General features: G+C 38.2%; 3 protein-coding genes and 1 long non-coding RNA gene across 8 annotated transcripts; 2 read left to right on the forward strand and 2 right to left on the reverse strand.

Annotated features, from left to right (window-relative positions):
* Window positions 1-11,814: 11,814 nt before the first annotated feature.
* LOC146141385 (sodium/potassium-transporting ATPase subunit beta-2-like) lies at window positions 11,815-23,884 on the reverse strand. Of its 2 annotated transcripts, none has more exons than XM_083389398.1 (7): window positions 23,161-23,884; window positions 15,172-15,300; window positions 14,739-14,858; window positions 13,932-14,128; window positions 13,384-13,530; window positions 12,455-12,625; window positions 11,815-12,124 (listed from the first exon to the last, which is right to left on the reverse strand). In XM_083389398.1, the coding sequence occupies exons 1-7, from the start codon at window positions 23,309-23,311 to the stop codon at window positions 12,017-12,019; spliced, it is 1,023 nt and encodes a 340-aa protein (XP_083245524.1). In that variant the 5' UTR covers window positions 23,312-23,884; the 3' UTR covers window positions 11,815-12,016. The 2 variants fall into 2 exon arrangements, with proteins under 2 accessions (XP_083245524.1, XP_083245525.1); XM_083389399.1 differs by lacking the exon at window positions 23,161-23,884 and adding an exon at window positions 15,878-16,064.
* LOC146141386 (uncharacterized) lies at window positions 18,354-24,605 on the forward strand. 4 transcript variants are annotated; one of them, XR_014498671.1, is made up of 7 exons: window positions 18,354-19,352; window positions 19,653-19,835; window positions 20,149-20,215; window positions 20,584-20,755; window positions 21,439-21,508; window positions 23,166-23,355; window positions 23,833-24,605. It is a non-coding gene; the product is annotated as an uncharacterized LOC146141386 (long non-coding RNA). The 4 variants fall into 4 exon arrangements; XR_014498672.1 differs by having other exon boundaries at window positions 20,149-20,211; XR_014498669.1 differs by having other exon boundaries at window positions 19,653-20,215.
* Window positions 24,606-26,056: 1,451 nt separating this feature from the next.
* LOC146141387 (dual oxidase maturation factor 1-like) lies at window positions 26,057-35,293 on the reverse strand. Its single transcript, XM_083389511.1, has 10 exons — window positions 34,755-35,293; window positions 32,026-32,083; window positions 31,385-31,519; window positions 30,804-30,923; window positions 30,153-30,306; window positions 29,336-29,550; window positions 28,197-28,340; window positions 27,839-27,888; window positions 26,747-27,622; window positions 26,057-26,192 (listed from the first exon to the last, which is right to left on the reverse strand). The coding sequence occupies exons 1-9, from the start codon at window positions 34,911-34,913 to the stop codon at window positions 27,434-27,436; spliced, it is 1,224 nt and encodes a 407-aa protein (XP_083245637.1). The 5' UTR covers window positions 34,914-35,293; the 3' UTR covers window positions 26,057-26,192; window positions 26,747-27,433.
* Window positions 35,294-45,064: 9,771 nt separating this feature from the next.
* Window positions 45,065-47,500, forward strand: LOC146141388 (peptidyl-prolyl cis-trans isomerase B-like). Its single transcript, XM_083390093.1, has 4 exons — window positions 45,065-45,517; window positions 45,827-46,000; window positions 46,604-46,826; window positions 47,400-47,500. Exons 1-4 carry the CDS (start codon window positions 45,065-45,067, stop codon window positions 47,498-47,500), a joined length of 951 nt encoding a protein of 316 aa, XP_083246219.1.
* Window positions 47,501-72,089: the final 24,589 nt, after the last annotated feature.

The raw sequence follows: 72,089 nt of genomic DNA on the forward strand, positions 1-72,089 counted from the left end.
CACATTGTAATGAACTTTTATTATGTATAGGCCTAACCACGCAAAATTACATTTCGAAAACTATTTAGATTATTGCAGTTGTAAATAGATTACATCGAGAGGAGAAAGCCAATGGTCCTTTACCAGGTAGAATTAAACTGGTAAATACTGTGTTCATTGCGGCACTTTTAACAGGAACCAATTTTCATTTTGAAACGAGATTATTTTTACGTTGGACGCAGTTTGGTAGCACACAACATTGTTTTTGGATTACATATTTTGTTGTATTGTATAAATCATTTTGTAAAAATAGTAAATGAATCTCACAAGTCGGCGAACTAAATTAAAGACTTCAGTTTAAAGCTTTTTGCAGTGTGTTTAACCAAGCAAAATTTAGGCAGAGTTCGCAAAATATCGCTTGTTTTGTTGCAGCAATTTACATTTCAAACGTGGTACGGGTTTTTCTGACGTTGGACGCAGCTTGATTTGTCGTTTAGTGCAGAGGTTCAGCAATCTTACCTCTTAAACACGATGCGAATTTTTCTTACGTTGTTTGCCATTTGGTCCCGGGATTATGTGTTTGCTTGAATATCACACAAGTTGAACAAATACTTCTACCACACGGGCCGCATACTAAACATACTTTTGCAATATGAACAATTTGGTTTTCGTTACGTAAAAAATGCGCCACGTATTTAGCCAAGGTTGTCTGTTTAGCAGCTCCATTAAAAAAACACAAACATTGCAATTTAGTTTAATGGTAAATACCACAATACCGGTATCTTAATTTTCATTGTCTATAACATACGGTTTCAGCAAGCTTACACAAGGCTGGTAACACGCCAATTTGTGATTAAATGGTCACAGCGCGTTCGCGACTTTCCTTTAGTGACCTATTTCCGACACAAAACCCAAAACTGCTTTTTAGTTTGTAGGTTAGGTTTTATTTTACTTTGTTTTAACCAAATGCAAAAATTAATGGGATTCCACGGAGACCACGAATTAGATCTTTGGAGTCACGCATATAAGTCACTTAATTAAACACGACATTACGTTAATGCCGCTTTCACACAAGCTGTAAGGTGTTACTCTGATTGTGGAGAAGCATTAGGTTAACCGATTTCAGACACACTTAACGTCAAACAGAATAGGGACGACCAGCGCCTTTGCTTTTTGCAGTTTACCCCTAACGCCTTTTGATTTACGCGTAGAACATAAAAACACGTCTCATGATTTGAAAGTTATATTTAGTGACATGTAGGCATAAGTAAAATGTTTTGCAATTCAAAAAAAACGCTTACGAAGATCTTACGCTATCCGTAACATTACTTTCGGGTTATATGCTTATTTACCTAACTTATCCATAATTATGGGATATAACATGAGGCTAGCAGTTTAACATGTTACAACGTAACTTGGAATAGTGATAAAGAGCCCACAGCTTGATGGATTGTTTTAGACTTCGTACATTATCGCGGTTATTGTAGATATAATTATTTGTTTACCATTTAGAATTAAACTGTTAAATTCTATAATTAACTTGGACACCAACGGGTATTTCATCTAGTTTGAAATAAATCTGTTTGCGCAAAAATACACTATATGTGTATGTGAGTAAGAAACGGGGTTTTTTATAGTCACTTCTGCCCATGTGTAAATGTGGATCTTTGCGGTTAACGCAGCACAAATGTGGCGGTTAAGTCAGCATAAATGTGGATCTATGTGGTTAAGAAAGCGGAAATGTGTCCCTTGCTGACCGGTTGGCCACCCCTGGTAGAGGTGAACGATTGTACGTACGTGTCCTGTGACTGACTCCTAATTTCATTATCCATAAAGTACGGTTTGCTCAATGAGATAAACCTAAAGAAAAAAGATTGAAATATGCCTTTTATGTTGTAGATTATGAAAACACACTTTCTGTTAGTTCGAGCTGACACGCAATAAGAGCCACAAAGCAAGAACATCTAAATCAGAATAATCTTTATTACCACCGCATTAATACCAACGACATAATAAAGCCAACCCCGTAATACAAACCACGACAGAATGAGATCGAATAAGCCTCAAATCTGTCGGTTCAAGTCCAAAATTGAATTGTATCTAAATGGACAAAAACGCCCAAAACTGTAGGGGCAGGGTATGGGACGGTTGGGGGACACCTTTTACGCGTCAATCGTTTTGGCGTCGTCGTTTTGGCGGCAGGCTTGAAATTATTAGGGGAGTTATTGATGACGTTAGGGGGGGATGATGTTTGGGATTAGGTAAAGTGTCGTTGGCCTGATCCGGACCATTTAGGTCGCATTTCGACGGATTTTTTATTTATTTCGATTTAAATGTTTTTACGATTATTAGGTGTCAGTATTATTTTTGTGTTTTATGCCGAATGTTTAATCCTATCTTGGTGTTATTCTCAACTGTGTTTTATGCCCAAGTTGGTTTCTTTTAACCCTGGTCTTATGGCTGGAGTCCCGCTAGATATGTTGGCTATTCCTCTTGCTCCGTTAACCAAGAGCCAATATAAGCCACTAGGATTTTAATAAAAGGATTACGAATCCAGTCATATTCTTCATTGTTCATTCATAACAAAATAACGACTCAAGTTTATTTCCAGTCGTGATCCTTTATTAAAAAATATAATCTGAATGGTTATTTTTATTAAAAAATATAAATCTGAATGATTATTTTTATTAAAAAATATAAATCTGAATGATTATTTTTATTAAAAAATATAAATCTGAATGGTTATTTTTATTAAAAAATATAAATCTGAATGGTTATTTTTATTAAAAAATATAAATCTGAATGGTTATTTTTATTAAAAAATATAAATCTGAATGGTTATTTTTATTAAAAAATATAAATCTGAATGGTTATTTTTATTGAAAAAATATAAATCTGAATGGTTATTTTTATTAAAAAATATAATCTGAATGGTTATTTTTATTAAAAAATATAAATCTGAATGGTTATTTTTATTAAAAAATATAAATCTGAATGGTTATTTTTATTAAAAAATATAAATCTGAATGGTTATTTTTATTAAAACATATAATCTGAATGGTTATTTTTATTAAAAAATATAAATCTGAATGGTTATTTTTATTAAAAGATATAAATCTGAATGGTTATTTTTATTAAAAAATATAAATCTGAATGGTTATTTTTATTAAAAAATATAAATCTGAATGGTTATTTTTATTAAAAAATGATCTTTAAACAGCCTAATTCAACTTTCTTTCCTTCTCCAAAATTTTTATTTTTTTTTCAGAAAAATTTAAATTTTAGATGTGGATAAAAGAATGTTATTATTTTTATTCTGCATTGACAACTTTTTAAACTATTCAAGTGCTGGAATATGTCATTTAAATATTTCAGATTTAAATTCCAGAATTCAGATTAAAAATGTTGCTTAGGCTAAATCATACCCTATTAATAAAAAAAAACAACGCCATAATAAAACACATTACGTTTTCGGTATAAGACCTAAGTGGCCTAAATAAAATGCGAATCCGCATGGAAGGGTAGTGGACGATTAAGTGGTTCGCCGTGGCATCGGCCGTTCCAATGTCGACGTATATGCTCCATGTTTTAAACGGCGGCGTTTGGAAGCTGATTGGCAGCGGACTATTAGACGATGATAGAGGGTTGTGGTGGGAATTGAGTTCAGGGTGCGTTTTATGGGGAAGTTAGTTGTGAAATAAGGTGGGCATTTGGGATTATGTAAAATGTTGTTCCCGACGTTTTTTTTGACATTTTTAGCTTTCCTCTTCCGAACTGCGTTTTATTCCGACGCTGATGTTATTTCTATGTTGGTCGTATTGCTGGACATTGACAGTGGCTAAATCTAAACATACTACAGAACGCAACATTTTTTTCATTTCCTCGCGCCGCACATGGCAACCTTACACGGCGCACCAGTTAAGAAACGCTTCTTGTTAAGTTTTGAGAAGAAATTTCTTGTAACTTTTAATTTACGCACTGCAATATTTTAGTTTTGCCAAAAATAATGATTTTATTTTTTTTAACAATACGCAAAAATAAATAAAAAAACGGGTTCGGTAATTCACAGGTCATTTAATTTATCAACTTGTTTAGTATTTAAATAAGAGGAGAGATGTCTAGCTACTTTTACTTTGGATAGTGCAAACTTTCGACTTTAAAGGAAACATATTAACGGTTTTATTGTTTTTCATAATTTTAATTGGTTTTGCAAATTGCGCGGCACAAAATACAGTGATGTTCTTGCCATTTAGATGTAACCATGTTGTTGGTCTTATCCATTCCTTAATGCATATTAAAGGTCCTTCCTTACCGTCTGTAAAAACGACTATAGTTGCACCACAGAAAAAACGCGGCCTTACGCAGAACTAGATTAACCACTAAGCAACATAAGCACGTGCAAAATATTAACCTTTGCAATAAGGAAAAGGGCGACACAGAATATTTTATAGACGAATTTGTGTCTCAGTGTTTAATGATATAATTCGAATTGGTTAAACTGGTTGGTTTTAAAACCTGTACACAAAAAGCTACTTGCGTTTGTATGGGCTAAAATAGTTTGTATGGGCTAAAATAGTATTTATCTCATTTTCCAACATTCTTCCATAATTTTACCTAGGTGTTTGTTGTTGACATCTTACAAACCTAGCAAGACATAAGACATTTGCTTTCGAATTTACAATTTGAATTTTTTAGAGTGATATTTGCAGAGTCTGGTGAATTTGGAGATCATTGATAACGGTACCAAAGTTTTAAATAAATATAAGAGGTTTATTTATATTTTTTAAACAAACTTGGTATAGTAGTCGGTGTGTACTAAAATTTGATGTTTTTATTTTAATTATTTTAGACTCCGTTTTCACATTGCGGGGATTTTGTTTTGTAAAATATTTAAAGTTGCAGTCAGCGGTGAAAATTCACAAAACGAGATAAAATTTAAAAATATATACATATATATGCAGAGTTATATTTTTGTAGCGATGGTTTGGTGTTGGAAGGATATTTTACCTTTATCACATTAGTGCAGATATTTCAGTGAAGATATGATTATTTAAAGTGGCGGTTGCCCGCTTTTAATTTGCGTAGTGCAAGTTTAGACTAATTACTTTTTAAATACTTTACTTTTTAAATCATTTTTACTATTAATATTTAGTTTGTTTGTTACGAAGAGCTACGCGAAACAAAATTCAGAGATATTTTCACCAAATTGATTTTGTACACGTTAGCAGTGCATTGGATGAAGTGTGAAAAAGGGTGAAATTGTGTGAAAAAGTGTGGGAAAGTGAAATAGAAATCTGTAGGAAAGTGTGGAAATATGTTGCAAAGTTTCTCTTAGGCCCAAATCACTTTTGTGAATTTAACAAAAAGCATCGTTTTGCGCGTAGTTTGTCAAAAAAACGCCGACTATTAAAGTTAGCCACTCTATAAATTGGTTGGTATTTGACATTTATCGTGTGCTCGACGTTCACAGAGAAACGAGCAGAGAGAATGCGTTTGCCCATTATAGCTTATAGTGGGTTATAATTGACGTATATAGCGTTGAGTATAAAGCCCTCTACTTTTTTCACAATATTCCACACTTTTCTACACTTTTTCACATAATTTTCATTGGAATTCCGAAACACTTGGCGCAACTGATATAACACTCACTTGTTGACTTTTAGTTATGGAACATTCCTTAATATTATACGCCGATTAAACCTCTATATTTGCACATGCGTAGTTTAACAAGACATTGCACACTATAAGTTGGTAAAATGCAGTTGGTAATGTTTACTTTTGTTTGTGCGTTGCTCGCCTTGTGCGTTGGAGCTAAAGCAAGATGCGACCAAGATCAGTTGGAATGCAGCAGGCCAGTTGGGAAGTGCATCAACCAAACTGAAGTTTGCGACGGGCGGGTGGATTGTTGGTCTGGTGATGATGAAATGAACTGCACAACTTGTAAACCAGGAGCGAAGATGTGCGATGATGGGAAGCAGTGTGTTCGCGCAAGTGACTGGTGCGATGGGTATAGGAGTTGTTACGATTGGAGCGATGAGACGAACTGCAGCAGTTGTGGAAGTGGCGCAGTGCATTGCAACGATGGGCTTCAGTGTGTTAGAGAGTGGTCCATATGTGAGGGTGATCCCCAGTGCTTTGACGATAGCGAAGAGTGGTTTTGCAGAGCTTGCCGGCGACAAGTGGCTGACGGTAGGATCCAGTGCGTCGGACGAAAGGAGCCTTGCGATGATCGGCTTGTGCGGGATGGCTATTATAGTCACAGTATCATAGTATATAACCAGGAAAAGGTAACTCTTTGCTCTAAAGAGGCAAGCAAAAGCAAATTTCAAGCGATCCACAACAAGACGACTTGCCGCCAACTTATGGGGCCGTGTGAAGGGCGGATAGACAAGGTTTGTGGAAATGGACAGTGGGTTTGTGAGGAGGGAACGCACACAAGTTTGTCACGATGCAGTAACGGTAATCTCATTGGCATCAGTCAATATTGCGACAACTTCATTAGTTGCAATGATGATGAAATCAAAACCGGACTGGGATTTAAATGCTCGGGAAAAAGCAGAAGAGGAATTTGTGTTTTACCGCAGATAAACATCTACGACGATGAACCGCAATGCGCTGATAAGTCAGATATTTGTTTCGTTGATGGACAATTTGTTTGCTTCTTGTGTTTGGACAAACGACTGGTTGTTTCTCAACAACAAGTTTGTGACGGGGTGGCTGACTGCTATGATCTTTCCGATGAATGTTTGTGCGACAACCAAACGGTTTGTCATGATATCTTGGGCGACGCTAGACACACTTGCCCTCCCAACCAAATGCATTGCCGCAATGAAACGGACTGCGTGGATATGGACAAAGTGCTTTGTAACCCAAAAGTCAGTTGTGTGGGAGAATCCAACACGAAATATTGCGGACTAGCACAGGATGACGGTAAAGTAGATCACATGTATTGCCAAACAGACGGCGCACTCTCACGCGCCACTAAATGCGATGGCAGACCTGAATGCCGGGACATGGAAGATGAATGCGATGGTTGCGAGCCCCGACCCAAGTTCTGCGATGATAAAAGCATGCATTGGAATGGAGTAGTATGTAAGGGGGTGTCAGGGTACGACGAACGTGAATTGTGCCCCAAGCGTTACGATTGCGTCAGTGGACCGCTCACTAGCATCGATGTCAACAACCTTTGTGACGGAACAATAGACTGCGACGACGGATCCGACGAGGATACGAAGCAATGCAGCGAAACGAGGTTTTACTGTCGCAATAGAAAGCCCCTGTCAGTCGACATCAACTTGGTTGAAGATGGAATTCCTCAATGTTCGGACGGAAGTGACGAATGCCCGCCCATAAGTAAGCGAAGTTCCACTTTCTCAAATCAAAAGGAAATGATCGCCAATCCTGTTTACAAGGGTTTCTTCTGGTTAATGGGGTTGGCAGCTGGCATCGGGAATTTAGCGGTTGTCGTTATTACTATAAGGGACATTGTAAATAACAAGAACGCAGATAACTTCACAAAAAGCACCTACATATTTTTGCTTAGTTTGGCACCTGCTGATTTTCTCATGGGCATTTATCTTATTACAATAAGCATAAAGGGTTTGCAGTTTTCAGGGGATTATTGCTCGTTTGACGCTCTTTGGCGTACTAGTTATTCTTGTTCCATTCTTGGGGTGTTGTGTGTTCTAGCTACCATGGCCTCTTCGGGTACTATGGCTGTCATGACAGCGTTTAGACTTGCAACAGTTTACAAACCGTTTATCACAAGAACAATGGAGTTAAAGGGGATTTACATTTCATGTGCATGTGTTTGGCTGTTTGCAATTTTATTTGCACTTCTGCCTTTGTTTGATTACAGTTCAGGATATTTTGTTTCTCATGTTTGGTTTTCAAGTAGATTTTTCAAAACTAATCAAGTCCTTAAACAAAAAATGCTGCAGTTAGCCAATAAAATAAAACCACTTAACATGACGTCACTTCATTGGCATGACGTCACTCAGCTAATAAGCAAAACCTTCCCCAATCAACCGATAAAAGGAGTATTTGGTTATTATGGTGAAACTAGTGTTTGCATGCCCAGACTGTTTGCTTCTGCAAATGACGCTTCTTGGCAATATTCTGTGTTTCTTATCACACTCAACTTTCTGCTGTTTATTTTCATGCTTGTGGCTTACATACTTATTTACATACGAAGTAACAAAATGGCTAAATCTAGAAACAAGCAACCCAACAGCAAAATGCAAAAACGTATTTCTCGCTTGCTTATTACTGACTTCTGTTGCTGGATCCCAATGTGTGTGCTTGCTTACTTGGCTGTTTCTGGTGTTCCACTCCCCAATGATGTTTATCTTATTAGTGCTGGTATTTTGCTTCCCATTAACAGTGCATTGAACCCCTTGCTTTACTCCACATTGATAGACCGATGCACTGTTCGATTGAAGAAATTGAAAAAACGTACGATTCCTGCCTTAAGCAGAAATAAAGAAGGGAATGTCATAGCAGAAAGTCAACTTTAAGTCCAGAAATACAAAATATATAATAATTATGGGTCATCGATATACCATTTGAATTAAGGAAACCATATTAGCACACAAAAGCTGACTGAATTACCACTCATACAGATTTAAATACTGGAAAATCTTCAATGCTAATTGATGGCATATATAATCACCATCGCTTTATGGTTTGGTTATTAGTGAGCTTGTTGTAAAATTGTATCAAGTTGTAGCCGTTATATTCAATGTGTGTGATGTGTACATTTTAACAATATAACCATATAACATTTTAAAATCTTGTGCTTCTTTTCACACAAGCCAATAGAACAATATAAGGTGAAAGCTTTAGGATTCACAAAATAAAACCGTTTTAACTCAATGGCTAGCATGCCTTGTATTAGGAATAGGGAAAATCTACCTTAGTGTAAGCCATTGTTTACAACGCGAGCCTATAGAGACTGCTGGTTACGTTTTCCATCAAAGCTTCCTGTCTTTAAACGTATAGAAATGCTCCTTATATACCGGGAAGTGCTTTGTGCAGTCTTTGTGCTTTAAAAATAAGACCTTTACTGATGCGATTATAACAACACCTTGATCAAAAATGAAAACATTTTTAAACTAGTTAAAAAATTAGAACTATTAGTGCTGGAACATTATGGTGAAAAAGAATGGGGAAATGTAATGAGGGAAATTAATGGACAAAGCACTGTGAAAAAACGCCAAAATTTGATGGAAACAAAACAAATTGAGCTAATTAGCTCCCGAATCATACTTACCTGTGTTTGTATGTAAATGTGTGCAAGGCGCGCAAAGACTTAACGCGAGCCTAATAGTGACTCATGATCACGTTTTCATCAAAGCTTCCTGTCTTTATAGAAATGCTCCTTATATACCGGGAAGTGTTTAGCTCAATTATATTGGCGCTGTACTTCTATTAATTCACTTTACAAAAAAATTCTTTTTATTGATTGATGGAAAAAACATGTATTTACATTTAGATACTAGCTTGTCAAGTGTTTAAAAAAAATTAAACAAAATTATTTTAAATTGGAAAAAAAAATTCACTCTACTTTACTCGAAAGTTTTATTTAAACGTGATATTTCTATGAAAATTAGGTTTTATGTAAACCTCATGTTTTTACTTAAAATGAAGTTTTATGTAAACCTCATGTTTTTACTTAAAATGAAGTTTTATTTAAACGTGATATTTCTAAATAAAAAAATTGTCGAGTAGCACAACGTTGCACAAAAATTCTGTTGCCCTATAAATAAAGGTTTAGAACAAAAAAGAATAGCGTTGCATATATCAAAACAGACTTTATCTAATCATGCATTAGTGAGCTACTTGCTTCTGAACAATAAATTTACGTTCATTATTCCTGTAAAATTAGGTATAGTTACACATATTAAACTAAACTCTTCAATAAATCTAGCTTTTTTAAATTGGTCTGTGGCCCAACTAAAAAGTTTCCATGGTCCACTGGTTGAGAACCGCCGGCCTAAATATTAATGGTCGCACTACATATAACATAAACCTATTGTTGGTTTATCGCACAATTTAAATTGTTAAACAAAAACTAAAATCATAACAACATCACGCCCATGGCTAGGTCAGGCCCAGGGTTGCCAGATGGACTAAAATTCGTACAAAAAACGATAAATTGTCCTAATTTTAACTGCGGTCCGACGGTTTGCAAATAATTAGGACAGTAGGTTTTCTGTCCCAATTTAGCCGAAATAATTTTGAGCATTGAAGTAAAACCACGTGCTCACGAGGCCTACAAACTTGGTTCATACCAACTTTAACAAGGTAAATCCAAGAATTGTTCGCGCTTCGCACGATTTTAATCCATAATTTTACAATAATTCTGAGCAGCAAAAAAGCGTCAAGGGAATTATTGGGTGCTCAAGCTCCAAATTAAAACTTACATAAAATTTGTGCTAGGCTTACAATAGGTTACATAGGCAAAGTATATCTACTTTTTACGGTATCATAACTTTTTACAGAACCTTTTTCAAAACATTTACGGAATTCCGGTGATAAAATTTTAGTGTTGCAGTTTTGGCCAAAGGAAATCGAATTTACAGAAAGCTTTACTAGTGCACTGCTCTCAACGACATTACCTCCATTGATTTCCATTAGTCTCGCACTATTGGGACATACTCAATCATTATTGGACCTAAACTGCCCGAATTTCATACCGGCAACAGTCGTACAAAACCAGACCTGCGCAAGATACGGCCCGTAAGACGATTCGATTCGGCCAGCGGTTTAGTTTTCCTTAGAATACTTCGGTTAAGCGAAAACAAGTGCGAGTTTCTACATGCTTAGTTGCATCTTAAACACTATTTCCAGGGACGGATCCAAACTTTATTTTAAGCTTTAAAGACGAAAAAACTCTCTTTTATCTAAATATTACTACCGCAATTGTAAGAAAGTTGTGCGGCAAAAAACGCAAGCAACCACTGACAAGCCGTTTCGGGTAAATTCGTATTTAAAGTTCCAAATGATTTTTCCATCTTTAGCGGCGGATTCTGTCACGTGATCGCATTTTTAGTCTACTTATTTCCAGGACATTTCTAACGACCCGGACGTGATCGAAAATCTCGCGTCTCTCTTTCCGATAAATCCCGGCATCGCTGTGCCGCTGGGTGGCGACAAAGCGCGGAACGAGTTGTGGCCGATGCTGGCAAAGCAAGCAACAACCGATTAGCGCGAGTTTCACGTTCGCTACTTTCCAAAATAGAAGTTGCTATTGAAAGTTTTTGGAAACCTGATCATTGTCCCTTGAACACTTTTGTGACGTCCCAAGTTTTTTGACAGGCAATTCTATTTGAGTTGTTCAGCTATTTGACGTATCTCTCTTCAGATAAGTGGTTCTGAACCTTTAAATTTGCTGCGCCCTTTTCAAAGCGCCAAACAATTTACGCTTTTAAAATCAGAAGATATTGGAACTGTTTACTTAAACAGCGTAAAAGCAGTGGATCTCAATCGGGGTGCCGCGGCGCACTGGTGTGCCATTTCGAATCCCCAATGGTGCCGATAGGTATGTGAGAATTTGTTGTTTGCTCAATTGGTGATCTTCTTGATACAACTATTTGTGTACGATTTATGAACATTATATCAAATGACATTTTCCTGCATGTTTTAAGTTGATTGTGTTGTTCCAGTTCCATTTATATTGACATTTCAGTTAAATACTGAACGACAATTCTAGTTGGGTGCGTGAGCCACACAAGGTTGAAAATTACTGGCGTAAAAAAATAAAACCATGTCTTTAACTAATAATGCATTTGTAAATTATTTTACCTCGCCAAAAAACAAAAACACTAATTTAGTGCCAAAATCCAATTTATTTTTCAAAAAAGTTGAAATTAACGAATTACAAATGCGCAAAGTGTTGCGGCATTGTGGGTAACAGCGCGCATCGTGCGTAACAATCGAACACGACGTCACAAAGCACTAATGAGCGCGGCTGGGCTTGGTCGAATGAGGCCGATCGGTCGGAAATGAGCGGGAAACTGTTGCAGCAGCTCGGAGGTTACTTGTCGACCTTCATCTGGAAGCTGAAGTAGCCAACCTGCATCCTCATGTCGTCCTCGATGTTCTTCGCGTAGGCCTTGCAGCCGACGTTGATGTCCTCGCCCATCTGCGTCATAATACAGGTGTTACGTCACAATACAGTCGGTGTTACGTCGCAATGCAGTAACCGGTGCAACGTCACAATACAGTAACCGGTGCAACGTCACAACACAGCCGGTGTAACGCCACAATACAGTAACCGGTGCAAAGTCACAACACAGCAGGTGTAACGTCACAATACAGTAGCTGGTGCAACGTCACAATACAGTAGCCGGTGTTACGTCACAATACAGTAGTCGGTGCAACGTCACAATACAGCAGCTGGTGTAACGTCACAGTATTAACTGTTTATGCTTGTTCAATGCGGCGATATATGACAGCAACGCAATCGACTCACGGTGACGTTGGTGAACTGGACGCCGACGTAAGGCTGCCTGTAGTTGGAGTCCCTCAAGTTGCCGTAGTAGGGGTAGTACTTGAAGGGGATTCCCCCCGACGCCGGGTAGTACTTGGTGGCCCCGCTCGCCTGCTCCGCGACCCCGTTCAGGTTTAACATGTCCGGCTCTTTCTGCGACCGAAAAAAGGCGGGATTAAACAAAAATCAAACGTATGAGAGCTTTGGTGTAAAACAGCGATTCTTAAAGTCCTGGAACTTTCTGTGCATTAAAAAAATGTAATTTAACAACAGAATAACTGCAAAAACTGTATTTCATTAGAAACTGTATTAAACATGCTTATTTGGCAAAATAGATCAGCGATTGTTAAAGTCCCGGCTCAAACAAAACTAACACATATGCGTGATATAGAACCGCGCCTAGTGGAACACGAACCTATACTATTACAAGGGAAATTCCGGGAAAGCACTGTTTAGGAGATTTTGCTTCAGTTAGAAAGATGTCTAGAACCAAAAAGCGCATGTACATGACGTCACACTTGTTTACTGAGTTTCACCCCTAGTTAACCCCCCCTAACTGGGCAGACCCCTCAAATACACCTAGACACAAACCTATGGCATATGCGAAAATTTAATGTTTCTACCATTTATAACTTTCTATAAAGCTTTAGACAAAAATCGATGCGAAACAAACCAAACCAATTTGAGAAACAAGGAATTGATATTTTGATTTTTGAATTGTAAAATTGTTCTTCAATTTGCACTTAATGCAACGTCTGGCAGCAACAATACATTCATTTAACTTTATAATTATTATTTCTCGTTTCAAATTAATAGCATTGCCAGTTGGGACTACTGTTTACTGACCTAATAGTAGACTTTTCACTTGAAAACAAATTTAAAGCACAGTTCACAGGGAAAGGTACGCTTACCCTTCCGTAACAAGCGACGTATATGAGGTAGGGCTGGAACTGTTGGCCGCGAGCGTTCAGCACATCCGCCAGAGGGGGCGCCTTCGAGTCGCTCATGCCGACAGCTTTCGAGATGTCGTTGAAGCCGACCGGGAACCAGTTGATGATCTGCGGTCGAAGAAACACTCTAACATCCAGTACATTTACCAATCGTTTTATAATATTGAAAACACACAAGAGGACTTAAAAAGCAATATATAGTAGAATAGCGTTTAGAGCAGCAATAACCACAGCAAAACTCTTCTAAATCGTCTAGATAAGACATAAACCTGTTGGAATAACTAAATTCATCTGAATGAGGCCCAAATATCTCTTAAAACTATAGGGAGAGGGTATAGGTCAACCAGGGGGCCTGGCTCTGGGGTTTGGGTGCCTTAGTGTGAACTCCGCCGGTCGTTAAGGGTTCGCTGTTTTGGCACAAGATTATTTGCCTCCGTTTAGGTTTGGAACTTTGCAATAACCTTGATGGTAGAGAAGTAAAGTTAAACAATTTTCTGTCAGCAGCGTACCTTGTTGACTTTGACGAGGAGGCAGGGTTTGCCGATGTCGTACCCGTACTTGCCGGTTCCGCACGGCCCCAGGACGTCCTTGTTGAAGACACACGCCTTGTTGATCTCATCTTTGGTGAAGCCCTGCGATTTGAGAACTTTCAGATTGGTGCAGTTTCGCCACTTCATCGGGTCACTCTGGTTGAATCCGCTGTAATCTGAAAAATTAAACAAATGGGATGACACAAAAAGTCGATTTTACAAACCTGTTTTAAAGGAAAAACAAAACTTAACTCATTTAAATTTAATTTAAAAAAATTTAAAACAAGGAAAAACAAAAAAAAATTAAATTTAAAATTTGCCAAAAATAGTTTTAATTATGGATGCAAATACCTGGCATAATCTAGAAATATTTGACTTAGAAAGCAATAGGTTTCACTGATGTCCAATCGGAGCCGATACCCGATGCTAAGTGGTAGTATCGGTACTCGTCCGATATTAGGACGGTATCGGTGCCAAACAGATTCAAAATTAGCTATGCATTTCAGCCATAAATTGAAAAAAAAAATATTTTGTCAATATTTATTATTTGATCCCTCAGATTTTCCAAATCAAAATTAAATGTTTTTCTTTCTATGTTTTCCGGCATATTGTTAAATGTGTTGGTTGTAACATTTTCCAACAAGCGTCAAAATAATACTGCTTAAGTTGTACATAAAAAAGTAAGTTTGAACCTGGAGCACCAGTGGTTTACAGGTTTGTCAAACTGGTTCATAGTAATAAAGGCGCGACACCGTATCGCACAGCCCTACTTGGTACACCACCCACCGTATAGCAGCTCGTCCATCTGGTCGGTGAACTTTTTGTAGGACTTGGGGTCGCTGACTGAGAACTTTATGTCCGAGGTGAGTCCCTGGTACGAGCTTTGACGCGGCTGAATGCTCACACCTACAACAGGTAATTTTGTAGACAAAGTTTTACAAAATTATAAAGTAGTTAATCAATCAACCTTGAAACTCTTTTATCTTCAAGTTAATTTTGTTCCAAAAAAAATACCAAAAAAACGTCTTCCGTCTCTTTAATAACAAAAGACTTTTTAAAATTAAAAGCTTAAAAAAATTAACCTTAAGCCTTTTTTCATTGAATTAATTTAATTACAATTAACAAAAAAATTACATAGAAATTTAATTTTGCAGGCTTTAAATTGCTTCGCCTCCTCCCGATTTACCCTTTCAAACCACAATTTACCCCATTTACCGACCTGGGGTCTGCAGTCTGGTCTGGAACCTGGGTACGTATGGGTCGAGGCAGCTCAACACGATGCTCAAGGAGGCAGCAAAGAGCGCGGCCAGGAACGAGTAGTAGAAAGCGTAGAAGATCAAAATACGACCTGCCAAAAAAATAAGTTGAAAATATAAACAAATGAGACCTGAATATAAAAAAAGTAGGCGCATCGCACAATTCTGAGGTGAGGTTTTTGGTATAAATTGTATTGTTGTTATAAAACATTGTAGTTTCTAGTAGACATAGGAAAAATAATATAAATCAAAAACAGCTCCTCTGGTAATTGTAATTGTTAACCAACGTTTCGGCAACCTATACAAGCCGCCTTCGTGAGGGTGATTGACACTGAACGCTCGTACAATAAATGGAAAGGAAAAAAAGAGGAAGGCGGCTTGTATAGGTTGCCGAAACGTTGGTTAACAATTACAATTACCAGAGGAGCTGTTTTTGACCATGCCTGGTAGCAACAGTTTATATAGGAAAAATAACTTGTTTTTCACCATTTGCTTTAAATTGTAAAGCTTTTAGCCATTAAATATGTGATATTTGTCAGAAAGAAAGTGTTTTTATGTCATTCAAAATGAATCGTTAAGTGCTTTTGTTATTCAATATGCAAATTATTATTTTTTAAATGTTTATAATTATAAAAAAGTATATTTTATTGATTTTTTTCTTGTTTTTACCCCAGCTGTTTGCATCTCGTCCAAGCACAGTTTTTTCCTCGGTGTTCAAAACAAAATAACGAAAGTCAATCGCATTTTTGCGAGCAGACTCAAGCCAAGATTCCTTTTTCTTTTCACCCATTCTTAAAAACTTTTGCTTTCACCAATAAACCTTAAATTTATACTTCATATGAAAAAAAAGTTGACATTTTTTACATCAAATCTCTATTTTTCAAGTCGTTTAGATTTAAACAAAGATAGAAACCTCAATGTAAAACAAAATCATATCCTACAGTTGCAATTGAACGGCTATATTTACCATAAACAACAATTCTTGTTTATAAATATAAATAATTTTGTCAGATTACAACTGTTCATAACACTGAAGCTTGATACTCTGCTAAACTACTCTAATTCTAACCCGTTTACCATTTTCATTATTCTAAAAGCCCATTTTAACTTTTTAAATTCAAATTCAACTTGAACATTAGACGATAGTCTTAAAACTAACCATAATTTTTACCAAATAACTTTTGTTAAAGACCACCATTAAACCTTTTAGCTTTACACTTCCAAGCCAACAGCCGTATATTGTAACGCTAAGTGCCAAGCCATTAGTGGACCAAGCTCTGAAGGTAAGCTCACAAAAGCATGGGATGAAGTTACAACAAAATGCTGACTTGCAAAAAGCTTTTATAAGGAAACATGACACCCTATGGTTGTACCTTGCTTACAAAATCCTGCGCTGGTCTGGAACTCCACCACACTGCACATTATTTGGGTTGCAATATTGATTTTATTAATATAATAATACTTGACCCAAACACACCGAAACATTAACCGACAACCCAAACCAAGTATTGTGCGTTGATTTAATAATGTGGTAGGATTCTAGACCAGCGCCCAAAAACCTATGCTGCCTACATTACAAGAGCTCCATTATAAGCTAGGTCAGTACGGTGTGCTATAATGCATATAATGTATTATGCTAGTTGCAAGTAGCGCATCCGACGAAAGACGTTTTAAAAAAGCTAAATTTGCGGCAACTAGTCAACACGAAGCTTTAACGTTTCAAACTCCATAGAAAGCTATTGCTCCAAATAGAGTCCACCCAACTTAAAGCAAGGAACAGCGGACAAACAAGCCTTTTACGCCAATGCAAGGTTGAAAGGATTGAGGATACGTATAAAAAGTGCGCAATGACTAATAACGCGGCGCACAGAAAAAGGCTGATTTGACGAAAAGCAGTGATGCGAAGGCTGGACGCTAAAAAAATCAAGAATAAAATCCCGGTTTTTAACATTGCAATGTACACATAAACCCCAGTTAGCCACAACCCCAGTATAACGCGAGTTTATCAAATATTCGTTATACACCAACGAATCAAGCTTACGGATTCAGAATTAGCCACAAATGGCCAAACACTGAACAACCTTTATAAACGCAAAACGCTGCCATTCTTAGAAGAAACAAAACGTAAAAGGTTGCAAGGAAATAGCTGACTTGGCAGAAATCAATGATGCAATGCAATTCGGCGCTAGAACCTTCCTAATGCTAAAGACTCAACAAATCTTTTAACATCTCAATACAAAGCTAGCAACAAATGTGGCTGCCATCGCAAAACACTTGCCTTTATAGAGCGACATTGAGGTTAATAAGGATTGGAAATTAATCTACTAATGGGTCGCATTTATTATTTAATCGCTTTTCTAATCTAGATTCATCCACAATCGAGATTAAAAACGCGCGATTGCATCTGTGACGTCACAAAAGCATCGGTCTCGAAATTCAGTTAATGCCACGTTTGGCGGTATTTGAAGGTCAGTTGAAGGTTGTTCGTTGCTCGGGCGGGTTTGGGGCATTGTTACGCAATAATGGATGAACGCTTGGCTTGTAGAGCGACCAGGAATAAGGGGATTCCCCGATTTCACAGAAGCAAAATTTAGTTGGAATTTAAAAGTAAAGTTAGTGGAAAAAGTGTGGCCTTAGTTGGGACGGTTCAGTTCGAATCAAAAGGCTATTTTACCACGTGTTTTATTGCGTCTGTCGGATTTTTAACTTATAACGCGCAGGCGATATTAAAGAAGAAAACGATTTTTTTAAAGTTCAAGTGTTACTTGGAAACAAATTAAAAGCAGAAGAGCTGGAGTTGAAAGGTTTATGAAGGTGTGGAACGTTCTGTTTAAACAAGATTATTCTAAAAACGTTTTTAACGTGTGGGTTATAAAGGGGCGTTAACATAAAAACTATCGCAGTATTTTTAGCGCAAGCGTTTGTCGAACAACGCGTCGGCAACAACCAACGTAGAAATAGGTTTTAGTTTGAGCTCTTTTTGCAAAAAAAATGTTGTTTACTTTCAACTAAAATTAGCGAGATTTTTTAGAAACTTCAGTCATACTTAGTTTACACCAGAAGAGCGATTTCTATCAATTAATAAAACTCTCAGATTTAAAAACCAGAGTAAAACCAGGAAAACCGAAAAGATGGATTTGGGCCCAAACTAACAGAACCAGCATTGAAAGATTCTAGCAAGGGTGTACGTGACTTGTTAAAACTCCCTAGTCATGATTACAACATTAAACAACTGCTAGGAGGTAAAAGTTACTTGTCAGCAAATAGCTGGCCAGCGCATTTGTAAGATAAACCGAAAACCCTTACGAGAATAAAATAAGAAGGTGTGCGGTCAGAAAGTACAGCGGAATATATATTTCTTTTAAACAAATGTCTGATCCTGGTTTTTAAATCTGAGAGTTTTATTAATTGATAGAAGTCGCTCTTCTGGTGTAAACCAAGTATGAAGCGAAGATTTTAGAGTTTTATTGTTTATAAACGCCAGCCGAGCAGTGTGTTACAAGCAGAAACCTTCCAATAGTTTCGAAATAGAAATATACCCCGTAAATATATCGTAAAAATATTTTCCTGCAATCCGCTCGCTTAAAATTCGCAATTTCGCAACTTCAACTTAAATAATCTCCTTCTAGCTGACACTAAGAACGCATAATGACTCTTGCGCACAAATCAGGCAGGAGTAAGCTGGTGTTACGTCACCATACTACGTCACAATAGCTTCGGGGCTTTGTGCATTGTGTCCGAGATCAGGTCGTTCCAATGTTAGTCGTAACTTTCACTGCTTTTCACCGATTTTACGGCAGAATTAAACAAATATGATCTCAACTTGGAAAAATACAGGCGGCGTGTTTATTCAACCGTGACATTGGCAAGCGCGCAAGTTTTACGTTTTCTAAGTTTTGTGAAAATATAAACCAGCTAGTGAACAGTAATTCGATCGTTTAATTTTTTTTTTAAGTCGTCTTTTAAAGTAACATAATTTTGTACTTTTGCAGTTTGTTTTTCAAAAGCAGAAAAGTCTATGCTAAAACACTTCTGTTACTTTCTGTCACAGAAGAGTAATAAAGATGTGGGAAACGTAATAACATCTAAGAAGAATGTCGCGTCGACCAAATTCTGTAGCAGCAAAGTTTTGATTATTACTCAGGTAAGTGAACTCTAGTAAAATTGCAATATTCAAAAAGAATTAAAACATTCAAAACGCTCTTTCCAATTTTTGAAAAGCCAGTAATTTACTAGATTCCTCAGAAACGCAAGACTTTATAGCGATCTTATCCGATCTAAGTCGGCACTCGCTACAAAACGCCCGAAGCTAACTTCGAAAGCTTAATAATAAGCGGTTGTTCTCTAACAATAGAGCTGGCTATTTCTCCAATAACCGTACAAAATTGACTTAAATCCGAATCTAAGGCGAATTCTACATTTGCAGTAACTTTGCTTCACACAGACAGACTCGTCGAAGTCAACTTTGTAACTCAACAGTGGCGTGTATGACGTCACGACCGGTCACGTGGGGCGACGAAGCGCTGTGATTGGTGGAAAGTTACGGCGGAAGCGACGAAGATTAATAAGAGTTGCTTCTTCAGTGAAATGCGAGCTTCGACAAATGCAAGGATGCAACGCAATTTGGGTAAGTTAATGTACTTTGTATAAAAACAAGCTGCAGTCGTAATGCGGGTGTTTAAATACGAATTTTATTAGAAATAGGATGTTTGGTGTTATTAATATTCGGTAAAATACAAATGAAAATCGCAAAAGTTAGCAAATCTTCTAAATATTGCTGCATTCGAGGTTTATTACATTTGTGTATAGAATATACATTTTATTGGTGTGAGGAAAATCTTTTTTTAAATTTGGAGGATGTAAAATTGTATATGAAGTTTTTTGGTCCTAAGTTCGGTGTTTAAGTTAGTTTAGCGCCGCATCAATCACTTTATTCGCAGGTGGATGAATAACACTGAATGGGCGAGCAAATACAAGAAAGCACGGATGCTGAGCGATTAAGGGTAAGTTTACTTTTCTGTTGGTTCAGCCTATTGTAGTAGTAATACGATTGTTATAATCCCAACAATTTTTTTATTGAACAATTATTTCAACTGAATGAAGTAAGTTTGCTTTAAAATTTTAAAGATAATTGTTTGCTTAAAGAAAATGCCAAAAAATTAAAATTCGGAAAAAACGGCTGAAAAAGCTGAGTTTATTATAGAAAGAATTAATAAAAAAAACGTAATTTGCAAACCGGCAGCATTTGAATTGTGTATCATGTTTTACTTTTGAATAAATGTTTTTTTTATATAAATATCGCCAAACGATTTAATTTTTTAAAATCCAGCTTTGAGGTTGGAATATCCAACTTAGTAATCATTTCCTACTTTTAGGTTACAGTTAATAAGTCTCCAGTTTCTTGCCGCAAATTTCCTGGAAACGCGTTCGCGCCGGTGCGGCTGCTACGAGACTAGCGGCGGTGGTAACGCCCAAATCAGTGGAGCGTGCGATCACGTGACTACCGCGTGGTGGAAAGTTACCGGAGATTTCTTGCGAAAAAATGAGGTGAAGATATTTCCCAAGTGAATTTTAGGAGTTACAACAAAAGTACACTTGCGTTTTTTCCCCATTACATTAACTTCATGTTTAAAAAAATATTTTTTTTAAAAAGTAATTATTTTTTTAAGGCTGAACGTTGCGCAAAAAGTTGTTTTAGCAAATAATTCCAAAAAACGAAAGGCAACTAAACGCTACTATTGTGTAACAAACACCACACAATTGTGTTTATGACGTCACACAATACCAGACACATACAAATAATTTATGACTAAATTGAGCAACAACATAACATAACAATTGTGTGTTTACAATATTGCCATTTGGTGCTGCTATATGCGCCATGCTATTGATTTCTACCCAATTAAGGTGCTTCAAGTGTAGACTGGGTTTCACACATTTGTCAAACATAGAATAAATGCTTTGAACAGTCAAAACGTGTCACATTTCTCTTTTTTATTATGAATGGACTTTTTGACGCCTGACTTTATGTTGCACAGGGATTTCTGGCAGCTAAATCATTGTATAGACACTATTTAAAAAAATCATTTTTTATTGCATTTATATGTCTCTAGTAGGACATTACAGCAACCTAAATATAACATCAAGTTTTCCATATACTATTTATTATTGCTTTATTTTATGTTTCAATAACAAGTAGCATCAAAAGCATCATATTTTTTTTGTTGCAGTTGACGAAAAGTTAAGCAACCAAAAGATGGAGAAACGATGAGACCCTGATGTCCAGAGCATAATCATTTGGTAAGTCGTATATATTCATGCGACTTTTGTCAGGGAAACACGAGCAACAAACCAGTGATTTTACAACCACTATATCCAAACCTGTGGTACGCATATCACTAGTGGTACAGAAGGTTTTTTAGGTGGTACGCGAGTAGCCTCAGTTTTTTTTACAAAAACCTGGATACACAAAAATTTATATTTTGTTTCTTTTTTTTTTACAAAAAAAAATTCCCCCGAAGCCTATTTATTGTTAAATGGTTGCTTTTAAAAGCTATTATCTACGTTTTATAGCCTAATCTACAACTAGCATTGAATAATATTGAATAATGCTAGTTGTAAGCTAAAAATAAATAAAATATGATTCAATCAAATTAATTGTTCTGCAACGCGTGGCAGTACAGATCGTCCAATGGCTTTAGAAATTATACTCAATTTTCAACCGTTTTTAAATAGCAAAAATAAAATGTAAAACTTAAGACCAAATATTTAAAATCTCCTAATTGCTCAGCCATGTGCAAGCCAAGTGTGATTTTCTACATGACTGGCTGCTTTGGGACTTACAGTGTGTGATTAGTGTAAAGTGGGACACAGCAGATTGTAGGTCACTGCTGGCAGCTGGCACAACATATGTGACCTACTTTAAACAATGTGATGAAATATTAAAAAAAGAGTTAATCTCCTTTGTCCTTTTACTGCAGTTTAATAAAACATTAAGACAATTGTTTTATATTTGTGTTTTCCCAAGTATATTAAATTATTTAATATAATATTGGTAATTTTAATTGTACTTTGCGTTTTTGTTTTCCAATATTTTTAACAGTAAATTGAAAACCTAACAGCTCGTAAAATGAAACCTACATTATAGATGTCAAAAAAGCAACTTTGTACATAAGTGACATAACTCATACATGAAACACTAAATGTTTGTTTATTGATTTAGCAGTATAAAGTGTGGAAGATCTCTCTTGTGGGTACAAAAATTTGGGTAACTGGCATTTAAGTTTAAAAAGCATACAAACTTTATAACATATGAAAACCCTAGGTGCACACTCGATTAATTTCATTTTAAAATCTTGCGGATGTAATGGCGGTACTTTCCGCAGTGAACAGAGAATAACAATTTATTTTTGAACACTGGTCTAGAATCCTACCTGGGTTGTTTACAGGGGTTTATATTGCTTACATTATTTGGGTTTGGGTAGGGTAAGTATTATTATTATATTTATTTCTTGCAATTTGAATTTTGAAAACACATTTCGTTACTGTAAAAAGTGGTAGGTACCAGCGCCAGAAGGACACATATCTACTAAATCTTATGGTTACATGCCAAAAATTGGGGTTAACAGGTATATATATATATATATGGCAAAATCGGGTGCCGGCGTTGGTCTAGAATCCTACCACAATTATTAAATCAACGCAAAATGTTTTTGGGTAGGGTGCGAGTATGGGTGTGGGTGGGTTTAGTGATACTAATTCATTATTTAAAATTAATACTTTTTCCACCCTAACCCAAATAATGTGCACTGTGGTAGGATTCTAGATCAGCGCCCAGGGTCCCAATAAAATTTACTCTTTAAAAACTTTGCAATTGGCCAATTTTTAAAGTGATACAACTTATACATCTAACACAATTTAAATTAACACAAAAATAATGTGAATGTTCTTACCCCAGCTTTTTCCGCCTCGTCCGAGAACCGTCTTTTCCTGTGGGTCCCACAAAAACTTGCGGAAGGCGGCCCATTTTTCGCCGAGATCGGTGCAAAATGCGGCCACGCGGCCCTGGTCCTCACCGGAATCGCTGTTTTTGCTTCCTGGCATCGTTGATTTCAATTCAATCAACAATTAAACAATCAACTGAGGAGGTAAAGTTTGCATTTGTAAATAAAAAAATTACAATAAGAATTGGGTTGGTAGCAATTTAAAAAATACAGATTAATCCCCAAAACGATATATTTTTTAAACATTTTTAAACCGTACTTTATTAGTAATAATCTGGCTTTTTTTCAACAAAATAAATTTACAAATTGCTCAGGATTTACAAAATCTTACTGCTACTTAATACACTTTATATAAATAATAACTTCATGAAAGATTTAAAGTATAATTGAGCAGTAACTTGTTTTTGCAAATTATTTGCAAAAGAAAAACCTAATACTCATTTATTGCAAGTATTGTAAAACTAGTAACTGCAAGCAAGAGACAACGCAATTACAACTGAATACTTTTAACTGAAATGTTTGAACGCATAAAAGCCAAACCAGCTCTAGAGAAACAGCTTTCATTTAATCTGGGTTTAAAATGGAGTCGCTTCATAAATAATTTAAACTTGTTCTTTACAGAAACGCCGAGTCCAGCACAAGAGTTCACAATGAAAAGCAGCTCAGCATAATCTTTTGTGGCGTGCTTAGCAGCTGTTCCACTTCGTTATGTACTTTACTTTATTTCAATCGCTCCCCCTTTTATATAAACCTTTAATCAATGGCGCCCCCTGGGAGTTGTCACGTGATTAGCGCCGAGGGAAGAAGTGACCTTCGGACTTTCAAGGTCGTTTGCGCCTTTTTCAACCGTTTTTCTCGAATGCAATCAACACTTTGATTAGTTTCATTGATTTTCTTTCGTTCGTTCTCATTAGTGCTGTTGAATTTTCTGTTCAATAATCTCAACCAATACAATCACACATTGACTGAATACTTTGTAGTTTTGTGAAGTTACAAAACTAAAACTTACAAATAATCTTAAGGCAAGAAACATGGCCTTTTTTGCAAAACTATAGTTTCAATTAAGTAATAAATAGTTTGTGACCAAAAAGGTCTGCAAAGCCCAAAAGGTCTTAAAAGTGTTAAAACTTAATTAAACACTAACTGAAGAATGATACAAGTTCGTATCGAAACGTCCTAATCAAGATTATGTCGATCTACTGGACCTTTTCGGCTTTGCAGTGCATGAACAAGCTATATTACAGATCCGAGTGTAGTGTGCCCAGAGTTTAACTAGCTAAATAAAAGCTACACCACGCCACCGTGTGCGTAATAACCTCCAACTGACCGCTGGCATAAGCAGCATACGAACAAGCATAGATTTGACAAGATAATCTTTGGATTTCCCATCTCAAGCAAACATTCGAAGCAAGTCGGCTTTCCATTTCAAGAAAATGCGCCTATATGAATCTTTGCTGCCTCTAGCGATTTTGTTTCTAAAATAATGCGTCCACTAGTAGGACGACGGCAAACTAATTTGTTCTGTTTAATTGTTATTTATTTGAAGTTAATTTTGTATGTCATTTTACATTTTTTTGAAATAAAGATTTCAATTGTGTTTCTTCCTATGTTAACGTAACCTTTCTAAAGTTTAATTTGTAAGTAAGTAATTAACAAATACACAGCATATATATATAAGTTTAATATATTGAAGCATAATGTTTTATACACAGCGTAATCAATTAAGTGCAAGGTGCTAGTGTTAAACACACGTTATAGCATTCAAATAAAACATTGTGGAACTTAATTTTGACCAAATACAACAATTGACAATTTTAATCAGGATGTTATTTGTTGGGCGCTGCAAATATCTAAACATTATCTAATAAAAGCGCAGAAAAGCAAGTAGCAACTTGGTATAATAAAACACATTTTACTGATTGTATCGCACGCGATTCATTGTCAGATGCGACGCATTAGCAATGGAATTGAACCCAATTAACCTTTTAACACATCAACTAATGACGTAACAACTGGGAAAGTAGGTGAAAGGTCAAGAGTTTAACATGCAGGCGAAGCTTAGCACTTTTGTGACATAACAAAGCACAGAAAGAATATAAGAGTTTAAGAATGGGCCAATTATGACGTAACACGGTTTAGGCCACATATTCCGTGTGAGTTATCTCTTTGTCGACGTCACTATTGCTTTGACCAGTGGCAACTTCAACCATTTCAATTCCCGCCAATTCTTTCTGGGAGTTGCTAAGGACAACAATTTCATCACTAGGGGAACTTTGGTTGCCATGGACAATATATTGGATTCTATGGGTAGTTGTTTCGTTGCTATGGGCGGTAGTTTGGTTGTCAAGGGACTCCTTTTGGGCGTTGTTAAGGGCAACAATTTCATCACTAGGGGAACTTTGGTTGCCATGGACAATATATTGGATTCTATGGGTAGTTGTTTCGTTGCTATGGGCGGTAGTTTGGTTGTCAAGGGACTCCTTTTGGGCGTTGTTAAGGGCAACAATTTCATCACTAGGGGAACTTTGGTTGCCATGGACAATATATTGGATTCTATGGGTAGTTGTTTCGTTGCTATGGGCGGTAGTTTGGTTGTCAAGGGACTCCTTTTGGGCGTTGCTAAGGGCAACAATGTCTACGTCATTATTAGGGGAACTTTGGTTGCCATGGACAGAAGACCGGTTGCTATTGGCGATTTTTTCGTTGCTATGAGTTAACGACTCGTTGCTATGGGCGGATACTCGGCCGTTGTCATCTTTATCCGCAGAATCCTGGTTGCCAAGGACAACGCGCAGTTGGTTGCTACCCACCGATGATCGGTTGCTAATGGAAACGGCGTCTTCCTCGGCGACAAAATCGGCGTTTGTGACGCCAAACTTGTTGCCATGGAGACGGTTGCCAGGGGGCTGCTCAGCGATGGGGGGATTTCCGGTTATGGGACGCGGGATCCGACGCTGAGTTCGTCGCAATCGCGTTCGAAGCTGGGAAACACATTGTGACGTCATTATAGTAGCGGGTGCTTGTTACTGAGTTTCTATTTTGTTTTCAAGCAGCTACATTAGAAATATTTTGTGACAAAATTAACTTTAAACTAGGTGAAAGTGAATTGTCTCAAAACAACACAAAAGTTTTCGTCAAATGTTGTTCAAAAACACATTTAAATAATAAAGAAGGATTTGCATAGTCAAGTTAATACTAACTTTCAGAAAAATCTTAAAACTAGACAGAAAGTTTAACCTTTGAAACCTTGGGATAATAAGGGGTCACTGTGACGTAATGGTGAACTTATGTTGCGTCAGTAAATGTGACGAAGCCGGGGCAAAATGACATTGATTATGTTTGGTTTGTATTTTAACTAAAAACTATTTATTGGTGAAAGTAAATATTCCCAAGTTAATGGTTTAAACCAAAAACTATAAAATATGTAAAATATTAGTCGGCATGCCAAAATAAAATTAAAAAAAACAAAAAAATATAACATAATTCAGTAAATGAACAAAACATTATTTTGTGATAAATTCAATCTTCCTCAAACCTTTGTGACGTCAATCCGTCTTTGTCGCGGGAACAATTGGATTGTGTTTGTTGTTACGTCATATGTTGTGTGTTGTGTGAATAAAGCAAGAAAAAGCGCGTTTTATTTACAAGGTTTAAACTTTTAGAAGGTCTCGATATTTATGTTTAAAATAACAAAAACAAATCTATTTTCAAGATGGAAATGTCGCATTGTTGAAGAAAACTACACACTGGCATTATTTCGTTATATTTGATCCCAAATAAAGCAAATGTAGTAAATAGTAATATTAACAGGATTTTGCTAACTGGTTAACAATGCTAGTAATTTAAAAATTTGTTCTGAACAACCAGATAAAAAAGGGGAAATAAGCATTTATAGATTGTCACAATGCGGCGATAAGGTAAAATACAGTGCCATTACATTTGTTACATTTGTTCCTAAATATCGTTACATAGAAAAATAAAAGCCAATATTGCGGCTGAAAGGTTTGCAGGCAATTTTAAAAAGTTTTTGTGCTTTGAAATATATTTAAAATAATGTTTACAATTTTTTTGCTGAACAGTTATAGAAGCAAGTTATTTTCTAAAATGTTGTTTAGTTGTAAGTTGTTTTAATAATTATTTATTTTTAAAAATATTGTTTAAAGTTGTTTTTTTGTGCATAGCAAAAGTGAATGTTTATGTACAAATGAACGTGTGTGCAAATCTACAACTGCGTGTTTCCCCTTATTGCGTCATAATGGCCATCTTCGTGACTTGATGACGCGACCTCGATTGTGACGTCATCCTCAAGGAACGAAGGGTTTTCCCTCCCGTTGACGTCATCACGCTTAAACTCGTGACGTAATTGCGACCTGTCCTTGCGTCGCTTCGTTCCAGTGGCTAGTCGTTTGAGCTGCAGCGACACCACGTGGATCAGTGAGAAAATAAATCGCGACACTTGGGGGCGCTATTTAGTGTTAGGCACGTGAATTAAGTTATTTGGTTAAAAATTAACAAAAATATGCAGAAAACAACGACGTTTGTTATTCAACTGAGAATGTTAGAAAAATAAACTTATAAAATGTTGAAAATATGAATTAATGTTAGTTTTTGTAAAAGTTGTTCTCACCCTTGACTGGACTCCACCGTGATGTGAATGAGCACGTGACTCGGCATCCACTGCGAAAAGTCGACTTGGTTAAAACTTGTTCGTTTTGTGGTTCGCGAAACTGGGAGACTTTAATGTTCGCTATTTAACAAAGCCCTTGAACTTTCATAACCCTTAGAACTCTAGTAACCTCTTAAATCCTCATAAACTCTTGACCCTAAATAAACCATGAGCCCAGATAAACCCCTCTTACATGACTCTTGGAAATGTAATAACCCCTTGAACTCTAAAAACCCCTTGGACCGTAATAACCCCTTGAACTCTAATAACCCCTTGGACCGTAATAACCCCTTGAACTCTAATAACCCCTTGAACCCACCACATGTTTCTTCCTCGTCTTCATGTGCGTGGAAATATTCATCAGAATCTTGAAGAACGTCGTTTCCGAAGAAGTCAGCGATCTGTTGCGGAGCCCAGATGTCCATGCATATGATCAGCACGCCGTACAGCACAGATATTATACCTACAAGTACAACACAGATATTATACCTACAAGTATAACACTGATAATATACCTACAAGTATAACACTGATAATATACCTACAAGTATAACACTGATATTATACCTGGGACAAAAAGACTGATATTATACCTGGGACAAGTATAACTTATATTACAATCAGCACAATATATGGAACACTGAGATTATGCCTGCAACATCTAACTGAGATTATAGTTGCACAAATTGCTGGCAATTAAATAAACAGCTCTAGAAATCAACTTTGGAACACAACACACGGGTTTTTCAAGCAATTATAGTAGACACGAAAAAACCAGGCAATAAAAAACCAAAATCTATTTCAATGGGACTAAAGTGGTAAAAAAATTATTTCTCTAGTTTTATTATATTTTCCTGGTGCTATTTATCAAAAAAATTAGAATGCCTTTAAAGTAAAATGGATACTTCGTGCTTATTCACACGGTTTGGTGTTATTCAAAAATCATATTGTTCCGCCTCAAAAAAACTTATGCATAAAACGTGTGCTTATAACAGTACAAAGGTCCCCTCATTAAGTTTGTGTTCCTTGTATCAATATATAGTTGTTAATGACCCGTGGTTTAAAAGGTTAGATGGAACCCTACCTCCATTCAAAGTAAAATCTGTGTGCTTAACCTAGAGCTTTTCTTGTATGAATATATTTTTACATTTATCCATAAGAAATGCGTTAGTCCTGATGTCTGATCCCATCCACATTCTCCAACCGTGATTTAAAATGTGAACACCAATCAAGCACTATAGATTACAAGCCAGAAACTTGGTGCAACACTTTAAACATGGGACAAAAGTAACACATACTATACCTAGAAAAAAAGTAAGTGATTAAATAACGGAAGAAATCGACTTTAAAACATAATACACAGGTTTTTGAAACAATTTTAATAGAATTCGAAAAGCTGTGTGAAAAAAAATACTTATTCAAGTGAGGATAAAGTGTTAACTTTAAATCAAAACCTACATCCAGAACAGACGAGCCAGAAGCTTGGGCCATAGTGGGTTTGTAGAGTGGCGTCTTCGAAGGGGATGAGCATGGGTTGAGCCCCCCACTTAATAGTCGCCCATATAACAACACTCACAAGCATGAATGTACCGGTGAGCAGGTACATCAAACCAGCGTAGAACAGCACAACAGCTGACAGTATGTTGGCGATCAACCAACACGGGAAAGCAGTCCTGTGACACAAGTGACGTCAGTATAACAGAAGTGACGTCAATATAACACAAGTGACGTCAATATAACACAAGTGACGTCTTTATAACAATGGTGACGACATTGGTAGACATGTGACATCATTTAAAACTGCCATTATCTCCGAAAAAGCTAATCCTTGTCAATTTTTTTTCAAAAATACAAATTTGACAAGCTTTACACTTTTGGCACTTTTACCATTTTCGTCAAACTTAGTGACGTCATATATCAGTGCACAATCTCAAAATATAATCTAAAACAGTGCTTCTTAAACTTTTTTAGTTTTGTTTGCCTATAGCGTTTATCTCAAGATTTATTCACCCTTGTCTCATGATATGATAAAACTATCTCGTCCATATATAACAGTACAAAAAATACCCGCCCGCAAATATCATCGATTTCTGACGTTCACCCTTAATCACCCCGAAGAGCGAAAAGCACAGGCGAGCTCTCCAATAGGCGGTAAATGCTGAAATATCGACCAAAAACACCATAAGAGCCGCGATTCTTTCATCGCTAGGCAAAGGCAGCAAGCTGACAGGTCTGTTTGTTACGTCATAGTTAATGACGTCAGACGTGTACTCACCATAGCACTTGGTAGGCGAACCACCCCGCAGTCCTGTACGACCTTCCCCACCTGATGAGCTCGCCATCCAACGTGAAATATTCGGCAACCCACAATACTGGGAGGGGTAATCCCCGGAACTGAGCGGCCCTCAACTCACGACTGATGCGGCCGGCTGAGGGGAAACACCGAAAGGGTTACTGCGGGGGTTGTATGTGACGTCACAACAATATGGTATTTATTGGTATATCAGGAGATAAGTAAAGTACAGAGTTATAAGGTGGCCGCTACGAAGCACGAGGCTCAAGTAATTCGAAAGTGTTCGTTTGTTTTTATGTACAACGCCTCACGCCAAATATATCCGCGTGCTTAAGTTACTGTTACGTCACAAAATCGTGTGCGCCACATTTAAAAAAAAAATAAAAGTAACAAAAAATGTGTGATATGAAAGATTAAAATATGTAATTATATATAGGTTTATATGTATCAGGCGCAGATCTAGGAATTTTGTTTGGGGGCATGACACTTTTTCTCATAGATAACGTCACAAAGTTATGTCATAACGTGTAATATTAAAAGTGTATTGCGCCACATTTAAAAAAAAAAAGTTTAAAAACCAGTAACCACAAAAATACGCAACATAATGACGTCATAATGTGTGACGTCACGTACCGTATGGCCCGAAGCCGAACCTCCCTTGTCTCCAGTACCAATTGAACCTCTCGTTGTAATCGATCGTCTCTGTGAAGGTCAAGTTGCCCACGTGGTCGACTGTCTGCTGGACCGGGGTGCCTACGTCACAATTACTACGTCACAACAACTACGTCAACTAGGTCAGCCGGACTGAAGCAAGGGGAAGTAAGCTAGCAGTTGTGCGATTGGCATAGTGGATCAAGCAAATAAAGCATTATATATATTATGGCCACAAGGTGCTGCTAGAGAGACATTTAGGCGACTGTGACGAAACAATGGAACGTTCCAAACCGACCGACGCCCATTGATGACGCTGCAGTGATCTGGGGAGGATACAGCATTTATTTTTTTATTGAAACCTTACATTAACTGAGAAACAATTTTAGTCGCGCAAAAGTTCATTTAGACCAAGTCCTAATTTCTATTATGACGTCACATTGTCTCCTATACTCGACGTAACATTTAAGCGTGTAATGACGTCGTGACGTCACCTATGAGCGTGTAATGGCGTCACCTTAAAGCGTGTAATGACGTCACCTATAAGTGTGCAATGACGTCACCTTTAAGCGTGATGTTGACGGAGGCGAGCCCGATCTTGATTCCGACCCTTGCTTCGATCTCAGTGTTGGTGAAAGCTTTGTAAGGAGTCTTCGTCTCAATCTCTGCACTCTCCCACTCTTGGCCGAGAACTCCAACTGTGACGTCACAACACATGCGTTGTTCGACACAATAGCGACGGCCGATACTGAGTAGTTCCATAACCGATATTTTCATTCTAATGACATCATTACAAAACTCGGAGAATAATTAAATTAATGAAACCGATCAGTTTGATTGAAATATTTTCATAAAGTTAGGTTGGAATGTTTCTTTGCGCTGGAAAATTATGATTTTTAATAAAATATTTTCTCATAAATTTACATTTGAAAGTAGAAATATTTTCGTTGGGCCACTAAGCATGATTAAAATACCGATATTTATTTGGAATCGGCGCCGATACCTCCCTAGTATCGGACGAGTACCGATACCTCCCTAGTATCGGACGAGTACCGATACCACCCTAGTATCGGACGAGTACCGATACCACCCTAGTATCGGACGAGTACCGATACCACCCTAGTATCGGACGAGAACCGATACTCTGCCACATTTATCGGCTTCGATATTATCGGGCAGTAACAAATATTTGCAAACAACTCACGCAAGATGGCGGATGCGATGAAGAGGCTGATGACGACACGGGCTATGAAGTAGACCCTCTGCAACGAAATGACGTCATTAGCACGATGACGTATATTTACACAAATAGTTTCAAAACAATCATAATATTATTTACGTTTTGCGCTTTTATAAAAATCTAATTTTTCGAATTCCATGAAAACTAGAGCATGTAGACAAAAAACATTTCCGATTTGGAATCAGGGCGGAATATCAATCAAGGATCAGTTAAACAAAAGTAATGCAACCAAAAAAAAAAAGTAATGCAACCAAAAATGAAAAAATATGTTCCCCTGTGTTATTTGCAATATTATTTATTTACGTTTCAATTTTAAATTGGATGAAACAAAACCACGTGGTTTTGCAAGGGTGGAATAATAGCCATTGTTACGCTTGCAATGGAAACAATAGGCGTATATTTTGTAGAACAACAACTTGATATGCTGAAAGTAATCATTCTTTAATGTAAGTTGTCAGATGTTGTTAGTGATGTTTTCATATTCACTTGGACAACAATATTACGTTCGAAGTAAGTATTTATCAATGTACGCATAGATTTTCAATTATAAATAATTAGTTACACACCAAATCGGGGCTCAGCGAGTTTAGGGATCTGTACAAATTTGTAAATAAATTGTTACATGTGCAAAAGTTTTCTGCTTTGTATGTTTGTTAATGGACAACCTAATGCAGAACAAAACTTTTAAAATCACATTATTTTAATAAATTCCAAAGCAGACAACAAGAAATGTTATGTTTTAAATCTATGTGCTGGCTGAAAAGTTTAGTAAGTCCTGATTTAAGTTCTTAAACGTTTGGAGGCATTTTACATTTTGCGCAAATAACCAGGACTCAGCAATAAAACTGGAAAATGTAAAGACATTGGAAAATAAGAATCATAAGATATATGGAATACAGAACAATATGAACGTGGATTACAATTGTAGTTCGGTCGCATTTCCTGCTAATTTGCAAAGTGTAGCAATTTGTTTTCTTCTAAACATCTAAACAGTTGTTGTGTTCTAGATGCGAAAATAAGATCGTTCAAATGAAGATAAATATGTCGTTTTGTTCAAATTCACGGTTTAAAAGGTCAGTTTCGTCCATTTTAATTTCGGGTTCAAGTTTTTGGTCGATGTATTGTTAATAATAAAAAAACAAAAGTTGTATGATGAAAAAATAGATAAACTGAATGTTATTTGCATTATATTTTTCTTTGGAAAGCACAGAAAGGTGCTAGGCGACTTATAATTGTAAGTTGGGGAGAATTCCCAGCCAATTCTAAAGTGTGCAGGAAGTTACTTAAAATTCCCAAGCGCGTTAAAACAAATATTTGCGCACGAGGGAAATTGAGCAACACACAAGTTAAACAAGCTCGCTGGTATTTTGACAAGAGTTTGGAACCACACACTCGGGTAAAAAACCCCGACCCTGTCGCTATTTTTGTCCATGTCGAAACAAACACTATTGTTTACGTCACAAGGCGGCAACCGAAACTGGTGCACATTCTTCACACCGGTTGGGGACTTTCTCGCTTTGAAACGCACCAAGCGTTGTGAGTATTGTAGAGGTGGATGTGAAAGCCCATTGTGGCGCAAGAATGAAACAATAAAGGGTTTCGAATCGGAAAATGCAGATTTTGGATCCATTGGAACAGTATTCAATGACGTTTCACCGGGAAGCCATCTTTTGTAGTTTGTAAAGCGATACTAATTAAATACGACGAAATAAACAAATAAAGCTTAAAAAATTGCCGCACAAACATAAATGGAAGACTGGAATTACTCTTTTTTCATTTGTAAAGCGGAAAAAAGAAGATCGTTCAATTGTTTGAAATGTAAGTTAGCGCATTTAGGAGGGAACAAAAAGAAAAAAAGATGTAAAATGAAAAAGCCGGGAAGAACCTGTCGATTGTTTGAAAAACGTGTTGGGTCACTCAAACCAAGCCCTTTATGCTCCAAAGTTTTTAAAGTTTTAAACCATAAACAAATATAATAATAAAAAAAAAAGAATTGCACAAAGACGGAACCCTCTTTTGTCGTTCGTAAAGCGCAAATTAAAGTCGTTTTTGTTACGAAACGTCTAATTCAGCTTAATAAAGAGCCTAGAAAGATCGAACTTGTGAACAAAAATGAAAAAATCACAAAAAAAACTGAAATCGCGGCATTTATCGGATCAGTGGAGCGAAAAACGCGCGACGCTTTGTGATCAAACAATGGACCAGTTCTGATTCCCCAAAACCGCGACAAGGCGCGATGTGACGTTTATGACCGAACAAAGGTGTCGCAATGTTTGAACTTTATGACGTAGTCAAACATTCGATTGTCACGTTTGCTTGAAGTTAATAATGACGTAATAATGAAAACAACATTTAAGTTGGCAGTAAATGAACCCGTTCTATATTTAGTGATTTCGCGAGCTGATGAAACGTCATAAAGCTTCGTTCCGGTCACTGCACATTCCCGGGTAAAAAATCAGCAGAGCGTAACCATGGTTACCAGGAACCAAGAAACTAGGCTATTTTACGTTAAAATAGGGTTAGCATATCTTGCAAAGAAAGATTTCTTATAAAGCGACAAAGAGCCATACATAGCTGGCGAGCCATAGGTGTCCGGCCCCTGCTTGATAGCTAGGAACAACATTGCTACATAATTACCCTATCAGGATTATAGAAACACGGCCATTAACAAAGTTAAGTCTGTTTCCTCTCACATTGATTCCTCTGTATCCAGGAACGATGAGAGCGAAGGAGAAGGCGAGGATTGCAATCGCGAAGATGAATCCGATCTCCAACACATCAGCTGTAACTGGGGTCGGGTTGGGGGCGTGCTGGGTAGGACCCCCGTTCGTGCGCCATGCTTCATAAACCATGATATGTTACGTCACTATTACCTGTTTGAAGAACAAGGGGATTTCCAAGGTTTAGGAAATATAAACCAGGAAAATACGTTTTCTATGTCCAGGATTTATTAATAGAACACAGAATGTTTTTTAATATTATATACGCCGGGTTTTAAACCTTATCAAATGTGGTTTAATCATATTTAATAAGGCAGAATAACACGTTTTATGTAAAAGGTCGCACTGGATATGTAATAATGAAAATCACCCTTGCAAGATAAATGTCGACCTTAATTCGTGATCAGTAACAATTGCTAGATTTGTTAGAGTATTCTGTTGATTACTAGCAAAAACAGTTGCACTGAATATGTGATATTAAAAATCACCTTGACCCTTGCAAGATAAATGCCGACCTTAATTCGTGATCAGTATCAGCAAAATAATCTAGTGAAGCTGGTAATTAAGTCCAGACACAATATATATACCAAATTGATTAAGTCATTTTTTTATGATTTTCAGAGTTTTTGCCTAAGTAACTCCTTGTTGCCATCCCTATCCACAGAAAAAAAAGTCATTTTTTGCACATGTGCATGCGGCACTTTTCTATGGATGGAGATGGCAACAAGGAGTGACTTTAGTCAAAAACTTTGAAAATCAGTAAAAATTGACTTAGGCAATTTGGTTATGAGCGTGACGATATATTTTAACATCTATGGTCTCGGTAACTGCTAAACAAGTGTGAAGGCAAGTTTCCTCAAAGTACTATCATTTGATTCTCTGCTCTGGTTACACAAGTTTATATTATGGGATGCCTTGTAGTTATTTTGGCTTCTTAAAACACCCAAAACATCCCTTTATATGTTTAAAAAAAGGCAATGACAAAAAGGCAATGACACTGGCTACTGGCTCAATATAGAATTAAATCAATAAGTAACAAATATTTAAAATCATCACAGACTTATATTTCTAAAACCATTAAAAAACATAAACTTATTGACACTGTTTTTAAGACAAAATACAAGCACAAAGTTTTCAAAAGCCTTAAAATTAAGGCGTTTATATATTTTTAACTAACAACTTGGTTAATATATATCTCGCGACCAACTAGAGTTGGCTGGGAGGTTCGCATTCGGGACTTCAGTTCTACGACCTTGCTGCGCTTCCTTTTCGTAAAAAAGTCTATAGATTTAAAAACTTTGACAGCGCGATGGCATTTATTTAATAAACCCTGAGGTGGGAATAAAAATCGTTAAATATCGCCTAAACGTACAACTAACTCTAACACTTCCTCATGTTACAGTAAAACGACACGAAACAATCGCTTTGTTATGACGTAATACCAGGAAGAACCCTTGATCTTAAACAAAGGTCGATTGTGACGAGAGCTTGAAACTTCCCGATTTCTTGCTACAGAACAGTTGACATTGTGACGTAATAAAAGTCAACAAAAGAACTCTAGAAGGCGGAAGAATCGATAAAGTGAAAGTGGATTGTTTGAACAAATCAGAGTTCATTAAAACTGCCTTAAATGAATATGTCACGTTTCTCACGATATTTCACGATATTTCACGTTTCTCACGATATTTCACGATATTTCACCAACACTTCTATTAATTTCAATGAAAATATCAAAGCCATAATATTTGATAAAAGCGGCATTGCGCAATTTACAGACGTTTCAGCAATAACGCATGCCATCATCATCAGTGTAAAAATTACTTCGCATTATGGATTTGATATTTTTATTAAAATTACTAAAAAAAAACGTGTATTGTATTCCAAAACTTGTCTTAACGCTGTTAATAAAACTAGGAGCTTGTTATATAACTTCATCTGTTTCAACTAAACACAAAAAAACAAATCTTCGGGCTGTTCAGGGACTTTACTTCTTCTACGAGGTTGTTACATCGATATAAGGACACTGTTTGAAACAGTAATTTGGGCAAAATACGCGACTGCCTGACCTGATAACAAATATATTTATTCACGCAAAAAGTGTTAAAACATAGAAAGCTAACGTCAACCATTCTACTTTAAGTTTTTTCATAGTTTTTTTAGTTTGTTTTTATTTTCCATAAGTTGTTTTTCCATGTGGCGTATATTAGAATGACAGGCCCTATTATCAATTTAAAAGAAGCCTACGCCCAGATTGTGCACATTATTCTAAAGAAAATGTAAAGTTGTAGGTTTTCGTACAACCGACAACGTATTTTATATTGCCAAACTAAGAATACAAACGGTGTAAAAAGCGCTGAGTGCTTGGTTCTTTTGAACTTCATACAAGCCGTTTTTGCAAGTTTTACAATATAAATGCACGAAGATAAACGATCAAATGTCACCAGCTAATTTGATTTTTTTTGGCGAATATTTCTATTGAATATTATTACTTTTTCAATTTTAATTTTTTTTTAAAGTTCGAAAAATGTAGACCGGTCTTAACACCATGGTAATTTTTTTTTGAAAAAATTATACGGAAATACGTTTATTTGGGCGTTAAAATTCCCTGCTAAAAAGTTGGAATGATTAGGCCTTTGGTCTCGTCTTGTTGTTACTTTCACCTGAAATAGAGTTGTGCGCAAACTCATAAACTTTGTATTTGGCGTCGTTATACAGCCGCTCTTCTTTTCCATTTCCTAAATAAAACAAACAGAGGGGCGCTGCTCTAAAATCCTATTACAACTTTTACGCCAACGAGGCGCGTTTTTAAAACTACAATTAAAAGGAATAAATGGATGAATGAATATATTGCTAATACTTGACCCACCCAAACCCAAACCCTAACTGTCACCCTAACCCTAACAATGTTAGCAGCAATATTAACCCCCGGGTGAAAGTGTGGTTGGATTCTAGGCCAGCGCCAAATACGGTCCTAGGCAAGTTTAAAAAATAAGTTTCTACCAAAAAGATGTCAGAATAAAAGAATTAAAACAATGTAAATCAAAACACGGGTAAGCATATGGCCCCGGGAGCCGAGGTAGAGGGGCGCCAAGGTAGAGGGGCGCCAAAATGAGGCTTACAAATTTTTCACTACACGGGCAAAAAACCGACCACAAGCAAAATAGCACCAGCGGCTGTGGCAGACGTCATCTGATACGCCACCCTTACTGATGCTGTTACCAGCCATCATAGCAGCCAAGATACTGATTCTGCGTGCAGCTGGTTTCGTCTAGCTTAGTGCGTCTTAACCTTTATTAAACCGCCGCCCCTTTGGTAATTATCCTGCGCTTTGTGCCCCTTACGAAAAGCAATTCGGTATTTCGGAATTACATATTAATTGGACAAAGCAGACAGCTGAAAGCTTTCCAGTATTTAAATAAAGCAAGCACGGCATCATGCATGATTGCAAAAATAAATTTCCACCAAAAACACATCGGACTACAAACTTTAATGGCAACGAGCCAACCAAATAAACATTGTTTACCAACATCGAGTACGAATTTACAAAAATTGTCTCCATTTTCTTATTTTACCTCCCAGCAAACTTAGCTTTAGCATATGAGCCCAGCATCCAGAGGTAACTGCATTTCTTTGCCAAATTTTAACTACAAAAATCGAAAGTATGTTAAATAACGAAGCAACACAAAACAACAGAAACCTCCAGCAGGAAAATATCAGCAACTTAACAACTTAAATCTTTTCAGTTTCTAATTTAAACAAATACGGGCCTATGCATGATAAAAAAAATAAATTTATACCAAAAATACATCAAACTGCGAAATTTAAAACAATGTGAAATAACAACAGGGCAACACAGAACAGCACAAACTTCATCAGAGTGAGCTCAGTAAGCCAATAATAAGTTTCGAGCAAACCACGGTTCAGCTGAAGCAACATCAGCCGATAAAGCCCAGTACCACCATCGCACGAAAATCCCCGGCAACTATTTCAGGCGCTCCCGCGTGCGCACTGACCCGTGACACCCCGCTCAGTGACGCGTGACGCCAGTGCTCAGTGACGCGTGGCGAGGCGAAAAACTTTTTTTTTATAGCCGCGATTTCCTTCTAAGATTACAGGTTTGTATTTTTATTTTTTTTCGATCTTGTTTAAAGTGAAAAAAAATCCTTTTGTAATAAAAACGGTGCGATGATTACTTTCGTTAACTAGTAAATTTTAATTTTAAAAATAAAATATCCTTTGCCTTGTATAAATGTTACACAATTGCGTTATAAATCATAAATACGTTTTTTACCTTTTGTATCTTATTGATTCTAATGATTTAGTCAAACTTTGGAGAAATTGCAATATTACTGTTCAGAAAAACATATTTTTAAGAATATATTAAATCTTGACATGGTTTAAATGTTAAAATAATAAAACAAAATACTGTTGCTTTTATTGGCACTAGGAACTGATGAAGCAGTGCGAAATCTAGCCAACATTGTAACAAGAATTTGTCATGTAAAGCGCCATATTACGATCAAATAATAAAGCGAAACTATTTGCTTTACTACAAACACTTACAGGTGTTTTACGCTTAGCGCAATGTTTACTCCTTGTAAATCAAACTCTAGCGAGAAAGAACTTTACCTACCGAGCTACAATTAACCTAAGCGGGTTGACCGCTTTTTTGAAGTTATGAATTTTCGAAGAAACAGTAAACACCCAGTCCGAATGAATTTAAACATGATTTATGTCTCATTTTGAAGGTTGTGACTCCTAGTTTATATCGTTAAAATTTGAACTTGTTGGCTCAACAGTTAAGGGTTAATATCGCTGAATATTAATATTCATATTTTTAAATATTCCTTTTCAAATAATGTACGCTAAATGTGTGATTGCCGGAGAGGTGTAAGCAATACAAGGACTGTGTAAAAATTTAAACTCTTTAACGTCAAAACTTTCGAAGATATTGCTCTTTAAAAATCTCGTCGCGCTTATTTCGCTCAATTAACCCATGAACCAGGAAAAAACAAAGAGTCATATAGCTGTTGATTATCCTGCTAGATTCACAGCGCTTTGTTTGTCTCTAGCGGAAGCTTCAGCTGTGCAAAGTCCATCAAAAGATCAGCAAACCGCCTTGAACTTAACTTGCCACATTGTGAGCTTGAAGGTCAAATTACGAACTCAAAATCTTAAACGACCTTGAGCGCTAGATGACACATGAGCGGGCTTAAGCTCAATTCCAGCCTAAAAATCAGCTGTACCGCAAAGCCACAACTGCTCACGCTTATTTCGCTCAATTAAGGTCTTCAATTAAACCCTTTAAACACCTTTGTTGTAAAGATTAACAGAATTAAGTAACCTCGGGTGTAAAAAAGTAAAAGTTAGACAACACGTTCATGACAGATCTCTGATGTATTTGATTCAACATCACAAACCAGAACTAAACATCGATACTACCCCTGTACCTTTGCATCTTTCTAACACATAGTGCTACTTACTGACCCATTTAGAATGCTAGAATCGCATTTTCTGCTGAGCTTTCATCTTCACTTGTATTTCGAAACTGGTGACGTCATGAGTTATTGGCGGAACGTTTGTAAAACGCTAAATATTGATCAAGTATCCTGGCTTCGGCATTAGTTTTGTAAACTGCACTCTTTGGACCGGCGTTACTCCTGGTTGTCAGTTTGGAATTTAATTTAAGTATTTTAGGCAACCTTTTGGAAAGCAATTTAAATAGCCCTACAATTACAGTTACCAGAGGAGCTCTTTTTGATTATTATTCCCCTCCTGGCAGTTTATATATTTAAAATCTTTTTTTTAGTGACTCATTAGACTTTTTTGAAAATCCTGATTTTTTAGCATCTTACAATCGCGATTGTTACATCATAAACAATCTCTCGATGCGCTAAACAACTTTAATTGTGACAACATAAGTACAACGCGGCGGACCGCAAACCCCATTGTGACGTCAAATTTGGTTCGCGGCGTCTGTCCAACTGTTAAGCTGACAATGGCCATTGTTCGCAGTGAGTGACACAACAATAAGAGTCGCGATCGAAGGTAAATTGAGCCGAAGTCAAAACGCGGGAGATTTTAATGGAAGCAAAAGTTAAAGTTTTATCAAAAACAATATCCTTTGCTAAATATTTCCAAAATAAAGTTACACCAGTGGTTCCGACCTTTTATTGCTAACGACACCTTCCAGAAAACAAATATTTCGGCACCACTATAAGATTTTTCCTGTAGGTAACTCACTAGAATGCCACAATAAACTAAACTGGAACAACAACTCTAGACAATGCAGGTTAAAACCTATTTTATTGCTAGCATTTCCATATTTTAACTTTGCTCAAAGTTAAGGCCATGATACTCAAAATGAACACCAATGGTCATACTGAGAATATCGAAGCCTTTAGAGAAGAAGCATTTCGTGAACGTTTTCGAATAATAACTCATTTTCAACATCCTTCAAAATGCTTCCTACTTCTGTATGGGCTTTGATATTCATTCTACATCTATCTACAACCTGCAGGCATTATGATCTAAACAGCAATGGTGTTGTTTCTAAGACAAATCATGTACGAGCAAAAAGCAACCTTTGGTCGTGAACACGACAACTTGAATCTACAGCGCTACTGTGACACAACAGAAAGCCTTATGACGTAACAATCGCGACAAGTTTGAACGGAAACGTTAGAAACTATACAGGACACACTTTGGGGTAATTTATCGAGCAAATTTAGTTTGTCCGCCGATGCGCTTCACTTAGTGACGTCATGTTTGTTCGGTGACGTCACTAGAAATGACATAATTATAATGTAACTAAAACAGTTTTAAATACTTATTGGAATAAACTGTTAATACCGCGAAACAAGGAAAAAACACCCAAAGTTACGTATTTCTTAATCTTTGGCTTGTTGGTCAAAAACTTTGTCTGTAATGGCCGTTTTTTTTAAATGAAACCATTCGTTTTTTTTTTCGCTTTTTTTTTGATAGTAATGATATATGCTCGGAGCCACAAATAAATTATTGCAAAACCTCAAACAGATTTAGAAGAAAGAAAATATCTAAGAATCAAACTAAATGGGTGTTTTATCTTTTACAAGTTCAGAGTATTTTTAATCTTTGGCGCGTCAGTCAAAAAACTCAAACTGATTAATTCGCGGTTTGAAAATAAAAAAACACACGATTCTGAGCAATGATGGTAATGAAATGCTAATGTCGCGATAAATTAATTGCAAACATTTAAACAGATTTAGTTTTTTACGAATAACTAAAAAATAGAAGTAACAGAAATATCTAACACTCAATCTTTATGGGCCTACATATTTATTTCAATAACACTTTTTATCTCGAATGTTTTACAACTTTAAACAATGTTCGCGATAATTTGCAACAATCCGTCTTGTCAGCAAACAATGGACCATTGTTACGCGACACACATAACAACCAGCGAACAATAACATTATAGAACGCCGGAAGCGCGCGATGAAATGACGCGATTATTTCACTTCCGGCGCAATTTCACGAAAAGCGTCGAAAACTGAATTATTAGAAAAAGGTCTGTCGCTGGTTGCTGGTTAAGAATATTTAAAATGATTTTGTGCCTTAAATACTCGGATAATTACTTTTTTATTCCATTTTTATCAAACGTTTTGGTTAATCCGTTCAAATAATTGAAGCTAAAATAAATATACATATTGCACTTTTTGTGAAAATAACGGCATTAATAATACTGAAACATTATTTTAATGTTACTGGTTACGAATATTTAGAATAGTGTTGGCGCATAAAAACTCAAATAATTATTTTTATGTATTCTTCACAATTTTTACAATGCGTGTTTATTCGGACCAATGCATGGGAACTGACAAAAAACAAATTCTATGTAACTAAATCAACAAGTTTTTTTTGGTACATCCCAAAAAAACCCAAAACCAAAACAATTTGGTACACCCAACCAAAACACAAAATAACAAATTTTATTTTCACCTGACTGGTTAAATGTTGCCAATACATAGGAGCCTGGAGAAAATGATAAATTGTTTAAAAAATCGACAAGTTTTTACAATCTATTTAATTCAAACAAAAATATTTAGAAACCGCCGTTTTAGCGAGATTTGCATTAACACGAGTGTTTATCGAGTTTGTCTTATTGAGGTCATTTTCACAAACATAAGAACAAACAAAAGAGGGTTGCTTTCTTATCGTGTGTAACTCAACACAAAAAACGTGTTGGAAGTTAAAGCTCGGCTAAACAAAACAAAATGTTTAAAATAAACTCACATCTCCACGCAAACAGACTTTGCTGCAACTAAACACAATTTTTACAGCAGTTCAAATGTATAGAAGACGGAGTTCTTTAAAACACTTGCGACAAAACTTAGTGGCGTTATCAAATAAGGCGTTATACTCACCAAGTCGTTTCATTAGTTCCTCCGCAAATGGAACGCGCGAAGTATTGCGCAATCGAGCCGCACATCACCAACAGCCAGTTTTCGCCGCTTTCCATCAGCAACTCTTTTCTGCCATCTAGCGGCTGGTATTATTCCGTGCAAAGCTGTGAAATCGCAATTGGTGGGCTAATTTGTTACGTCACAAATATATCCGACGATCGCAAAGCATCAGCTTTGTTCAATAAAAACGCAGTCAGTGGAGTTAATAAATATTTCTAATACTTTGAAATTTTAGACCAGGAGTTTCCAAACTACGTTCCGCATTTGGTTTTTAATAGTACGGTTTTTATAGTTGAATAACAAATAGGTTTGTAAAATGCAAATTAAAGTAAATTTTGATAAATTTTAAACGAAACGCCAACGTCTAAAGCTATTGATATATTTTGTTGAATAGTTTTTCATGTTTCATTCGTTTGATCAAGTAATTGAGAAGTTGAACACAGTTTTTTATATCCGTTCCACGGTTTTTAGTCCCTATAGTTATTAAACACTTGATAATAAAAAAATATTGACTTTCTGTAATTGAGAAAAATACAAATGTGCATTGCAGATAAAAGGTAAAAAACCAACCACTTGGTGATTAGAAATTTCGATTAAGTCAGGCTTGAGCCGATATTATCGTCCGATACTCCGATATCGGTGCCAATACAAACATCATTTAAACATGTGAGTCTTGCTTTGTAAAGCATTTTTTTGGTAATTTCCGTGTAAAAATAAAATTTTAACTATACATGACGTAAAAAAATACAAAATGAAACTTCATCTTTATGACGTAAAAAATATAAAATAAAACTTTATCTTTATGACGTAAAAAATATAAAATAAAATGTTTATCTACATGACGTCACGCCCAAGTTTATCTTTTTACATCGGTGACGTCATTTGAAATAGCGTCATTTATTTCGCTTGCCTAGATTTTTACAAAAATTGATTTAAATTAATGCAAGCATGAACTATTAAAACCAAACACATTTTTAAAATCGGGCGCGTTCCACTACGATTGTTGCGTAAGCACGCTCTTAGTGACGTCACAAAGTGTGTTCCAAAATCAACTTTCCTGAAACAACAATGGATGCAGCGGTGGGGCGTTCCTATTGGTTGAGAGCGGTCACGTGACTCGCCGATGCAAACGTTTCCAATATGACGTCACAGTCGGCTATTGAGGCTACGATTGTTGGAGTTCTGGAAGACATATGAACAAAGGGTCGCGATTAACAGAAGGTTAAGGTATGAAGTTTGCTTAACATGCAATATTTACACAAAATATTTATTAAAGGTTTTCAATCAAAGCTGTGGTTGTATATTTGTTGTTTTGGTACTAAATGTGAGGAATAGTAAAGATGGAAATAGTTGATAAAAAATAAATTATATTGAACTTTTGGCCCAGGTTGAAAATTTATGTGAGATTGTGAACAGGGAAAAGGTTTGAAAGCATAGAATTGCTTCGGCACAACGTAAACTTTCTATTAAAATCGTTTTGTGAGGTTGAAGTAAAGTTTTAGCAAAATCACCGCCAGAGGTAAGAAAGGGGATTCACAGAATATTTATCGCTGATTTGTGCAAACATTGCTGTATAGTTAGAACATGAAATAACTAAGGAAAGTTTTTTGCAATTTTGTGTTTCGCATCTTCTAACAAAATTACATTTTATTTACTTCAACAAAACCCAATCTAGAGCAAGCCTTTTTTAAAGCTTTTTAAACAGATTAAAGACAGTTTCCATTTTTTTGCGATGAAATTAACCCAAATTAATTTGACGAAACGTTCGTTTGAAGAAATTAAAATTATATTTTGTAGATTAAGAAACAAATTGAACTAAAGTAATCAATTTTTAAGAAAATGGCCAAAAACAAGAAACAGAAGAAGGAGGGTGAGGTCCCTGCCGCTACGGATCAAGCCCCTGTGGCTCAGGAAACATTGTCCCCTACCGCTACGGATGTGAGAAAGCGAAAAACGTCAGAAAAATCCCCCGAAAGAGAAAAATCCCCTGAAGCGAGCGCGAAGTTTTCGCCGAGGAGTGAGAAAAAACAAAAAGTTTCCAAAGTTCGGATCCGGAAAGAACAGAAGCGAGAGAGAAGACATGAGAGAAGCCGGGGAAAGAAAGAGAAGAAGGCAGAGTCGGCGATCCTGCAGCTCTGGATCCAACATTTGCGTCCTTTCTGTCGACGTCATTACATCCTTGTTACGTCATCAATAGGCATCGTTCTCGTCTTGTTCGCGATGTTCGTCGCAAAAGACACGATGGAACAACAAGAAAGAAATCGCCTCAAGCTTCCTGACGTCACTGAAAAGGCGAGTGACGTCACTGTTACGTCATCATATTTGAGTATTTAATTAGGTTTTGTTTTTAGTTTTTTATTATCACAGACAAGTTTTAAATTTGATAAACTTCCGACGTCAACAACTAATCCACATCGATGACGTATGTGCTTACGTCACAAAGTAATACAAAGTGACGTAATTTTATCCCAAAAATCCTTTCGTTTAGTTATTGTGATCGATTTTAGCATGCATTGTAAATCAACAGCCATATCAGGTAATCTACATGTATGACGTAACAACTTACGTCACAAGTGTAAAGAGTGACGTCATGTTGTCCAGGTAACGTTCGAGATCAACGTGCACAACGAGACCCGGGGCAAAGTGACGATCGGCTTGTACGGGAAAGACTGCCCTCTAACGGTGAAGAACTTCGTTAAACTTTCGACACACGAGGGCGGGTTCGGCTTCAAGGGAACGAGGTTCCACACGCTCTTTCCCGGCCACATGATGGTCGTGAGTTTGATCGACGAGTTCATTAATGTGTTGGTGTAACTGACTATAATCATGATTGTAACAAAATATATATTTTTGCAGAAGTAAATGTAGTTTGAAAGTATATTCTAAACAACATTCGGATATAATCACGATGGTAACGAATAGAGAGTCTACAAACCAGTGTTTCTCAACCTATGCGGCCACAAAATTGGGTTTGGTTTGGTTGGGTCGCGACTTCAGTAGTTTCACATCATTAGATTTATTGAGGTTGCTTCTGAGCAAGAATTTTCAAGGAAAAATTGCGGAACCTATACGAAGACGTTAAATAAAATGGACGTAATAAATGCTACGTCCTTATTTCTTCTTGGTTAACTTTAAGCGTACAAAATCTTCAGTGAAAATAATTGTCGTTGTTGTATCTACGCTTTTAGCATTTGGTTGGCCGCGAAGGTTGAGAAAGACCTCTTTAGATGGTTTTAAAATTGAGCAGAAGTAAGTGTAGTTTGAAGGTAAATTGTAAAAATAGATTCTTTGACGTACAGGAGTTTACCGGTTAAAACTGGACAACAATGCAAGCAAAGATATCCGAAAATTGTACACGACTTCTCACTTTCGCCGCAGGGTGGCGACGTTACGCACAACGACGGCACTGGAGGGCGCAGCGCGCTCGACGAGCCCTTTGAGCGGGAAAACATGCGGCTGCGTCACGTGACCCCGGGCACGGTCGGCTGCGTCGCGCTCAAGGACAACGAACAAAGCAACATGACGTCACAGTTCTACATCACCTTCGCCCCGACAGAAAAGTTCGACGGGTCGAGCGTCGTCTTCGGGAGGGTTCTGGACGGTTTGTGACGTCATAGAGTGTTAGACGGTGTGACGTCGTACGGTTGCGTGGCAGCGTGGTTATTACGTCATGAACCTAAAAAAAAATATTCAAATGTTCAAGTTTCTCGCCTAGAATAAACCTTTGTTTTAAAAGTGTATTTTTTATTAATTGAAATTACAATGCTTTTTTTTTCAGATATCAAAAAAATAGCTTTAGCAACAATATTTGAAACTTTATTCAATCATAATCTATGACGTCACGTCTGTGGTGTCCGGTCAGCAAATAAGAAAGTTTCGCTTTGTTAAAAAATAAAGTCCATTCATGACGTTGTGTTAAATCCACTTTTTACCGCCAGTTTAACTTCAATAATAATATATGTATTATTTATTTTTTAGCCATTTACCAAAAATTACATCGGCCGAAATTGTTTTTGGGTCATATCTTGTTTTTTTAGTCGAAATCCTTACGTGGTTAGGTTTATTTTTATTTAACCCAATTTTCATACGCAATAATCTTTTAAACTCATTTTAACCCAATAATAAACTTATTTTTAACCAATAATTATCATATTTACCGTTTTTTTTCACCCAGGCATGGATTTCGTCAAGTGGATCGAAAAGATCCCGATCGACCAAGCTCTCAAACCTGTCAAGGAAATAGTGATAGAGGCAGCGAGCTACCACAAGGAGTAGGGGCTTTCCCTCAAAACCACCAACTTTTCGCCGCTGTGTTTGTTTAATTTGGTGAAAACGGAATAAAACAAGTGGATTGTGTGGCTCGATTTCACTTCTGAAAACACTTATTTATACTAGAAAGAATGGCAGTACCACAAGCTGGAGACAAATTCGTTCAGCACTTTCCATTTTACCGAGACCCGATGCCAATGACGTCATTACTATTCCCAAACAAGCAGAATGGATCATATTCAAACGTTCAAATGTTTCCCGGGTAATTGGCCAAATCTAGCTTCAGCTTTGAAAAGTTTAGCAACCTCCAGATGCCACTATTTCGTCACATATTTGCCTTTTGAGGTGGAATTCGCTGCATTGGGTGGAAATAGCTAAACATCGGACCGGCACCGATACCACCCTAGTATCGGACGATTATTGATACTAGCACAGTGGTTCTCAGCCTTTTTTCTTTCGTGGCCCATTTTCGTTGCACAAAAAATCTGTGGCCAAATTATTTTGATGAAAGAACAAACTATAAAAAGGTTTAAAACAAAAATAACGGAGCGCAGCTTATCTATTCTTGCTCCTGAAGAATAAATTTACGTTCATTTACTTTATTTCTCAATTCCTCCCCAAGCCATTATTCCTGTAAAATTGGGTATACTATAGTGACACAAATGAAACTTAATTATTTAATAAATCTGGCTTGTTTAAATTGGTCTGTGGCCCACCTTAAATGTTTCCTTGGCCCACCAGTGAGCCATATCAAAGTTTTCCAAACTTCGTATTATTATTTCGCCCACTGGTTGAGAACCGCTGTACTAGCACGTGAAGTCGGCTATCGGCTCCCATCTGACATTATCAGACGTCCCTAGTGTACTGTAATAACTTCCAACAAGTTAACCGGCCTTAAGAATATTTAGCATAACCTTTTCCGATTGGCTAACAGCATTTTCTCTTGCAAATAATAATTCTGCCGGCAACTTACACCAAACACACCGGCTTGTTTTATTTTTGCAGAGTTGGAGATCAAACAGTTTTTAACAGTTGCCATATTTTTCTTTTTGGTCTTGTTAATTTTCAGTAATTGACTTTAAGAATAAAAAAATATGCTGTTTTTAGGACTTAAGCAGATGTTTTTTTTCAGACAATTTTTTAAAACAGTGATAGTTCGTGTGAAGAAAATCTCATTGCTTGTAAAAGTTCATTTTAAACAACCCGTGCTTTTCTTTTCTATACAATAAAATACTAGCCAGCGATGCCATTTAGATATGAACGATCCACGGTGATAAAAAGTTTGTCGTTAGGTTTTACCAAACACCATTGAGGCATCTATTAGCTGTTGCTATCAGGCAAATTTAACACAAATTCCCTGCTATTTATATTTTTGGGTTCAACACCGTTAAAAAAAAGAAAAAAGTGTATTGTCGTAGATCAGGGGTGTCCAACAAGCGGCACGCGTGCCAAATGTGGCACGCGAGCTACTAAAAAAATGGCACGCAAGCCCTCCCCAAAAAATAATAAAATTGTTATTTAGCCAATTGTCAAAAAAATACAATTTGTTATTCAGTCAATTGTCAAAAAATACTAAGTTTGTTATACAGCCAATTGCCATTGTTTGTTCACAATATAAAACATTCGCGGCAATCACGACAACCAACAATTACTTTTGATATAGTAACATTATGCTGTGTGGAGGCTAGCATTTACATAATGTTATATAGCTTGGTGTGAAGAAACAAAAGTCAGCTCACCGAAAGACACTTTGATGTAGTGATGCGGATTTCTACTAGACAGTTTTTTTTTCAAGTTTAAATAAACGTTCTTCTTTTTGGTAAAAAAAGCTTTTATGATTAAAAAGAATTGGTTCGGTTACGAAACTTCGACACGGGAAGAAGTTATAAGATAAAATTGGCACGCCGGCATGTTTGAGTTGGACACCCCTGGTTTAGATGTTTATTTTACAGAATACTGGATTGAACCACTTTTTAATCCTCTTCTTCGAGGACATTTAAATTGTTGTCGAACGCGAGGCTCGTTGCTTAATACAAGCGCGTATTGCAAAATGCTAAACTAATTACGCCTGAATGCTGTTGAGAGCCGCCCTATTGTCCCAAACAAGACCCATGTTGTTTGCAAAAAAGTGTAGCGCTCTTACAAAAAATCTTGTTTCTTGCAAAAAACGTTTTGAGGTTAATACGAGTGATATTAAAGTAAAGTGGAATTTTTTTTCCAATTTAAAATAATTTCAATTAATTTTTTTAACCACTTTTTAAATGACAAGCTATTATCTAAATGTAAATACATGTCTTTCTCAACAAATCAATAAAAATATAAAAAAATATATGTAAAGTGAATTAATAGAAGTACAGCGCCAATATATTTTAGCTAAACACTTCCTGGCATATAAGGAGCATTTCTATACATTTAAAGACAGGAAGCTTTAATGGAAAACGTGATCATGAGTCACTATAGGCTCGCGTTAAGTCTTTGCACGCCTTGCACACATTTACATACAAACACAGGTAAGTATGATTCGGGAGCTAATTAGCTCAATTTGTTTTGTTTCCATTAAATTTTGGCGTTTTTTCACAGTGCTTTATCCATTAAATTCCCTCATTACATTTCCCCATTCTTTTCAACCATAATGTTTCAGCATCAGATGTTCTAATTTTAGCATTTTCATTCCAAAGCTTGTTTCAATTTCTTGAAAACTTGTTGCAATTTGTTTGTTAACTAGTTTAAAAAATGTTTTCATTTTTGATCAAGGTGTTGTTATAATCGCACCAGCAAAGGTCTTATTTTTAAAGCACAAAGACTGCACAAAACACTTCCCGGTATATAAGGAGCATTTCTATACGTTTAAAGACAGGAAGCTTTGATGGAAAACGTAACCAGCAGTCTCTATAGGCTCGCGTTGTAAACAATGGCTTACACTAAGGTAGATTTTCCCTATTCCTAATACAAGGCATGCTAGCCATTGAGTTAAAACGGTTTTATTTTGTGAATCCTAATGCTTTCACCTTATATTTTTCTATTGGCTTGTGTGAAAAGAAGCACAAGATTTTAAAATGTTATATGGTTATATTGTTAAAATGTACACATCACACACATTGAATATAACGGCTACAACTTGATACAATTTTACAACAAGCTCACTAATAACCAAACCATAAAGCGATGGTGATTATATATGCCATCAATTAGCATTGAAGATTTTCCAGTATTTAAATCTGTATGAGTGGTAATTCAGTCAGCTTTTGTGTGCTAATATGGTTTCCTTAATTCAAATGGTATATCGATGACCCATAATTATTATATATTTTGTATTTCTGGACTTAAAGTTGACTTTCTGCTATGACATTCCCTTCTTTATTTCTGCTTAAGGCAGGAATCGTACGTTTTTTCAGTTTCTTCAATCGAACAGTGCATCTGTCTATCAATGTGGAGTAAAGCAAGGGGTTCAATGCACTGTTAATGGGAAGCAAAATACCAGCACTAATAAGATAAACATCATTGGGGAGTGGAACACCAGAAACAGCCAAGTAAGCAAGCACACACATTGGGATCCAGCAACAGAAGTCAGTAATAAGCAAGCGAGAAATACGTTTTTGCATTTTGCTGTTGGGTTGCTTGTTTCTAGATTTAGCCATTTTGTTACTTCGTATGTAAATAAGTATGTAAGCCACAAGCATGAAAATGAACAGCAGAAAGTTGAGTGTGATAAGAAACACAGAATATTGCCAAGAAGCGTCATTTGCAGAAGCGAACAGTCTGGGCATGCAAACACTAGTTTCACCATAATAACCAAATATTCCTTTTATCGGTTGATTGGGGAAGGTTTTGCTTATTAGTTGAGTGACGTCATGCCAATAAAATGACGTCATGTTATGTGGTTTTATTTTATTGGCTAACTGCAGCATTTTTTGTTTAAGGACTTGATTAGTTTTGAAAAATCTACTTGAAAACCAAACATGAGAAACAAAATATCCTGAACTGTAATCAAACAAAGGCAGAAGTGCAAATAAAATTGCAAACAGCCAAACACATGCACATGAAATGTAAATCCCCTTTAACTCCATTGTTCTTGTGATAAACGGTTTGTAAACTGTTGCAAGTCTAAACGCTGTCATGACAGCCATAGTACCCGAAGAGGCCATGGTAGCTACAACACACAACACCCCAAGAATGGAACAAGAATAACTAGTACGCCAAAGAGCGTCAAACGAGCAATAATCCCCTGAAAACTGCAAACCCTTTATGCTTATTGTAATAAGATAAATGCCCATGAGAAAATCAGCAGGTGCCAAACTAAGCAAAAATATGTAGGTGCTTTTTGTGAAGTTATCTGCGTTCTTGTTATTTACAATGTCCCTTATAGTAATAACGACAACCGCTAAATTCCCGATGCCAGCTGCCAACCCCATTAACCAGAAGAAACCCTTGTAAACAGGATTGGCGATCATTTCCTTTTGATTTGAGAAAGTGGAACTTCGCTTACTTATGGGCGGGCATTCGTCACTTCCGTCCGAACATTGAGGAATTCCATCTTCAACCAAGTTGATGTCGACTGACAGGGGCTTTCTATTGCGACAGTAAAACCTCGTTTCGCTGCATCGCTTCGTATCCTCGTCGGATCCGTCGTCGCAGTCTATTGTTCCGTCACAAAGGTTGTTGACATCGATGCTAGTGAGCATTCCACTGACGCAACTGTAACGCTTGGGGCACAATCCACGTTCGTCGTGCCCTGACATCCCCTTACATACCATTCCATTCCAATGCATGCTTTCATCATCGCAGAACTTGGGTCGGGGCTCGCAACCATCGCATTCATCTTCCATGTCCCGGCATTCAGGTCTGCCATCGCATTTAGTGGCGCGTGAGATTGCGCCGTCTGGTTGGCAATACATGTCATCTACTTTACCGTCATTCTGTGCTAGTCCGCAATATTTCGTGTTGGATTCTCCCACACAACTGACTTTTGGGTTACAAAGCACTTTGTCCATATCCACGCAGTCCGTTTCATTGCGGCAATGCATTTGGTTGGGAGGGCAAGTGTGTCTAGCGTCGCCCAAGATATCATGACAAACCGTTTGGTTGTCGCACAAACATTCATCGGAAAGATCGTAGCAGTCAGCCACCCCGTCACAAACTTGCTGTTGAGAAACAACCAGTCGTTTGTCCAAACACAAGAAGCAAACGAATTGTCCATCAACGAAGCAAATATCTGACTTATCAGCGCATTGAGGTTCATCGTCATAGATGTTTATCTGCGGTAAAACACAAATTCCCTTTCTGCTTGTTCCCGAGCATTTAAATCCCAGCCCGGTTTTGATTTCATCATCATTGCAATGAACGTAGTTGTCGCAATATTGATTGGTCGGAATAAGATTACCGTTACTGCATCGTAAAACATTTATGTGCGTTCCCTTCTCACAAACCCACTGTCCATTCCCACAAACCCTGTCTCTCCGCCCTTCACACGGCCCCATAAGTTGGCGGCAAGTCGTCTTGTTGTGGATCGCTTGAAACCTACTTCTGCTTGCCTCTTTAGAGCAAAGAGTTATTACCTTTTCCTGGGTATATACTTTGATACTACGACTATAAAAGCCATCCCGCACAAACCGATCATCGCAAGGCTCCTTTCGACCGACGCACTGGATCCTACCGTCAGCCACTTGTCGCCGGCAAGCTCTGCAAAACCACTCTTCGCTACCGTCAAAGCACTCGGGATCACCCTCACATATGGACCACTCTCTAACACACTGAAGCCCATCGTTGCAATGCACTGCGCCACTTACACAACTGCTGCAGTTCGTCTCATCACTACAATCGTTACAACCCTTTACCCCATTGCACCAGTCACTTGCGCGAATACACTTCCCATCATCGCACCTCTTCGCTCCTGGTTTACAAGTTGTGCAGTTCGTCTCATCACTCCAATCGTAACAGCCCCTCCACCCATCGCACCTACAACTTGCGTGAACACACAGCTTCCCATCATCGCACTTCTTCGCTCCTGGTTTGCAAGTTGTGCAGTTCGTCTCATCACTCGAATCGTGACATTCCCTTATCCCATCGCACCACTTGCTTAAGGGAACGCACCGCTTCCCATCATCGCACTTCTTCGCTCCTGGCTTACAAGTTGTGCAGTTTATCTCATCGCTCCAATCGTTACAACCTTTCCACCCATCACACCACTTGCTTAAGTGAACACACCGCTTCCCATCATCGCACTTCTTCGCTCCTGGTTTACAAGTTGTGCAGTTCGTCTCATCGCTCCCATCTTTACAATTCTTCAGCCCATCGCACCACCAACTTGCGCGAACACATTGCTTCCCATCATCACACTTCTTCGCTCCTGGTTTACAAGTTGTGCAGTTCGTCTCATCACTCCAATCGTAACATGATCTATACCCATCGCACCAGCCACTTGCGCGAACACACTGCTTCCCATCATCGCACATCTTCGCTCCTGGTTTACAAGTTGTGCAGTTCATTTCATCATCACCAGACCAACAATCCACCCGCCCGTCGCAAACTTCAGTTTGGTTGATGCACTTCCCAACTGGCCTGCTGCATTCCAACTGATCTTGGTCGCATCTTGCTTTGGCTCCAACGCACAAGGCGAGCAACGCACAAACAAAAGTAAACATTACCAACTGCATTTTACCAACTTATATTGTGCAATGTCTTGTTAAACTACGCATGTGCAAATATAGAGGTTTAATCGGCGTATAATATCAAGGAATGTTCCATAACTAAAAGTCAACAAGTGAGTGTTATATCAGTTGCGCCAAGTGTTTCGGAATTCCAGTGAAAATTATGTGAAAAAGTGTAGAAAAGTGTGGAATATTGTGAAAAAAGTAGAGGGCTTTATACTCAACGCTATATACGTCAATTATAACCCACTATAAGCTATAATGGGCAAACGCATTCTCTCTGCTCGTTTCTCTGTGAACGTCGAGCACACGATAAATGTCAAATACCAACCAATTTATAGAGTGGCTAACTTTAATAATCGGCGTTTTTTTGACAAACTACGCGCAAAACGATGCTTTTTGTTAAATTCACAAAAGTGATTTGGGCCTAAGAGAAACTTTGCAACATATTTCCACACTTTCCTACAGATTTCTATTTCACTTTCCCACACTTTTTCACACAATTTCACCCTTTTTCACACTTCATCCAATGCACTGCTAACGTGTACAAAATCAATTTGGTGAAAATATCTCTGAATTTTGTTTCGCGTAGCTCTTCATAACAAACAAACTAAATATTAATAGTAAAAATGATTTAAAAAGTAAAGTATTTAAAAAGTAATTAGTCTAAACTTGCACTACGCAAATTAAAAGCGGGCAACCGCCACTTTAAATAATCATATCTTCACTGAAATATCTGCACTAATGTGATAAAGGTAAAATATCCTTCCAACACCAAACCATCGCTACAAAAATATAACTCTGCATATATATAGATATATTTTTAAATTTTATCTCGTTTTGTGAATTTTCACCGCTGACTGCAACTTTAAATATTTTACAAAACAAAATCCCCGCAATGTGAAAACGGAGTCTAAAATAATTAAAATAAAAACATCAAATTTTAGTACACACCGACTACTATACCAAGTTTGTTTAAAAAATATAAATAAACCTCTTATAATTATTTAAAACTTTGGTACCGTTATCAATGATCTCCAAATTCACCAGACTCTGCAAATATCACTCTAAAACATTCAAATTGTAAATTCGAAAGCAAATGTCTTATGTCTTGCTAGGTTTGTAAGATGTCAACAACAAACACCTAGGTAAAATTATGGAAGAATGTTGGAAAATGAGATAAATACTATTTTAGCCCATGCAAACTATTTTAGCCCATACAAACGCAAGTAGCTTTTTGTGTACAGGTTTTAAAACCAACCAGTTTAACCAATTCGAATTATATCATTAAATACTGAGACACAAATTCGTCTATAAAATATTCTGTGTCGCCCTTTTCCTTATTGCAAAGGTTAATATTTTTGCACGTGCTTATGTTGCTTCGTGGTTAATCTAGTTCTGCGTAAGGCCGCGATTTTTCTGTGGTGCAACTATAGTCGTTTTTACAGACGGTAAGGAAGGACCTTTAATATGCATTAAGGAATGGATAAGACCAACAACATGGTTACATCTAAATGGCAAGAACATCACTGTATTTTGTGCCGCGCAATTTGCAAAACCAATTAAAATTATGGAAAACAATAAAACCGTTAATATGTTTCCTTTAAAGTCGAAAGTTTGCACTATCCAAAGTAAAAGTAGCTAGACATCTCTCCTCTTATTTAAATACTAAACAAGTTGATAAATTAAATGACCTGTGAATTACCGAACCCGTTTTTTTATTTATTTTTGCGTATTGTTAAAAAAAATAAAATCGTTATTTTTGGCAAAACTCGAATATTGCAGTGCGTAAATTAAAAGTTACTAGAAATTTCTTCTCAAAACTTAACAAGATGATAAATTAAATAAGCGTTTCTTAACTGGTGCGCCGTGTAAGGTTGCCATGTGCGCCGCGAGGAAATGAAAAAAATGTTGCGTTCTGTAGTATGTTTAGATTTAGCCACTGTCAATGTCCAGCAATACGACCAACATAGAAATAACATCAACGTCGGAATAAAACGCAGTTCGGAAGAGGAAAGCTAAAAATGTCAAAAAAAACGTCGGGAACAACATTTTACATAATCCCAAATGCCCACCTTATTTCACAACTACCTTCCCCATAAAACGCACCCTGAACTCAATTCCCACCACAACCCTCTATCATCGTCTAATAGTCCGCTGCCAATCAGCTTCCAAACGCCGCCGTTTAAAACATGGAGCATATACGTCGACATTGGAACGGCCGATGCCACGGCGAACCACTTAATCGTCCACTACCCTTCCATGCGGATTCGCATTTTATTTAGGCCACTTAGGTGTTATACCGAAAATGTAATGTGTTTTATTATGGCGTTGGTTTTTTTTTTTAATATGGTATGATTTAGCCTAAGCAACATTTTTAATCTGAATTCTGGAATTTAAATCTGAAATATTTAAATGACATATTCCAGCACTTGAATAGTTTAAAAAGTTGTCAATGCAGAATAAAAATAATAACATTCTTTTATCCACATCTAAAATTTAAACTTTTCTGAAAAAAAAATAAAAATTTTGGAGAAGGAAAGAAAGTTGAATTAGGCTGTTTAAAGATAATTTTTTAATAAAAATAACCATTCAGATTATATGTTTTAATAAAAATAACCATTCGGATTTATATTTTTTAATAAAAATAACCATTCAGATTTATATTTTTTAATAAAAATAACCATTCAGATTTATATTTTTTAATAAAAATAACCATTCAGATTTATATTTTTTAATAAAAATAACCATTCAGATTTATATTTTTTAATAAAAATAACCATTCAGATTATATTTTTTAATAAAAATAACGATTCAGATTTATATTTTTTAATAAAAATAACCATTCAGATTATATGTTTTAATAAAAATAACCATTCGGATTTATATTTTTTAATAAAAATAACCATTCAGATTTATATTTTTTAATAAAAATAACCATTCAGATTTATATTTTTTAATAAAAATAACCATTCAGATTTATATTTTTTAATAAAAATAACCATTCAGATTATATTTTTTAATAAAAATAACGATTCAGATTTATATTTTTTAATAAAAATAACCATTCAGATTTATATTTTTTAATAAAGGATCACGACTGGAAATAAACTTGAGTCGTTATTTTGTTATGAATGAACAATGAAGAATATGACTGGATTCGTGACCCTTTTATTAAAATCCTAGTGGCTTATATTGGCTCTTGGTTAACGGAGCAAGAGGAATAGCCAACATATCTAGCGGGACTCCAGCCATAAGACCAGGGTTAAAATAAATCAACTTGGGCATAAAGCACAGTTGAGAATAACACCAAGATAGGATTAAACATTCGGCATAAAACACAAAAATAATACTGACACCTAATAATCGTAAAAACGTTTAAATCGAAATAAATAAAAAATCCGTCGAAATGCGACCTAAATGGTCCGGATCAGGCCAACGACGCTTTACCTAATCCCAAACATCATCCCCCCCTAACGTCATCAATAACTCCCCTAATAATTTCAATCCTGACGCCAAAACGACGACACCAAAACGATTGACGCGTAAAAGGTGTCCCCCAACCGTCCCATACCATGCCCCTACAGTTTTGGGCGTTTTTGTCCATTTAGATACTATTCAATTTTGGACTTGAACCGACAGATTTGAGTCTTATTCGATCTCATTTTGTCGTGGTTTGTTTTACGGGGTTGGCTTTATTATGTCGTATTATGTAGATGTTCTTGCTTTGTGGCTCTTATTGCGTGTCAGATCTAACTAACATGAAGTGTGTTTTCATAATCTACAACATAAAAGGCATATTTCAATCTTTTTTCTTTAGGTTTATCACATTGAGCAAACCGTACTTTATGGATAATAAAATTAGGAGTCAGTCACAGGACACGTACGTACGATCGTTCACCTCTACCAGGGGTGGCCAACCGGTCAGCAAGGGACACATTTCCGCTTTCTTAACCACATAGATCCACATTTATGCTGACTTAACCGCCACATTTGTGCTGCGTTAACCGCAAAGATCCACATTTACACATGGGCAGAAGTGACTATAAAAAAACCCGTTTCTTACTCACATACACATATAGTGTATTTTTGCGCAAACAGATTTATTTCAAACTAGATGAAATACCCGTCGGTGTCCAAGTTAATTACAGAATTTAACAGTTTAATTCTAAATGGTAAACAAATAATTATATCTACAATAACCGCGATAATGTACGAAGTCTAAAACAATCCATCAAGCTGTGGGCTCTTTATCACTATTCCAAGTTACGTTGTAACATGTCAAACTGCTAGCCTCATGTTATATCCCATAATTATGGAAGATAAGCTAAGTTCAGCATACAACCCGAAAGTAATGTTACGGATAGCGTAAGATCTTCGTAAGCGTTTTTTTTGAATTGCAAAACATTTTACTTATGCCTACGTGTCACTAAATATAACTTTCAAATCATGAGACGTGTTTTATGTTCTACGCGTAAATCAAAAGGCTTTAGGGGTAAACTGTAAAAAGCAAAGGCGCTGGTCGTCCCTTTTCTGTTTTGACGTTAAGTGTGTCTGAGATCGGTTAACCTAATGCTTCCCCACAATCAGAGTAACACCCCACAGCCTGTGTGAAAGCGGCAATAATGCAATGGCGTGTTTAATTAAGTGACTTATATGCGTGACTCCAAAGATCTAATTCGTGGTCTCCGTAGAATCCCATTAATTTTTGCATTTGGTTAAAACAAAGTAAAATAAAACCTAACCTACAAACTAAAAAGCAGTTTTGGGTTTTGTGTCGGAAATAGGTCACTCAAGGAAAGTCGCGAACGCGCTGTGACCATTTAATCACAAATTGGCGTGTTACCAGCCTTGTGTAAGCTTGCTGAAGCCGTATGGTATAGACAATGAAAATTAAGATACCGGTATTGTGGTATTTACCATTAAACTAAATTGCAATGTTTGTGTTTTTTTAATGGAGCTGCTAAACAGACAACCTTGGCTAAATACGTGGCGCATTTTTTACGTAACGAAAACCAAATTGTTCATATTGCAAAAGTATGTTTAGTATGCGGCCCGTGTGGTAGAAGTATTTGTTCAACTTGTGTGATATTCAAGCAAACACATAATCCCGGGACCAAATGGCAAACAACGTAAGAAAAATCCGCATCGTGTTTAAGAGGTAAGATTGCTAAACCTCTGCACTAAACGCCAAATTAAGCTGCGTCCAACGTCAGAAAAACCCGTACCACGTTTGAAATGTAAATTGCTGCAACAAAACAAGCGATATTTTGCGAACTCTGCCTAAATTTTGCTTGGTTAAACACACTGCAAGAAGCTTTAAACTGAAGTCTTTAATTTAGTTCACCGACTTGTGAGATTCAATTACTATTTTTACAAAATGATTTATACAATACAACAAAATATGTAATCCAAAAACAATGTTGTGTGCTACCAAACTGCGTCCAACGTAAAAATAATCTCGTTTCAAAATGAAAATTGGTTCCTGTTAAAAGTGCCGCAATGAACACAGTATTTACCAGTTTAATTCTACCTGGTAAAGGACCATTGGCTTTCTCCTCTCGATGTAATCTATTTACAACTGCAATAATCTAAATAGTTTTCGAAATGTAATTTTGCGTGGTTAGGCCTATACATAATAAAAGTTCATTACAATGTGGGGCTCTTATTACTATTGCATACCACGTTGTAACAGGTTCGTTTAAATTTGCTAGCCTCATGAAAAATTTGCCTCGTGGATAGACCATGACTATGAAAATGACGGTGGCAATTAACACGTAATCAAAAGTGATGTTACGGTTTCGTCAGAGCACTAATAAATATGAAACAATATTTTTAAATCATAGATCAACAGACTCGGTGAGGTATCGATGTACTATATTTTTAAAGGCATAACATGTTCACTTATGCCTAAACGTTTCACTACGTGGCGCTTTTTATATACATCCTGAACTTACCTTATCACACTTCCACCTTCACTTCCGGTTGCTCATAAAACCATTTTCCCCCAAAATACACTTTTTGTCACTTTTCTACACATTTTTTATTCTACTTTTCCACGTTTTCACTGGTTTTACATAATTTCACCCTTTTTTACCGTTTTTCACCCTTTTTTACCCAATGCACTACTAACGTATGCAACATCCATTTGGTGAAACTATCTCTGAACTTTGTTTCGCGCATCTCTTCGTAACAAACAAACTAAACATTATTAGTAAAAATTATTTGAAAAAGTAAATAAATTATTTAAAAAGTAATTAGTCTAAACTTGCACAACCCGCAAATCAAAATGCTGTAAATTATCAATATAGGCCGCGGCCATCGCAGCCTCACTGAATCTGTCGATCAATGATTATGCAACAAAATCAACAAAGCCGTGGTGAGTTTCGAACTCACGACCTCGGTCATAATGAGACTGTAATTTGGCTTAGCAAATATTTCGGTGTTTGTCAATCAAATAGGTGAAAAAATAGTGTGAAGCGTTGGTTTTGTTGGAAAGGTTCAATAGCCTGCCAGTTGCTACTTATAACAATATTCCATTTAAGGTTATTTTATAATACCGACTTTAGCCAGTCATAAGCGTGTGGCCTCCTACTATGGTAAACGTTTTGTCAATTACATAAAAGGAATGATAATTTTAATTTGGTACTGCGCATGCGCACGTCGCAGTCTTGGGGGCAAAAATTACTTTCAAAATTAATTTATAAAATGTTGATAAATTTTTAATTTTAAAATTTGTAGAAACTCGTTGAGTTTTGCATAGAAGAGGTGGGGAATCCCCCGAATAACCGACTATATTTGTAATTTTGCACTGATATATATCTTTAAATATCTATAAAAAATATCAAATTTAATTCATACTTTCGACATAGAGACACAAGCACATGTAAATGTGATTCGGGAGCTATTTTGTTTTTATTTCACGCCGACCCTGGTCAAGGCGAACTCAAAAGTTTCTAAGAACCCTGGCTCAAGTGTAGCGCTCTTATAAAAAATCTTGTTTCTTCCAAAAAACGTTTTGAGGTTAATACGAGTGATATTAAAGTAAAGTGGAATTTTTTTTCCAATTTAAAATAATTTCATTTTATTTTTTTAACCACTTTTTAAATGACAAGCTATTATCTAAATGTAAATACATGTTTTTCTCAACAAATCAATAAAAATATAAAAAAAATATATGTAAAGTGAATTAATAGAAGTACAGCGCCAATATAATTAGGCTAAACACTTCCCGGCATATAAGGAGCATTTCTATACATTTAAAGACAGGAAGTTTTGATGGAAAACGTAATCATGAGTCACATTTCTATTTCACTTTTCAACACAAAATCACCCTTTTTCACACTTCAACCAATGCACTAACGTGTGCAACATCAATAATTTCTCAATTTTGTTTCGCATAACTCTTGTAACAAACAAACTAAATATTGTGGGAAAAACTATTTAAAAAGCAAATTAAGTATTTAACAAGTAATTAGTCTAAGCTTGCACTACGCAAATTAAAAGCGGGCAACCGCCACTTTAAATAATCTTATCTTAACTGAAATATCTGCACTAATGTGACAAACGTAAAATATCCTTTCAACACAAAACCAAAAATATAACTCTGCATATATATATATATATTTTTAATTTTATCTCGTTTTGCGAATATTAACTCCTGACTGCAACTTTAAATATTTTGAATAACAAAATCCCACAATATAAAAACGGAGCCTAACCTAATTAAAATAAAAACATTAAATTTAAGAACACACCTGCTCAAGGAATAGAATCTGTAGTCAACGTTTTCTCAAATTGTTTTTCATTATAGTGTTGATCTCGTTTTTTTCCTTTATTTTCGTCATGCATTGTGTTACGAGCGTTAAGCGTCATTCACTTTTATGCAGGAAAGCACTGGCCAACCGCAAACTTTAAACAGAGATGTGATGGAATGTTCTTAAAGTGTTTTCGGCTCTGATTCTGAAAATGCCCTTTTATTTTTTCAAGCACATTAGGTTTTTGAAATATTCGCATTTTAATTTTTTCAGTGTATTGCTGTAAATTATCAATATAGGCAAATCACACACTGTGTCAAAATCTAATTTTGATGTGATTCACACCATTCTATATGTTTTACTGACATCTCTTAAAAACAGCATAGGTAATATCTTTTATCAACCGGTAATATCTTTGATCGTTTTTTCTAATTAAATGGTTAATTTCCAGATGTAGAAACAGCTTCCAAGCTGAGTATAAAAGTGTTTAAACAAATACTCTGCGTCTACAACAGAAAATAAGCAAACGGAATAAATGTTTGGTAATGCCAGATTTTAATCAATAATGTATTAACATATCCTTTCCAAATTTGAGTGACCAACGACAAGCAATAAATCACTTCAGATATCATTACAATTTTACTTAAGCTGTTAGATTAAGCAAGGAGACCTGAACAACATAATGCCCCAATGCGTGTTTCACTTCCTCGTCATGAAAGTATATAATTCTCAGTTATAAGGTTGAAGACTGGATGATTTTAATTAAAATAATCTAAGGTTAAAACCGATTGTTTTCCAGACAGATTTAGACAGCCTTTCTATAGATGGGTGTTTTTTTCAAAATAAAATTCACAACTGCTTGCATTAGGATTAAAATACAACAACTTGCTTGATATTGATGTGGTAATGAGGCATTACCGAATTGGACCTACAGTAAACAGACATTTTTGATACAACAGCCGTGTGCTACCAAAATTACTTTAGAGAAATTATAAGCTTATAAGAGAACCGTAAGTGGCTGATATCACAAACTTTCTAAAATGTTGTTGTTCGAGGAAATAAAAGTGGAATTATGTTTGGCATTTCTCGGCAAAAAGTTTTCACTATAAGCCAAGCAGAGTAAAAGAAACTCAAATCGAGGTTGAATTCGACTGGGCGGCAAAAACACGGGGTGAAGTACCGAACGTGAAACTCGCGGCGCTAATCGGTTGTTGCTTGCTTTGCCAGCATCGGCCACAACTCGTTCCGCGCTTTGTCGCCACCCAGCGGCACCGCCGTGAGTAATCACCTGCAAGCAGGCAGGCAAGCAAGCAGGCAGGCAGGCAGGCAGGCAGGCAGGCAGGCAGGCAGGCAGGCAAGCAGGCAGGCAGGCAGGCAACTTTGGAAATTACTGAAATATTTATCCTCGAAAGCGAATTTGTCACTAACTTAGACTCTACAATATTTTTTTGTAGTAATCTAAAAAAACATCTAACATCTAGATTGCATTCTCCTACATCTAGAATTCAACCAAAACATCGAAATCTCGATTAAAATCGTCTAGAACGGCAGCTATGGCCAGAAATCGTTGCGCGCTTTGCCGCCTCCCAGCGGCACCGCCGTGAGTAATCACCTGGAAAAAAACGGTCGCTTGAAGCCGTGAGCGAGCAAGCGAGCGAGGTGCTCGTAGCGCGCTCCGCAGTCGGCCGGTGGCCTCCAAAGCTAAGCAAGCAAGCAAGCAAGCAAGCAAGCAGGCAGGCAGGCAGGCAGGCGAATTTGCCACTAACTTAGACTCTACAGCACAATATTTTTTTGTAATAAACTATAAAAACATCTAACATCTAGATTGCATTCTCCTACATCTAGAATTCAAGCAAAACATCGAAATCTTGATTAAAATCGTCTAGAACGGCAGCTATGGCCAGAAATCGTTGCGCGCTTTGCCGCCTCCCAGCGGCACCGCCGTGAGTAATCACCTGGAAAAAAACGGTCGCTTGAAGCCGTGAGCGAGCAAGCGAGCGAGGTGCTCGTAGCGTGTTCCACAGTTTGCCGGCGGCCTCCAAAGCTAAGCAAGCAAGCAGGCAGGCAAGCAAGCAAGCAAGCAAGCAAGCAGGCAGGCAGGCAGGCAGGCAACTTTGGAAATTACGGAAATATTTATCTTCGAAAGCGAATTTGTCACTAACTTAGACTCTACAATATTTTTTTGTAGTAATCTAAAAAAACATCTAACATATAGATTGCATTCTCCTACATCTAGAATTCAACCAAAACATCGAAATCTCGATTAAAATCGTCTAGAACGGCAGCTATGGCCAGAAATCGTTGCGCGCTTTGCCGCCTCCCAGCGGCACCGCCGTGAGTAATCACCTGGAAAAAAACGGTCGCTTGAAGCCGTGAGCGAGCAAGCGAGCGAGGTGCTCGAAGCGCGCTCCACAGTCGGCCGGTGGCCTCCAAAGCTAAGCAAGCAAGCAAGCAAGCAAGCAAGCAGGCAGGCAGGCATGCAGGCAGGCAGGCAGGCAGGAGGCATGCAGGCAGGCAGGCAGGCGAATTGCCACTAACTTAGACTCTACAGCACAATATTTTTTTGTAATAAACTAAAAAAACATCTAACATCTAGATTGCATTCTCCTACATCTAGAATTCAACCAAAACATCGAAATCTTGATTAAAATCGTCTAGAACGGCAGCTATGGCCAGAAATCGTTGCGCGCTTTGCCGCCTCCCAGCGGCACCGCCGTGAGTAATCACCTGGAAAAAAACGGTCGCTTGAAGCCGTGAGCGAGCAAGCGAGCGAGGTGCTCGAAGCGCGCTCCACAGTCGGCCGGTGGCCTCCAAAGCTAAGCAAGCAAGCAAGCAAGCAGGCAGGCAGGCATGCATGCAGGCAGGCAGGCAGGCAGGCAGGCAGGCAGGCAGGCAGGCATGCAGGCAGGCAGGCAGGCGAATTGCCACTAACTTAGACTCTACAGCACAATATTTTTTTGTAATAAACTAAAAAAACATCTAACATCTAGATTGCATTCTCCTACATCTAGAATTCAACCAAAACATCGAAATATTGATTAAAATCGTCTAGAACGGCAGCTATGGCCAGAAATCGTTGCGCGCTTTGCCGCCTCCCAGCGGCACTGCCGTGAGTAATCACCTGAAAAAAAACGGTCGCTTGAAGCCGTGAGCGAGCAAGCGAGCGAGGTGCTCGTAGCGCGCTCCACAGTCGGCCGGCGGCCTCCAAAGCTAAGCAAGCAAGCAAGCAAGCAGGCAAGCAAGCAAGCAAGCAAGCGAGCAAGCAACTTTGGAAATTACTGAAATATTTATCCTCGAAAGCGAATTTGTCACTAACTTAAACTCTACAGCAGGCAGGCTGGCAGGCAGGCAGGCGAATTTGCCACTAACTTAGACTCTACAGCACAATATTTTTTTGTAATAAACTAAAAAAACATCTAACATCTAGATTGCATTCTCCTACATCTAGAATTCAACCAAAACATCGAAATCTCGATTAAAATCGTCTAGAACGGCAGCTATGGCCAGAAATCGTTGCGCGCTTTGCCGCCTCCCAGCGGCACCGCCGGGAGTAATCACCTGGAAAAAAACGGTCGCTTGAAGCCGTGAGCGAGCAAGCGAGCGAGGTGCTCGTAGCGCGCTCCACAGTCGGCCGGCGGCCTCCAAAGCTAAGCAAGCAAGCAAGCAGGCAGGCAAGCAAGCAAGCAAGCAGGCAGCCAAGCAAGCAAGCAAGCAAGCGAGCAGGCAACTTTGGAAATTACTGAAATATTTATCCTCGAAAGCGAATTTGTCACTAACTTAAACTCTACAGCAGGCAGGCTGGCAGGCAGCCAGGCGAATTTGCCACTAACTTAGACTCTACAGTACAATATTTTTTTGTAATAAATTAAAAAAACATCTAACATCTAGATTGCATTCTCCTACATCTAGAATTCAACCAAAACATCGAAATCTCGATTAAAATCGTCTAGAACGGCAGCTATGGCCAGAAATCGTTGCGCGCTTTGCCGCCTCCCAGCGGCACCGCCGTGAGTAATCACCTGGAAAAAAACGGTCGCTTGAAGCCGTGAGCGAGCAAGCGAGCGAGGTGCTCGTAGCGCGCTCCACAGTAGGCCGGCGGCCTCAAAGCTAAGCAAGCAAGCAGGCAGGCAGGCAGGCAGGCAGGCAGGCAGGCAGGCAGGCAGGCAGGCAGGCAAGCAAGCAAGCAAGCAAGCAGGCAACTTTGGAAATTACTGAAATATTGATCCTCGATAGCGAATTTGTCACTAAATTAAACTCTACAGTAGGCAGGCTGGCAGGCAGGCAGGCAGGCGAATTTGCCACTAACTTAGACTCTACAGCACAATATTTTTTTGTAATAAACTAAAAAAACATCTAACATCTAGATTGCATTCTCCTACATCTAGAATTCAACCAAAATATCGAAATCTCGATTAAAATCGTCTAGAACGGCAGCTATGGCCAGAAATCGTTGCGCGCTTTGCCGCCTCCCAGCGGCACCGCCGTGAGTAATCACCTGGAAAAAAACGGTCGCTTGAAGCCGTGAGCGAGCAAGCGAGCCAGGTGCTCGTAGCGCGCTCCACAGTCGGCCGGCGGCCTCAAAGCTAAGCAAGCAAGCAGGCAGGCAGGCAGGCAGGCAGGCAGGCAGGCAGGCAGGCAGGCAGGCAGGCAAGCAAGCAAGCAAGCAAGCAGGCAACTTTGGAAATTACTGAAATATTGATCCTCGATAGCGAATTTGTCACTAAATTAAACTCTACAGTAGGCAGGCTGGCAGGCAGGCAGGCAGGCGAATTTGCCACTAACTTAGACTCTACAGCACAATATTTTTTTGTAATAAACTAAAAAAACATCTAACATCTAGATTGCATTCTCCTACATCTAGAATTCAACCAAAATATCGAAATCTCGATTAAAATCGTCTAGAACGGCAGCTATGGCCAGAAATCGTTGCGCGCTTTGCCGCCTCCCAGCGGCACCGCCGTGAGTAATCACCTGGAAAAAAACGGTCGCTTGAAGCCGTGAGCGAGCAAGCGAGCCAGGTGCTCGTAGCGCGCTCCACAGTCGGCCGGCGGCCTCAAAGCTAAGCAAGCAAGCAAGCAAGCAGGCAGGCAGGCAGGCAGGCAGGCAGGCAGGCAGGCAGGCAGGCAGGCAGGCAGGCAGGCAGGCAGGCAGGCAGGCAGGCAGGCAGGCAGGCAGGCAGGCAGGCAGGCAGGCAGGCAGGCAGGCAGGCAGGCAGGCAGGCAGGCAGGCAGGCAGGCAGGCAGGCAGGCAGGCAGGCAGGCAGGCAGGCAGGCAGGCAGGCAGGCAGGCAGGCAGGCAGGCAGGCAGGCAGGCAGGCAGGCAGGCAGGCAAGCAAGCGAGCAGGCAACTTTGGAAATTACTGAAATATTTATCCTCGAAAGCGAATTTGTCACTAACTTCAACTCTACAGCAGGCAGGCTGGCAGGCAGGCAGGCGAATTTGCCACTAACTTAGACTCTACAGCACAATATTTTTTTGTAATAAACTAAAAAAACATCTAACATCTAGATTGCATTCTCCTACATCTAGAATTCAACCAAAACATCGAAATCTCGATTAAAATCGTCTAGAATGCCAGCTATGGCCAGAAATCGTTGCGCGCTTTGCCGCCTCCCAGCGGCACCGCCGTGAGTAATCACCTGGAAAAAAACGGTCGCTTGAAGCCGTGAGCGAGCAAGCGAGCGAGGTGCTCGTAGCGCGCTCCACAGTCGGCCGGCGGCCTCCAAAGCTAAGCAAGCAAGCAAGCAGGCAGGCAGGCAAGCAAGCAAGCAAGCAAGCAAGCGAGCAGGCAACTTTGGAAATTACTGAAATATTTATCCTCGAAAGCGAATTTGTCACTAACTTAAACTCTACAGCAGGCAGGCTGGCAGGCAGGCAGGCGAATTTGCCACTAACTTAGACTCTACAGCACAATATTTTTTTGTAATAAACTATAAAAACATCTAACATCTAGATTGCATTCTCCTACATCTAGAATTCAACCAAAACATCGAAATCTCGATTAAAATCGTCTAGAACGGCAGCTATGGCAAGAAATCGTTGCGCGCTTTGCTGCCTCCCAGCGGCACCGCCGTGAGTAATCTCCTGGAAAAAAACGGTCGCTTGAAGCCGTGAGCGAGCAAGCGAGCGAGGTGCTCGTAGCGCGCTCCACAGTCGGCCGGCGGCCTCCAAAGCTAAGCAAGCAAGCAAGCAAGCAGGCAGGCAGGCAAGCAAGCAAGCAAGCAAGCAAGCGAGCAGGCAACTTTGGAAATTACTGAAATATTTATCCTCGAAAGCGAATTTGTCACTAACTTAAACTCTACAGCAGGCAGGCTGGCAGGCAGGCAGGCGAATTTGCCACTAACTTAGACTCTACAGCACAATATTTTTTTGTAATAAACTATAAAAACATCTAACATCTAGATTGCATTCTCCTACATCTAGAATTCAACCAAAACATCGAAATCTCGATTAAAATCGTCTAGAACGGCAGCTATGGCAAGAAATCGTTGCGCGCTTTGCTGCCTCCCAGCGGCACCGCCGTGAGTAATCTCCTGGAAAAAAACGGTCGCTTGAAGCCGTGAGCGAGCAAGCGAGCGAGGTGCTCGTAGCGCGCTCCACAGTCGACCGGCGGCCTCCAAAGCTAAGCAAGCAAGCAAGCAAGCAGGCAGGCAGGCAGGCAGGCAGGCAAGCAAGCAAGCAAGCAGGCAGTCAAGCAAGCAAGCAAGCAAGCGAGCAGGCAACTTTGGAAATTACTGAAATATTTATCCTCGAAAGCGAATTTGTCACTAAATAAAACTCTACAGCAGGCAGGCTGGCAGGCAGGCTGGCAGGCAGGCAGGCAGGCGAATTTGCCACTAACTTAGACTCTACAGCACAATATTTTTTTGTAATAAACTAAAAAAACATCTAACATCTAGATTGCATTCTCCTACATCTAGAATTCAACCAAAACATCGAAATCTCGATTAAAAAAGCAAGCAGGCAGGCAGGCAGGCAGGCAGGCAGGCAGGCAGGCAGGCAGGCAGGCAGGCGAATTTGCCACTAACTTTGACTCTACAGCATAATATTTTTTTGTAATAAACTAAAAAAACATCTAACATCTAGATTGCATTCTCCTACATCTAGAATTCAACCAAAACATCGAAATCTCGATTAAAATCGTCTAGAACGGCAGCTATGGCCAGAAATCGTTGCGCGATTTGCCGCCTCCCAGCGGCACCGCCGTGAGTAATCACCTGAAAAAAAACGGTCGCTTGAAGCCGTGAGCGAGCAAGCGAGCGAGGTGCTCGTAGCGCGCTCCACAGTCGGCCGGCGGCCTCAAAGCTAAGCAAGCAAGCAAGCAAGCAGGCAGGCAGGCAGGCAGGCAGGCAGGCAGGCAGGCAGGCAGGCAGGCAGGCAGGCAGGCAGGCAGGCAGGCAGGCAGGCAGGCAGGCAGGCAGGCAGGCAGGCAGGCAGGCAGGCAGGCAGGCAGGCAGGCAGGCAGGCAAGCGAGCAGGCAACTTTGGAAATTACTGAAATATTTATCCTCGAAAGCGAATTTGTCACTAACTTAAACTCTACAGCAGGCAGGCTGGCAGGCAGGCAGGCGAATTTGCCACTAACTTAGACTCTACAGCACAATATTTTTTTGTAATAAACTATAAAAACATCTAACATCTAGATTGCATTCTCCTACATCTAGAATTCAACCAAAACATCGAAATCTCGATTAAAATCGTCTAGAACGGCAGCTATGGCCAGAAATCGTTGCGCGCTTTGCCGCCTCCCAGCGGCACCGCCGTGAGTAATCACCTGGAAAAAAACGGTCGCTTGAAGCCGTGAGCGAGCAAGCGAGCGAGGTGCTCGTAGCGCGCTCCACAGTCGGCCGGCGGCCTCAAAGCTAAGCAAGCAAGCAGGCAGGCAGGCAGGCAGGCAGGCAGGCAGGCAGGCAGGCAGGCAGGCAGGCAGGCAGGCAAGCAAGCAAGCAAGCAAGCAGGCAACTTTGGAAATTACTGAAATATTGATCCTCGATAGCGAATTTGTCACTAAATTAAACTCTACAGTAGGCAGGCTGGCAGGCAGGCAGGCAGGCGAATTTGCCACTAACTTAGACTCTACAGCACAATATTTTTTTGTAATAAACTAAAAAAACATCTAACATCTAGATTGCATTCTCCTACATCTAGAATTCAACCAAAATATCGAAATCTCGATTAAAATCGTCTAGAACGGCAGCTATGGCCAGAAATCGTTGCGCGCTTTGCCGCCTCCCAGCGGCACCGCCGTGAGTAATCACCTGGAAAAAAACGGTCGCTTGAAGCCGTGAGCGAGCAAGCGAGCCAGGTGCTCGTAGCGCGCTCCACAGTCGGCCGGCGGCCTCAAAGCTAAGCAAGCAAGCAAGCAAGCAAGCAGGCAGGCAGGCAGGCAGGCAGGCAGGCAGGCAGGCAGGCAGGCAGGCAGGCAGGCAGGCAGGCAGGCAGGCAGGCAGGCAGGCAGGCAGGCAGGCAGGCAGGCAGGCAGGCAGGCAGGCAGGCAGGCAGGCAGGCAGGCAGGCAGGCAAGCAAGCGAGCAGGCAACTTTGGAAATTACTGAAATATTTATCCTCGAAAGCGAATTTGTCACTAACTTCAACTCTACAGCAGGCAGGCTGGCAGGCAGGCAGGCGAATTTGCCACTAACTTAGACTCTACAGCACAATATTTTTTTGTAATAAACTAAAAAAACATCTAACATCTAGATTGCATTCTCCTACATCTAGAATTCAACCAAAACATCGAAATCTCGATTAAAATCGTCTAGAATGGCAGCTATGGCCAGAAATCGTTGCGCGCTTTGCCGCCTCCCAGCGGCACCGCCGTGAGTAATCACCTGGAAAAAAACGGTCGCTTGAAGCCGTGAGCGAGCAAGCGAGCGAGGTGCTCGTAGCGCGCTCCACAGTCGGCCGGCGGCCTCCAAAGCTAAGCAAGCAAGCAAGCAGGCAGGCAGGCAAGCAAGCAAGCAAGCAAGCAAGCGAGCAGGCAACTTTGGAAATTACTGAAATATTTATCCTCGAAAGCGAATTTGTCACTAACTTAAACTCTACAGCAGGCAGGCTGGCAGGCAGGCAGGCGAATTTGCCACTAACTTAGACTCTACAGCACAATATTTTTTTGTAATAAACTATAAAAACATCTAACATCTAGATTGCATTCTCCTACATCTAGAATTCAACCAAAACATCGAAATCTCGATTAAAATCGTCTAGAACGGCAGCTATGGCAAGAAATCGTTGCGCGCTTTGCTGCCTCCCAGCGGCACCGCCGTGAGTAATCTCCTGGAAAAAAACGGTCGCTTGAAGCCGTGAGCGAGCAAGCGAGCGAGGTGCTCGTAGCGCGCTCCACAGTCGGCCGGCGGCCTCCAAAGCTAAGCAAGCAAGCAAGCAGGCAGGCAGGCAAGCAAGCAAGCAAGCAAGCAAGCGAGCAGGCAACTTTGGAAATTACTGAAATATTTATCCTCGAAAGCGAATTTGTCACTAACTTAAACTCTACAGCAGGCAGGCTGGCAGGCAGGCAGGCGAATTTGCCACTAACTTAGACTCTACAGCACAATATTTTTTCGTAATAAACTAAAAAACATCTAACATCTAGATTGCATTCTCCTACATCTAGAATTCAACCAAAACATCGAAATCTCGATTAAAATCGTCTAGAACGGCAGCTATGGCCAGAAATCGTTGCGCGCTTTGCCGCCTCCCAGCGGCACCGCCGTGAGTAATCACCTGGAAAAAAACGGTCGCTTGAAGCCGTGAGCGAGCAAGCGAGCGAGGTGCTCGTAGCGCGCTCCACAGTCGGCCGGCGGCCTCCAAAGCTAAGCAAGCAAGCAAGCAGGCAGGCAGGCAAGCAAGCAAGCAATCAAGCAAGCAGGCAGGCAAGCAAGCAAGCAAGCAAGCAAGCGAGCAGGCAACTTTGGAAATTACTGAAATATTTATCCTCGAAAGCGAATTTGTCACTAACTTAAACTCTACAGCAGGCAGGCTGGCAGACAGGCCAGCGAATTTGCCACTAACTTAGACTCTACAGCACAATATTTTTTTATAATAAACTATAAAAACCTCTAACATCTAGATTGCATTTCCTACATCTAGAATTCAACCAAAACATCGAAATCTCGATTAAAATCGTCTAGAACGGCAGCTATGGCAAGAAATCGTTGCGCGCTTTGCTGCCTCCCAGCGGCACCGCCGTGAGTAAT

Source organism: Ascidiella aspersa, chromosome 5 (genome assembly GCF_963924565.1).
Source record: "Ascidiella aspersa chromosome 5, kaAscAspe10.2, whole genome shotgun sequence".
Lineage (NCBI taxonomy): Eukaryota > Metazoa > Chordata > Ascidiacea > Phlebobranchia > Ascidiidae > Ascidiella > Ascidiella aspersa.

Bases quoted from the DNA above. Each gene is read 5' to 3' on its own strand.
- LOC146141387 (XM_083389511.1), bottom strand. From the start codon at position 34,913: ATGGTTTATGAAGCATGGCGCACGAACGGGGGTCCTACCCAGCACGCC. The intron at 30,924-31,384 runs GTGACGTCATTG...ATTGTGACGTAG, and splicing joins CGTCAACATCACGCTTAAAG to GCACCCCGGTCCAGCAGACA. The intron at 29,551-30,152 runs GTGAGTACACGT...CTTGTGTCACAG, and splicing joins TTCGCCTACCAAGTGCTATG to GACTGCTTTCCCGTGTTGGT.
- LOC146141385 (XM_083389398.1), bottom strand. From the start codon at position 23,311: ATGCCAGGAAGCAAAAACAGCGATTCCGGTGAGGACCAGGGCCGCGTG. The intron at 15,301-23,160 runs GTAAGAACATTC...TTTTTTTGGCAG, and splicing joins ACGAGGCGGAAAAAGCTGGG to GTCGTATTTTGATCTTCTAC. The intron at 12,626-13,383 runs GTAAGCGTACCT...TTTCGGTCGCAG, and splicing joins ACGTCGCTTGTTACGGAAGG to AAAGAGCCGGACATGTTAAA.
- LOC146141388 (XM_083390093.1), top strand. From the start codon at position 45,065: ATGGCCAAAAACAAGAAACAGAAGAAGGAGGGTGAGGTCCCTGCCGCT. The intron at 46,001-46,603 runs GTGAGTTTGATC...CTTTCGCCGCAG, and splicing joins TTCCCGGCCACATGATGGTC to GGTGGCGACGTTACGCACAA. The intron at 46,827-47,399 runs GTTTGTGACGTC...TTTTTCACCCAG, and splicing joins CTTCGGGAGGGTTCTGGACG to GCATGGATTTCGTCAAGTGG.